Source organism: Pseudophryne corroboree, chromosome 2 (genome assembly GCF_028390025.1).
Source record: "Pseudophryne corroboree isolate aPseCor3 chromosome 2, aPseCor3.hap2, whole genome shotgun sequence".
Lineage (NCBI taxonomy): Eukaryota > Metazoa > Chordata > Amphibia > Anura > Myobatrachidae > Pseudophryne > Pseudophryne corroboree.
This window is the reverse complement of record NC_086445.1, coordinates 434,363,428-434,435,516: the sequence shown is the minus strand read 5'-3', so window position 1 is coordinate 434,435,516 and position 72,089 is coordinate 434,363,428. Positions and strand designations below refer to the sequence as shown.

The 72,089-nt window shown below is 40.7% G+C and overlaps 2 long non-coding RNA genes across 5 annotated transcripts; both read right to left on the bottom strand.

The window, feature by feature from the left end:
- Positions 1 to 48,897: 48,897 nt before the first annotated feature.
- On the bottom strand, positions 48,898 to 49,688 carry LOC135050859 (uncharacterized). The gene is made up of 3 exons (XR_010241878.1): positions 49,634 to 49,688; positions 49,217 to 49,312; positions 48,898 to 49,107 (listed from the first exon to the last, which is right to left on the bottom strand). It is a non-coding gene; the product is annotated as an uncharacterized LOC135050859 (long non-coding RNA).
- Positions 49,689 to 50,285: 597 nt separating this feature from the next.
- On the bottom strand, positions 50,286 to 64,920 carry LOC135026371 (uncharacterized). Of its 4 annotated transcripts, XR_010223011.1 has the most exons (7): positions 64,414 to 64,920; positions 63,531 to 63,634; positions 57,072 to 57,548; positions 56,817 to 56,920; positions 56,349 to 56,408; positions 55,932 to 56,027; positions 55,613 to 55,822 (listed from the first exon to the last, which is right to left on the bottom strand). It is a non-coding gene; the product is annotated as an uncharacterized LOC135026371 (long non-coding RNA). The 4 variants fall into 4 exon arrangements; XR_010223023.1 differs by lacking the exons at positions 55,613 to 55,822; positions 55,932 to 56,027; positions 56,349 to 56,408 and adding an exon at positions 50,286 to 50,833; XR_010223028.1 differs by lacking the exons at positions 57,072 to 57,548; positions 63,531 to 63,634; positions 64,414 to 64,920 and adding an exon at positions 57,700 to 58,201.
- Positions 64,921 to 72,089: the final 7,169 nt, after the last annotated feature.

The window sequence follows — 72,089 nt, the reverse complement described above, 5'->3', positions numbered from 1 at the left end:
ACGCAAATACTGTTTCAATGATTGGTTAACTCGCTCGGTTTGCCCGTTGGACTGTGGGTGGTAACCAGATGTTAATGACAATCTCATCTTTAATGAAGCACAAAAACACTTCAGAATTGTGCAATGAATTGTGGACCCCGATCAGAAACAATATCAGTGGGCAACCCATGAAGTCTGAAAACATGGCGGAGAAACAACACTGCCAATCCTTGGGCAGATGGCAGTCGGGGAAGGGCAATGAAATGAGCCATCTTGCTAAAACGGTCTACTACCAACCAAATGACTCTGCATCCAGCTGAAAGGGGAAGGTCCACCACAAAATCCATGGAAATATGAGACCATGGCCTGAGAGGGACATTCAAGGGCATAAGTTGCCCGATAGGCAAGGAACGGGGAACCTTATGCTGTGCACAAACCTGACATGAAGAAACAAACTCCTTAACGTCTTTAGAAAGACCAGGCCACCATACTGAGCGGGAGACTAACTCCAATGTCTTAGAGATCCCTGGATGCCCGGAAACTTTGTTATCATGGAACTCAGTCAAAACAGTAGCTCTCAAGAACTCAGGGACGTAAAGACGACCAGCAGGAGTATTTCCAGAAGTTTGGTGTTGAAGCTGTTTTAACTGGGTAAATAAATCTTGTGTGAGGCCTGCCCAAATGACTGAAGATGGAAGTATGGGAGTAACAGGACTGTTATCATGAACCGGAAGAAAACTGCGTGACAGAGCATCTGCCTTGGTATTCTTGGAACCTGGCCTGAAAGTTATAATAAATTTGAAACGAGTAAAGAACAAAGCCCAACGAGCCTGCCGGGCATTCAGCCGCTTAGCTGATTCGATGTATTGCAGATTCTTATGGTCAGTCAATACTAAAATGGTATGTGTTGCTCCCTCCAGCCAATGCCTCCACTCCTCGAAAGCCCATTTTATTGCCAGTAATTCCCGGTCACCAACGTCATAGTTGGATTCAGCGGAGGAGAATTTCCTGGACATAAAGGCACAAGGATGTAGTTCCAGAGACTCTGGATCCTTTTGAGATAGTATAGCCCCTACTCCAACCTCCGAGGCATCAACCTCCACAACGAAGGGCAATCCTGGATTGGGATGTCTGAGGACTGGAGCCGAGACAAAAGCTTGTTTCAAGGCCCGAAAGGACAACTCCGCTTCACGCGACCAGTTGGTAGGATCCGCTCCTTTCTTTGTCAGGGCCACAATGGGAGCAACCAGGTCGGAAAAAGAATGAATGAACCTCCTGTAATAATTCGCAAACCCTAAAAAGTGCTGAATTGCTTTTAAATTGGTGGGTTGCGCCCAACTAAGGATGGCCTGGAGCTTCTTTGGTTCCATGAAAAATCCCCGAGGGGAAATAATGTACCCTAAAAAAGATACCTCCGTGACATGAAACTCGCATTTTTCCAGTTTGGCATATAGATGATTCTCACGTAACTTTTGAAGAACCTGACGCACCTGGGTAACATGTTGTTCAATAGAGTCAGAATAAATCAGGATGTCGTCTAAGTAAACGACCACGAATTTCCCTAGGAAGTCACGGAGCACATCGTTAATGAGGTCCTGGAAAACTGCTGGAGCGTTAGACAAGCCGAACGGCATCACTAGGTACTCGTAGTGACCCGACTGAGTACTGAAGGCTGTCTTCCACTCATCTCCGGACCTGATTCGGATGAGGTTATACGCTCCTCTTAGATCAATTTTGGAAAAAATCAAAGCCGAACGCAGCTGATCAAAGAGGACAGAAATCAGCGGCAGAGGATAAGTATTTTTAACTGAGATTTTATTTAGGGCTCTATAGTCAATGCAAGGTCTTCTTTCTCCACAAAGAAGAAGCCTGCACTTAAAGGAGATTTAGATGGCCTAATAAATCCTTTCCCTAGGCTCTCTTTAACATAGTCATTCATGGCCGCAGTTTCTGGCCCGGATAAAGCATATAACCTTCCCTTTGGCAATGCGGCACCAGGAATTAGCTCAATGGCGCAATCATAAGGCCGATGGGGAGGCAGAATGTCTGCATTGCCCTTGGAGAACACATCAGCAAACTCCTGGAACTCCACGGGAATGAGTTCAGGAATGGCAGCAGCTATTCTGACTGGAAACGAAATACATTCCTTATCACAGAGGGCACCCCATTGAGAAATCTCCCCTGACCGCCAATCAATGGTGGTATTGTGAAAGGCCAGCCAAGGGTGACCCAGAACCACTGGAACTGCTGGGCAATGGGTAAGGAAGAACTCGATTTTTTCAGAATGAAGAGCTCCTACCGTAAGTAGTACAGGGGGTGTACAGAGGGAAATAACCCCATTGGACAGTGGACTCCCATCTAAGCCATGCATGGTGACACACCTACCCAAAGATAACTGAGGAATGCCTAAGGCCTTAGCCCAAGTTAAATCCATAAAGTTTCCTGCGGCTCCACTGTCGACAAAAGCCGACACCGAGGAACTGAGGCTGCCAAAGGAAACCTTAGCTGGGACTAAAAGGGAGTTATTCGAGGAGATAAGCTGCAGACCTAGGTGAACCCCCTCACAATTCACCTGGTCAAGGCGTTTCCCGACTTATTCGGACAATTACGAGCAAAATGTCCCTTACCCCCACAGTACAAACAAAGACCAGAGTTTTGTCTTCTGGCTCTCTCTTCAGGAGACAACCGGGAGAGACCCATCTGCATGGGCTCCTCTATGTCCTCAGGGATGGAATATACACATGGAGATGACCTGACCGATGCTCCTTTTTCAGCCTTCCGCTCTCTGAGACGACGATCAATCTTAATAGAAAGCTCCATGAGTTTATCGAGAGTCTCAGGAGCGGAATACTGGAGGAGACTGTCTTTAATAGATTCTGATAAGCCGAGGCAAAACTGACTGCGCAGGGCTGGGTCATTCCAGCCACAGTCGTTCAACCACTGGCGAAACTCCGTACAATAAACCTCTGCAGGATTCCTACCCTGTCTGAGAGCGCGCAATTGACCTTCAGCGGATGCCTCTCTATCAGGGTCATCATATAACAGTCCTAAAGACCCAAAAAAAGCGTCTACTGACAAAAACACCGGATCATCTGCTTTTAAACCAAATGCCCAAGTCTGGGGATCCCCCTGGAGCAAAGAAATAATAATCCCGACCCGCTGAGATTCAGTACCCGAGGAGATCGGTCTTAAACGAAAATAAAGTTTACAGGATTCTTTAAAATTAAAAAACTCTTTTCTATCACCAGAAAAAAGGTCAGGCAAATGCATTTTTGGTTCAGGAACTACCCTCGGGGAAGTTCGTAAAAGATCTTCCTGCGACTTCACCCGAAGGGAAAGATCCTGAACAATCTGAGTAAGTTCTTGAATCTGACTGACTAAGAGCTGACCAGGATTTGGTCCTAACCCTGTTGGATTCATGAGGCCGACAATTTCTTACAAAAACTGAATAAGAAAAAATTAAACTCCGTTTAATTTTAAGTTTTGGTATGGCCGGTAATAATGTTATGATTCCAGCACTCCTGACCGGAGGAGATTTTATGACAAGGACCAGAGCTCTGGAATGAAATGCAGGTAACGGGAGCAGGAAAGACTAGTTGCCCCTGGCGCCCTAACTCTATTGTCTCACCCGTGCTATCGGAAATCCCCTGCGAGACTATGGTTTCTTGAGCCCCTGGCAGCCACGTTTGAAGGGCGGATTATGTCTGCCCAACTCCGGTGCCCCCCGGTCTTAGTGAGAGACAAAGGGAAGTCCGAGGCAGGATGATAACAAGAGGACCTCTGACTGACAACAGGCCAGGGGCAACAAGCTAACTAACAAAACCTGAAGTATGTGCGGAAACCCGCCAGGGAAAAGGACAACCAAAATCCACTTGTCCAATACTCCTACCCAGCACCGCTGGATACCAGAGTGGACCTGTGGAAGCGGAACCCTCCGCGAAATGCTCCAAAACACAAATAATAAATAATAAAGCGGACAAGCCGCAACACACGGCAAAGCCGCGACTCACGAACACCACTGGATGTTATACGGTGATTAGTCAGGACTCCAGGAATAAGATGACAACTTCTGAGTTCAGGACTTCCGAATACTGGAATGACCGGATACAGCAAGACTGGAACAGACTCTCAGCAAACAGAGACAGCATGCAGGAAGCTATTACCGGCGTCTGTGAGAAGCCCTGAGAGTGCATATGAACAGGAGTCCTCCAATCAGGTGCTGACAGGGCTAATTACCTACATGCCGTGCAGCTGCCTTGCTGCACGGCCAGGAAACAGGTGTAGGTTCATTAAACCCTGGACCCAGCAACGGGGAACGCGGTCCGTCAGTGGCGTCCCCGTTGCTAGGGTCCGTGCGGCTCAGTGCGCCCGGCGTCCAGCGTTGCCAGGGAGCCGGCGGCTGTCCGCGTACGGCGTCCCTGGTTGCTAGGCGCCGGGCCGCACCGACGAGCGGACCCCGGCGCCTAACACTGTGCAAGTGCTGGAAGGAGCACCCACAGTCCAGTTCCTGATAGTCAAATTGAAGATGTCACTGTTGAAGTACACCAGGATGAGGATATGGGTGTTGCTGGCGCTGAGGAGGAAATTGACAAGGAGGATTCTGATGGTGAGGTGGTTTGTTTAAGTCAGGCACCCGGGGAGACACCTGTTGTCCGTGGGATGACTATGGCCATTGACATGCCTGGTCAAATGACAAAAAAAAAATCATCTCTTCGGTGTGGAATTATTTTAACAGAAATGCGGACAACAGGTGTCAAGCCATGTGTCGCCTTTTTCAAGCTGTAATAAGTAGGGGTAAGGACGTTAAGCACCTAGGAACATCCTCACTTATACATTACCTGGAGCGCATTCATCAGAAGTCATTGACAAGTTCAAAAACTTTGGTTGACAGCGGAAGCAGTGCACTGACAACTAAATCCCTTCTTCCTCTTGTACCCAAGCTCCTGCAACCCACACCACCAACTCCCTTAGTATCAATTTCCTCCTTAGACAGGAATGCCAATAGTCCTGCAGGCCATGTCACTGGCAAGTCTGACAAGTCCTCTACTAACTGGGATTCCTCCAATGGATCCTTGAGTGTAACGCCTACTGCTGCTGGTGCTGCTGTTGTTGCTGCTGGGAGTCGATCGTCATCCCAGAGGGGAAGTCAGAAGACCACTTGTACTACTTCCAGTAAGCAATTGACTGTCCAACAGTCCTTTGCGAGGAAGATGAAATATCACAGGAGTCATCCTTTTGCAAAGCGGATAACTCAGACCTTGGCAGCTGTGTTGGTGTTAGATGTGTGTCCGGTATCCACCGTTAATTCACAGGGACTTAGAGAATTTCTTGAGGTAGTGTGTCCTCGGTACCAAATCCCATCTAGGTTCTACTTCTCTAGGCAGGTGATACCGAGAATGTACACAGACGTCAGAAAAAGAGTCACCAGTGTCCTAAAAAATGCAGTCGTACCCAATGTCCACTTAACCACGGACATGTGGACAAGTGGAGCAGGGCAGACTCGGGACTATATGACTGTGACAGCCCACTGGGTAGATGTATTGCCTCCCGCAGCAACAACAGCAGCAGCGGCACCAGTAGTAGCATCTAGCAAATGCCAACTCGTTCCTAGGCAGGCTACGCTTTGTATCACCACTTTCCATAAGAGGCACACAGCTGACAACCTCTTAAGGAAACTGAGGAACATCATTGCAGATTGGCTTACCCCAATTGGACTCTCCTGGGGATTTGTGACATCGGACAACGTCAGCATTATTGTGTGTGCGTTACATTTGGGCAAATTCCAGCACGTCCCATGTTTTGCACATACAATTAATTTGGTGGTGCAGAATTTTTTTAAAAAATTACAGGGGCGTGCAAGAGACGCTGTCAGTGGCCCGAAGAATTGCGGGTCACTTTTGGCATTCAGCTACCGCGTGCCGAAGACTGGAGCACCAGCAAACACTACTGAACCTGCCCCTCCATCAGCTGAAGCAAGAGGTCGTAACGAGGTGGAATTCAACCCTCTATATGCTTCAGAGGATGGAGGAGCAGCAAATGGCCATTTAAGCATATACATCTGCCTACGATATAGGCAAAGGAGGGGGAATGCACCTGACTTAAGCGCAGTGGAGAATGATTTCAACATTGTGCAAGGTTATGCAACCCTTTGAACTTGCCACACGTGAAGTCAGTTCAGACACTGCCAGCCTGAGTCAGGTCATTCCCCTTATCAGGCTTTTGCAGAAGCAGCTGGAGAGATTGAAGGAGGAGCTAAAACGGAGCGATTCCGCTAGGCATGTGGGACTTGTGGATGGAGCCCTTAATTTGCTTAACCAGGATTCATGGGTGGTCAATCTGTTGAAATCAGGGCACTACATTTTGGCCACCGTGCTCGATCCTAGGTTTAAAGCCTACGTTGTATCTCTCTTTCCGGCAGACACAAGTCTACAGAGGTTCAATGACCTGCTGGTGAGAAAATTGTCAACTCAAGCGGAACGTGACCCGTCAACAGCTCCTCCTTCACATTCTCCCGCAACTGGGGCTGCGAGGAAAAGGATAAGAATTCCGAGCCCACCCGCTGTCAGTGATGCAGGGCAGTCAGGAGCGAGTGCTGACATCTGGTCCGGCCTGAAGGACCTGCCAACGATTATTGACATGTCGTCTACTGTCACTGCATATGATTCTGTCACCATTGAAAGAATGGTGGAGGATTATATGAGTGACCGCATCCAAGTAGGCACGTCAGAAAGTCCGTACATATACTGGCGGGAAAAAGAGGCAATTTGGAGGCCCCTGCACAAACTGGATTTATTTTACCTAAGTTGCCCCCCCTCCAGTGTGTACTCCGAAAGAGTGTTTAGTGCAGCCGGTCACCTTGTCAGCGATCGGCGTACGAGGTTACTTCCACAAAATGTGGAGAAGATGATGACCATCAAAATGAATTATAATAAATTCCTCCGTGGAGACATTCACCAGCAATTGCCTCCAGAAAGTACACAGGGACCTGTGATGGTGGATTCCAGTGGGGACGAATTAATACTCTGTGAGGAGGGGGATGTACACAGTGAAAGGGGTGAGGAATTGGAGGATGATGATGAGGTCGACATCTTGCCTCTGTAGAGCCAGTTTGAGCAAGGAGAGATTGATTGCTTCTTTTTTTGGTGGGGCCCAAACCAACCAGTCATTTCAGCCACAGTCGTGTGGCAGACCCTGTGGCTGAAATGATGGGTTTGTTAAAGTGTGCATGTCCTGTTTATACAACATAAGGGTGGGTGGCAGGGCCCAAGGACAATTCCATCTTGCACCTCTTTTTTTTATTTATCTTTGCATCATGTGATGTTTGGGGCCAATTTTTTTGAAGTGCCATCCTGTCTGACACTGCAGTGCCACTCTTAGATGGGCCAGGTGTTTGTGCCGCCCACTTGTGTCGCTTAGCTTAGTCATCCAGCTACCTCATTGCACCCTTTTTGTTCTTTGCATTATGTGTTCTTTGGGGCCTAGTTTTTAAAACTGCCATCCTGTCTGACACTGCAGTGCCACTCCTAGATGGGCCAGGTGTTTGTACCGGCCACTTGGGTCACTTTGCTTGGTCATCCAGCGACCTTGGTGCAAATTTTAGGACTAAAAATAATATTATGAGGTTTGAGGTGTTCAGAATAGACTGGAAATGAGTGGAAATTATGGTTATTGAGGTTAATAATACTATAGGATCAAAACTACCCCCAAATTCTATGATTTAAGCTGTTTTTGAGGGGTTTTTGAAAAAAAAACACCCGAAACCAAAACACATCCGAATCCGACAAAAAATTTAAAGGGGGGTTTTGCCAAAATGCGTCCGAATCCAAAACACGGCCATGGAACCGAATCCAAAACCAAAACACAAAACCCGAAAAATTTCCGGTGCACATCTCTAATGTTTATAAACGTATATAAAAACCACAAAAACCATGTGGTAATTGTTAAAATGAATGGTAAAAAACAATCACTGGGTTACCGTAGCTCAGTAATATTAAGCTGATGGCATATAGCAATTAGGAATCCTCTGAGTTAGGAAGCCGCAATGATCGGCTGAAGAGTGTGAACATGTTCCATATGCAGCAAAACTGAGGCAATAGTTGTTGGAAAGCGTAACCAATTTATGAATGAAACTGTAGAGATGTTACAATGTGTCTCAACACAGGGATTTAGTGTCGATTGTACCTGTGAAACAATTCAGCAGCGGAGCTCCAGGTATTAATATGGATAATGACTAATCCACTGAGGCTGTTGTCTGCTGCGGCAATAATGAATTAAGCTGTCAGGTGTTGTATTACCTCTCCTGTGGGATGGTTGACCCGTCGTCCTCAGGTGAAGTTCGATTGTGTGCCCACTCCTGTATGTGCAGATGAGAGTAACCTGTGGCTGGCTCATCGGAAAGCACCGTGGGATAGAGTGGTTATCCACATCTCAGTAGACTGGAGCAGCTGCTTCAATCTATAGAAGATGGATGTTGGAAGCTGCAGGAGCCGTGTGTGGAAGGGGGAGGAGTACTGACGCATTTTGCCACGAACCACGTGACTTTTTCAAAGGCATACCTCCCAGACTAACAGCTATCAGATATATAGCGGCTGACTGCACAGGTTCATCTGGGATTAATTAGTGCTACTGACAGATCAAATTAGCCTTAATCAAATCAGCTCTCCATTCTGATAAAACAAAACTAACCTGATATTGCATACAGATCTTAATATAATATGGAACAGTCTCCATATGAAGACAAAGATACATATTGGAATAATATTTACCCTCCGTATGTAAAACAGTTTTATGTATAAAATAAAAATAAAGAGTAATAGCAAACAAGACCAAGATTATACAGACACAGGACACAGAGAAAAAACATAATTACTAATACTGGAGTTTAGAAGCATTGATAGCTGAGCTTGAAGATTTGTTCAGAGGTATAAGGCAAATTCATATATAAATGAGATGGGTATTTAACTCTAAAATATTTGACAACATATTCTTTACTTAATTTATTAATTAATTATTTATTTATTATATTTTTTATTATTTGTTTTTTATATTTTATTGTTTACTATTATAATTAATTTACATTTATAGTTACAAATATAGATTTCTATATAGTGTGACTATAAAACTTACTCGTGGCCATAAATCATTATATTCTATTGGGGAAATTAACAAGAGGCAGAGCACCATAAATAAAGCCTATATTACAGGCTTTCACACACTAGTGTTTGTTCACAGGCACCGTGGACTCAGTAGGCACAATTGACAACAAAATCAGATTTATACAGGATGAATCAGCATATGGGTTGATTTAGAATCAACAGGTTACGGAGTGTCACCCAGATATGAATCAATATTAGCACATAAAGATAGAGACTAAGGTCACCCATATAGACGGATGATCAGAGGTGTAACCATGGGTATCCGGACTCCAGGTCGACAACAAAAAGGTTGACACACCTTAGGTCGACGCCAATTGGTCGACACACCTTAGGTCGACGTAGACAAAATGTCGACATATGCAAAAGGTCGACGTGGAAAAAGGTCGACGTGGAAAAAGGTCGACATGAGTTTTTCACAATTTTTTTCTTTTTTAGAACCTTTTCATACTTAACGATCCACGATTGGAACGGTAATCTGTGCCGAGCGAAGCGAAGGCACCATGCCCGAAGCATGGCGAGCGAAGCGAGCCATGCTAGGGGATGCAGTGCACTAATTGGGGTTCCCGGTCACTCTACGAAGAAAACAACACCAAAAAAACATAAAAAACTCATGTCGACCTTTTTCCATGTCGACCTTGTTCCTGTCGACCTTTTGTCCATGTCGACCTAAGGTGTGTTGACCAATTGGCATCGACCTAAGGTGTGTCGACCTTATTGTTGTTGACCTGGAGTCCCAGACCCGTAACCATGTGCATACCCATGTATAGCAGGAAATAAAAAGGGAGAAAGAGAACCCTTGAGAGTTCAACCATCCCCCATTAGGGGGGACCCCTTCTGCTGCTCAGTAGAAGGGAGACAAGGGTATGTTTAACAGTAAGAAAAATCAATCACTGAAAAATAACCAATGAAATGGAAAGAAATCTAAACAAACATGAGTAGAGAATTAGTATAATTCTCTGTCCTAAAGATCAAATTCAACCGATTCATTGAGTCCCTCGGTAACGAGGGTCCTCAATTTATGGATCCAGAAGTTTTCTCTTAGGCATAATCTTCTGTATCTGTCCCCTCCCCTTGGGGTGTGTGTGATGGTTTCGATCCCCACTAGATGGATGGCATGTGGATTATTGGCATGAAATTCCGCACAGTGTCTAGAGACACTATGGGAAGCGAGACCTTTATGGATGTTACGCTTGTGCTCCAAGAATCTAAGTTTGCGTGTACAGTAGTCCTACCCACATAAGTAAGATTGCAACTGCATACTAGGATATACAGTAAACTACAAAAATACTGTTACAATTAATAAAAGATTTGATTTCAAACTGTTCATTCTGAGATGAATGAAAAAAAATTGTGTTATTGCTAATATATGAACAAGTTGTGCAATTGTTAGAGCCGCACTTGAAACATCCTTTGGTTCTTGTTGGAAGCCACTGTGAAGGATTAATCGTGATTTAAGATTGCTCTGGAATCCTTTTGTCTATGAAAAAACTGGGGGCAAGTTGTTGTAGATTAGTAGTAGATCATTTGAAAATCACTGAAGGTGTTTCACCCAATTGTGTTTTCAAAATCTGATATGTGAGTAATATTGGGAAATTATTGGAAAGAATTTTTCTAATTTTGGTTGATGAGTTATTGAATTTTGAAAAAAAGTGTGGCACTTCCTTTCGGAAACCACCTTTCTGTATTCTATACTCTAAAAGTTCCTTCCTGTCCAACTGATCTACCCGTGTCCGGGCAGAACTGATAAGATCTATAGGGTAACCCTTATAATTCATCATTCAAGGAAGTTGATAGTTCCTCTACTTGGCTCTCATAATTATGGACTTCACTGCAATTACGTCTGATGCGTCGCATTTGTCTGTAGGAAATGTTGTTAATCCAAGGTTTGTAGTGTAGACTGTCATAATATAAAAAGTTAAAGTTGTCCACTTCCTTCCTAAAAGTTTTTGTGGAAATGGAGCCATCCATAATGGATAGGGAGATATCGAGGAAAGAGACAGAGAACCTATCCAGGGTGCTAGTGAATTGTAAATTAAAATCATTAGTGTTAAGAAGTGAAGTGAAATCTGAAAAAGAGTGAAATCCCCATTGAATATAAAGAATAACTCATCTATGTAGCGGCCATAGAAAATGAGCTAGGCTGCGCAGGTAGGGAGCTGCTTGGCGAGTGTGAAAGCATCGCTGCTGTGCGATGCTTTCTCACCCGTGTGGGGGAAGGGGGTAGAGCCTGACATGCGTGGTGGAATATCCCTGTGCTGGGCGTCCCTCCGCATATCAGAGAAACTGATCATAGATGCAGCCGCATTTCTAGAGAGGAGGGGACCCCTGTTCAGACTCCGTTTGTGGGCCCCCTCCTCTCCTATAGCTGTCACCGCCGCTGCTAGCGCTCTCAACGCTGAGACTCTGGCACAGTGCCAGAGTCTACAGCGCATCAACAGGACTCTGAAATATGGCCGCCATGCCATTTTTTCAGAGTCCTGCGTAGGGGCTGTAGACTCTGGCACTGTGACAGAGTCTCTAGCGCTCAGTGTGCTAGCAGCGGCGGTGACAGCTACAGGAGAGGAGGGGGCCCACACACAGTCGCCGATGGACACCGGAAATGTAAGTATAGAAGAAATGGGTGCAATGTGTGTGGTGTGGGCCCCCTCTGGACCCAGGGGCCCGTGTGCACCGCACACACTGCACCCATCATAGATACACCAGTGCATAGATGTGCTAAATTAAGCACATCTACGATCAGGTCTGAAACACCTCCATAGTTGGCTTGCATCCACTTTACAATTTGACCATATATAATACTTAAGATTCATTAACCCTAGAGAGGCAGAATGAGGATGGGGCAGGCAAGAACAGGGCAAGTATATTAAGGGCAAATACTCACAAAAGATAGTGACCTGATCAAGATTTAAGATTTGTTCTCTCTCTAAACTGTACTGAATCAGTTCCCACATGTATAATAACATTGTGGGTTTACAGGATACTAGCAATAACTGCAATTTTTATCACATTGTAAATGAACGCACTGGGGTGACTGTGAGTCAGACGCTTCTGAGGAAATAGATGTATCTCCTGATTTCAAGCCAACTGTACATGCGCAGGAGTCCAAAAATATTATGAGCACTGCATGATGTGTCCAAAGTGTCAGATCTCATTCATATGGAGACTAATGCCAAGTTGGCGTTTCTGGGCAGCGACTGTTAAGACACATGGGATGGCTGTGACTGATGGGAGGGTCCTTGGCGTGCATAGCATTTTCTGTGCTTGAATTAGGTGTTCAGATGCAGTCAGGATGCCTGTTTCAGCTGGATCTCTTGTTCCCAGCATGTGGCTGTTGCACTGGCGTATCTATAATGAGTGCAGTGTGTGGTGCACATGGGCCACATGCTGCACCCATTTTTTTAATACTCACCCCTCTGGAGTCCTGCGCCATGCAGTAGAGAAATTACTGTGATATTGGCTGCAACGGAATGGCTGCAACAGAAATGGCTGCAACTGAGAAATTGGCCATTTTCCCGGAGATCTGCGCATGCACAGTAGAATCTGAGCCCTCTAGTACTCAGACTCTACAGCGCTCTTGGCAGAGAGGAGGGGGCCGGAACGGAGGAGGATGGACACAGGCCTCCTTCTCTCTTAAATCTCCCCTGGGCTGGTGCAAGTCCAGATGTCGACTGAAGCATGGATGCATTAAAACAGGTGCAACCGGGTTGCCTTAAATCACTCACAGAGAACACAGATAGCTATATTAGCATATATTAGACTGTGGGCTGCTGAAATGGTTACAAATTGGGAGGAGACTGCAGTTGAATTAGAATCAGGCCCACTATACTGTATACTGTGCTATCATTATGAAGCATCAGTGTAATTCACTTTTTTGCCTACTTTTGCTTTTTAAAGGTTTTACTGTTAAGAAATGGGCTATATATCAACTATGACAGGTAACGGAACTGTCTCTACCAAGATCTACTGTACATTATAAAAGAACTATTCTTTGACTGTCAAGAAAGGTTACATATTTTTGCCTGCATCAGGTTATTTGCAATGAGTTTTTCACAAAATACAGTACTTTTCTAATTCAGTCACATGAAACATGCATAATTAACACACATAAACCAATTCTATTCTTTGTGTTCATATTTAAGAAAAGCTCATTTAATCAGATGTTACAGATTTATTCAGGAGAGCCACCACTTAGCCAGTAGAAGCATCAGCACCTGTAGACCAGGTTCCATTTATGTGTTAACCTTTAGCCATTAGAAGCCCCTTCTTGTCTAGGGACATTTAGGAGAATCTAATAGGCATTCACACTACTGACTAAATTGTTGGCAAAGTGATGTGGAGTCTCTACAGAATGACTTATTTAAACTTGAAACCTGGGCGTCTAAATGGAGAATGAGGTTCAATATAAAAAAATGCAAAAGTTATGCATTTTGGGACAAAAAACACACTTGCATCCTACACTCTAAATGGGGAAAATATAGGGGTAACTGTGATGGAAATAGATTTATGGGTGCTCATAGATAATAAACTTAATAACAGTACACAATGTCAAAATGCAGCAAAGAAGGCAAGTAAGGTGCTTGTATGCATTAAACGGGGCACTGAGACAAAGGACGAGGATGTAATACTGCCGCTGTACAAATCATTGGTACGTCCGCACCTGGAATATTGTGTTAAGTTTTTGGCACCATATTATAATAAAGATATTGGGGAACTAGAAAGAGTTCAAAGGTGAGCTACTAAATTGATTAAAGGGTTAGAGACACTGGAATACGAGGAAAGGCTTACTTGGTTAAATATGTATACACTAGAAAAGAGGCGTCTAAGAGGAGACATTATTAATATCTTCAAATATGTAAAGGGTCATTACAAGGCGTTAGCAGGGGATCTGTTTATTAAAAAGAACTCTGTATAGGACAAGTGGGCACTCGCTGAGACTGTAGGAGAGAAAATTCTGTACACAACGTAGGAAAGGGTTCTTCATGGTAAGGGCAATAAAGATTTGGAACTCCCTGCCAGGGAAGGTAATAATGGCAGACTCTGTAAATGCATTTAAAAACGGATTGGACAAATGTCTAACTGGAAAATGCATCCAGGGCTATAGCATTTAACATATTGACATTAAATATCTGGAAGTGTTAAGAATCATAGTTGTCAATTGGTACTAAACCATTACTTCAGCAGGTGCATTATAATATGAACAGCTTAACACAGAATACAGGTTGAACCTGATGGGCTTTTTGCCTCTTTTCAACCTCACTAACTATGTAACAAGGTACAATACAGGTAAGTGAGTACTGTACTAATTCACATTATCCATGTTTTCTGTATCATATGTTTGGCTACAATTAGGACATGTATATATTTAAGTATATAAATGCCCATTGCTACAACACTACTCCATATATTTAATCAAAGAGGACCTTTAGATGAAAGGGTGACTTTTATGTTCCACAGCCACCACTTGGTATAACAAGGACGTTCAGAAACATCCTTAATTTTGTGATAGGCAGATTCAGTGGTTGCTTCCCAGATCTTGGTGCCATAGGCAGCTGCCTACAGCTGCCTAATGGTAGAGCCGGCCTTGCTTGTATGCCCAAGCACTTAAATTGGACCTCGGGGGAGCAGACCTGTCTACAGGTGAGCCATGCAGTGGTTGTTGGAGGAGTTCAATAAACATTTTGTTCACTTTTTTTAATAGGTGATTTAGTCTATGGCTGTAACTCCTCGCTACATATACCTCTGTTGCACTTGCAGACTGCTGCTAACCACAAATATAATGACTTCTGGCATAGTTAATATTTTGATTATTGAAGACCAGGTTCAGATGTCTTGATACATTTGGTGGTAGCCCTACAAAGCATATTGTAGTGTGTTGCCAGTGGTGCAAGTAGAAAAAATGTCTTATAGGTACTGTAGCCAAATGCCAAATGGGGCATGTCCAATGAAAATGGGGGCGTGATACACATATGGGGGGGCCAGATACACATATGACCCCGATAGTGCCAGATATACGTTGCCCCACAGTGCCAGATATACATTGCCCCAGAGTGCCAGATACACATTGCCCCAGAGTGCCAGATACACAAATGCCCCCACAGTGCCAGATACACATTGCCACAGTGTCAGATATACATTGCCCCACACTGCCAGATACACAAATGCCCCACAGTGCCACTAGCACAAATGTCCCCACAGTGCCACATATACATTGCACCACATGCCAGATATACAGATGCCCCCACAGTGCCAGATATACATTGCCCCAGAGTGCCAGATATGCATTGCCCCACAATGCCAAATATACAAATGTCCCCACAGTGCCAGATACTCAAATGCCCCCACAGTGCCAGATACACAAATGCCCCCACAGTGCCAGGCACACATTGCCCCTCAGTGCCAGATACACAAATGCCCCCACAGTGCCAGATATACAAATGCCCCCACAGTGCCAGATATACAAATGCCCCCACAGTGCCAGATACACAAATGCCCCCATAGTGCCAGAAACACAAATGCCCCCACAGTGCCAGATATCCATTGCGCCACATGCCAGATACACAGATGCCCCACAGTGCTAGATATACATTCCCCACAGTGCCAGATATACAAATGCCCCCACAGTGCCAGATATACATTGACCCACAGTGCCAGATATGCATTGCCCCAGAGTGCCCCCCCATGCCAAATATACTTTACCCCACAGTGCCAGATATACAAATGCCCCCACAGTCCCAGATACACAAATGCCCCCACAGTGCCATATATGCATTGCCCCACAGTGCTAGATATGCATTGCCCCAGAGAGCCCCCCCCCCTGCTCACCGCTGCCTATAGTATGTTGCTGAATCCCGCTGGCTACTATGTGAGGGGAGGAGAGTACAGCACAGTGCCTCAGCTGTTCACTCAATGCTCATGAAGTCCGGTCTCCGCAGCTCCGCCGGCGGGTATTTCAAATGAGGCGCCGGTTCGATAGCCGATCAGAGCTTGCGGACCGGCAGCCAATCAGGAGCCAATCAGGAGCCGTGGCTGTTGGTCCAAGAGCTCTGACTGGCTAGCAAACCGGTGCCTTATTGAGATCACCCCCCCACCGCCGCAGAGTGGTGACCGGACATCACAGAGAATTGAGGGGTAGGAGAGGCGCTGCACTCTCCCCCCCCCCCCCCCCTCTCACACAGCAGCAGTGGGATGCAGGTATGGTGGAAGGCACGGCAGTATGGTGTACCGACAGGGAATTTCTTACCAGTACGCCATACCGCCCCACACCGCCATACTTACATCATTGTGTGTTGCTGTCTACTGCGCAGTCTGGTATTCATACAGTCTGCCCCATGGATATTGCAGAACAAGCAGGAATCCCTGGGGCAGATGTATTAACCTGGAGAAGGCATAAGGAAGAGATAAACCAGTGATAAATGCAAGGTGATTAACGCACCAGACAATCAGCTCCAATATGTATATTAACAGTCAGGAGCTGATTGGATGGTGCATTTATCACTGGTTTATCACTTCCTTATGCCTTCTCCAGGTTAATAGATCTGCTCCCTTGTACCATCTGACAAGGTGCATAATACAATATGTCTTAAAAAAAGATTTTTATTAGAACACCCCAATTTTTACCATGCAGGAAAAAAGGGGCTTATTTTGTATTTAGTGCCCAAATGCTGGGCAGCTTTATTTTGACACTGAAATGTAGAAATGAACAAGATAGGAGTCATGCCCTTCCTAACTCTACATTTGTATACTCCTTATATATTTGCCACAAGCACGTATTGATATCAGAATTTGACATTGGATAAATATTGCTGTTTATCAGTCTAATGGGAATATCAGGAGTTTCATTTGACCATTATCATATTGCATGGGACAGAGTAAAGAAAGTCAAAATAAAAAACTATTTTTTTCTACTACATTCAGTCATTTATAAAAGTACCCTTCATTTTTTTCACAATCTAAATATTATGTTAGTGTATAACTGACATTAGACAAATATATGAAATTGGAAACCAACATAACCAATAGAGAAGTTCTTTCTCTAAAGAAGGAGATGCTATGTGTATACTCTGCACAGACGATTGTCACAGAATATGATTGATGTTTTTCCCAGATGAGAACTGCTTAGTTTTCCTTTGTGTAAGATACTATACTCTGGAAGAATATACATTTTGAACTTAAGTGGGAGACGCTATGCTTTGTGATTTGGACACCACTCAGAGTCTACTAAAACTAGAACAAATGGATGTTCTGGATATGTATGATTAAAGAAGACAATCTGTATCATTAGTAAAATTTGTCCTTTGCAAAAGTGAATATTCGCACGATATTGGTTAGATGATTGAAATTTTTCTGATGCCATCCTTTCATTTATCACTTGCTATGTGGTATTAACATACTTGCCTACCCTCCCGAATTGGCCGGGAGGCTTCCGAAAATCAGGTGACCCTCCCGGCCCCCCGGAAAGGTGGGCAAGCCTCCCGCTTTCCCTGCAGCCCCTCTACGACCCTTCTCGGCCACCCGCAGCAGGGAACAAGTGGGCGGTCCGAGGGGGTCCAATGACGTGATTCGCACTGAATTGCATCATTGTAGCTCCCCCCGCTATACAGCGCCTCTTTTCTCGGCACTGCACAGCAGGGGCGGAGTCACGATGATGTGACCCTGATGCCACGCCCCCAGACCGTCCATTTTACTGTCGGCCATGCCCCCAGACCACCCATCCTGCTGCCGGCCACGCCCCCATGCACCTACAACGCTGCCTCCTCCCGGAGGAGGGGGCAGCAAAGTAGGTAAGTATGGTACTAAGCAGTGGCGGATTTTAACTATGGGCTGCAGGACTGAAGCCCTCCCCAGGTAAAATCCACCAACCAGCTCAGTGTCAGGAAAGCCAGATGCAGTCCATAATTGCGCTGGCTTCTCTGTTACTGCCAGCAACTGATGCAGTCCATAGAAGCCAGGGGACTGCCAAAGTGGGCTGCGAGTAGCAGAGAGCTGGCTTCCTATAGGAAGCCACTCTCTGATTTTCAGGCAGCCCTAGCCGGCTACTGCACATGACGTCTGTCAACTACATTTGTGCTGGGAGCAGGCCGGTGGCAAGGACCCAGTAGCATGGCCAGCAGCAGCAGCCCCCCTCCTCCACCCAGGCAGGAGCAGTCTGCTGATTATACCCCTGTCCATCCAATGTGTATCAAACAGATTACACTACAAATTATTATCTAGGGTTTTTAAGGCAGTTTGAAGGTTTTTTAAAGAATGGAACTGTGGTATGCACGGTAATAAATTGAACATGTACTTCTTAGATATGCACATTTTTACTTTACTTGGGCTACATCTGAGCACTGTGCATACAGTAAGTTGCAATGTTCCATGACTTTTCTTCCCATCTTCAGGTTTACAGTTCCCGTGTGCTATATTGACATTGAATAAATGACAGATCTGCTTCTCATTTCTCATTATATATTTTTTCACCTTTGTGTTGCCCTGGGGTCACTCAGCTGCTTCATTTTGGGGGGTCCCGCACCCTAGATTTGTACCCCCCAAAATGTTAGGGACTTGCCCGACTAATGAGGTCACCTGGACACGGTGGGCAAGCCGTTACTTATGGCCATAACTATGCGAAGAACCTCGCTTAAAATGCAAAATTTTATTGCAATGATTATTATTAATAAATTGGTAATGTTTGAATTGTGCACCTGCAACCTTTTTCTTTGTATGCATTTCTCATTATGTCCTTCCCAGCTAATAAGGTGGTAATACATGGAAGGAAAATGTCACACACCACCACTGATTATGCAGTAAACTGTCAACCAGATATAGATACAGATGAGAGGATGGCACTTTGCACAAATTAATAAGCCTTGACAGTTTCCTAAAACATAAATACAGTATAGTGGACTTGATGCAGAACTGGAAGTAAATTAGGTCTACAAAAATGTTTGCAAGTAAAAATGTGTATTTTTGCCCATAGAGTTATATGCACTTCATATTGTGGCAGTCTATAAATCAACGGCTGAGGTCTCAATGTCATACAATTTCCTGCATCATGCCTTTTCTTATGATGCCTACAGCTACAGCCAACCACTTAAAACACTAAATGGTACCCAACCACCTTATGAGATGCATTGGTGCTCCTGTACTGGGTGTGGTATGTTAGATAGACTAGATTTAGGTCGACGGTGACAGTGTCTAGGTCGACCACTATTGGTCGACAGTAAGTAGGTCGACTTGGTTTCTAGGTCGACAGTGACTTTAGGTCGACATGTACTAGGTCGACATGAGTTTGTTTGTTTTTAAATGGTGTAGGTTTCTTCGTAGAGTGACCGAATCCCCAATTAGTGCACCGTGCCTCGATCCAATACCGCTGCGCTCGGCACAGGTTACTATTCCCAATTGTAGTCCACGTGGATCGTAAGGTATGAAAAAGTTAAAAAAAATTGAATTTTTAAAAAAAAAACTCATGTCGACCTTTTGTCATGTCGACCTAGAAACCATGTCGACCTACTTACTGTCGACCAATAGTGGTCAACCTAGACATTGTCGACCTAAGTCTTGTCAACCTGGAGACCAGATCCCTCCTGTACTATGGACCCTATTCAGTAAGGATTGCAAATTCTGCTTTTTAGCAGAAATTGCAATCCTTAGTCTTGCATGCTGGGGCCACCCATTGCAGGACAAGGCAATTAGTGCGCAGTTGCAGAAAGTAGGGAAGCCTCCTGCCAGTGCAGCCTGGCAGCAATGGCAGGAGGGCTGCCGCCATCTTTTTGATCAGAGAGGGCTGCATGTGATGTCACGCAGCCACCCCGATCACACCCACACCCACACCACACCCCATTCGGAAGCCACTGCTCCCATTTCCCTGATGCCGTCCCTGTAACACTCCATCTCCGCCTTGGAAACAGAGCATAAAAGGTGCAAAAAATAAAAAGGGTCTATTTTCCTGAGAATCCTACCCGGATCCTGTCCAGGGTTGAACATGGGAAGGTCCCGGGTAATGTGGCTGTGTAAATGGCCACGACACGGGTTAGGAGACCTGTGTAGCACCGAAAGACACTGATTGGAGCTTCTGGGGCACTGGCAGATGATGTAATCTGTCTGTTCCCCGCAAACAGGGGAGGGAAACAAATGGACATCGGCACAGCGCTGACACTGGGCAGAGACAGCCTGAACCCCTCGCAACTGACATCTCACACCTAGGCAGCCACAGCAACAGGTTGTACAACCCCCTGTCCATCATGTGCAATGCAGCCCAGACAGAGAGGAAGCCACAGCAACAGGTTGAACCCCACCCTATATTGCAGCCTGACCTGCACCCTATACTGCCCATTGAAGGCCTTGTGCAAACAGTTCTCCAAAGTACATGACCATAACCGCAAGGAAAGTGGAGCAGTGCGGCACAAATAGGTGCATTACTTATGCTACTTATGCTACAGTGTCTTTGGAAATACAGCATTGACGAACCCAGTAGCACTGTCATCCTCATTGTCACCATTCTGCACAAGTCACATGGAGAACGGTCAGGAGACACCGGCTACGCAGGCTACCACACCGAGCATCTCCGTCCATGAAAGTCAGGAGGATGCGCGAATGGAGAGATTTCTGGAATCAGAAAGGCAATTACATCAGTCCTTTATGTCACAGCTAATGGCAATGCAGGACCGACAAATGTCTTTCTATGAACGCATGTTTGGCCGTGCTTTAAGGAACCCAACACAACATGTACATCAGGCCCCAGCCTACCCAAACCCACAATATAAGCAATATAGAAGGCCCAATTACTATAACCCTAGCACCAGCAGTGTCACACCAAGAAACACTGGACAAGAAATGCAGGATAATACTTTCTATAGGCAATTGCTGTAAAAAAACATATTACCCTGCAAAGTTGTACCTTTCCATTTTCAAATAATGTGTCCCTAGCAGACTAGCATTATGTGTGTAAGGCAATCTTTATATAGCTCTATAGGGATAGATCTTCTATAGTGTCCTCTCTGTCATAAAGGTTTCAAGTGTTCAGGGTGAAACAAATCATACCGTTACTCACGTAAAAACGTGTGACAATCTTTACATAAAGGTATCTTTACATCATCGGATCCTATGGAGATCTTTCATCAATAGGTGTTGGTCTCACAGATCCTTGGACAAAGAAAAAAGGGGGGAGAAGAAAGTATACAACCCACTGTGTAGTAGGCTTTTTCAAATTGAACACAGTGTCAAACGCAGGATTTGCATGGGGGGGGGGGTCCAGAACTGGGTGGAGCCAAGCACGGGGGTGGGGACTGAGGTGACCCAGTATATGCTGGGTTCGTAAAACTAGTGTGTCTGTGTATATATATATATATATCTACACATATATATATATATATACACGCATACATACACACAAATACACTTAGCATACTAAACATGCATATATATATATATATATATATATATATGTATACATACATACAGTACACGTATATACGCATGTATATATATCATATGTGTGTGTGTGTTTATATGTATAATTTTGGTATAAAAGGGGTATTAGTAAAATTGTAGTATATTGAAATTGCGACATTGGTGACTCAGAGATTCCATATCAAGGAATCTTCAACATCACAGTTTCTCCTTGTTTGGACTGTGGTATAAGGTCCCCAACCAGGTTATTGATAAACAGTGTGACAGGATGAACATACTTTACCACACTGGGGGGAAGAGGGATCTTTCTGTCAGTAACCTGCCATCACAAATCATTTCTACTCATGCTGCCTGGCCGGGTAGATGCTGAGCTAAACAATGGGCAGCTGCAGAGTGGATTAGAGCTATAACATCTAACTGTAGTTCTCATGAATACAGCAGTTATAGCCCCCCCCTCCCCCTGCAGCAGGGGAGCGGCACAGCAGTCCCCGTCTACCCCGCATCAGAGCAGCAACGTGGCACAGCAGCCCCCCTCCGCTGACCCGCAGCAGAGGAGCGGCACAGCAGTCCCTGTCCACCCCACATCAGGGAAGCAGCGCAACACAGAACTCTTTGCCCCGCTGCTTCACAACACAGGAGTGGCACAGCAGTCCCCGCACCCCCCCCCCCTCGCATCAAAGCAGCATCGGACGAACAAGCGGTGTGGGAGAAGAGGCAGTGAGTATATAAGCCCTGTAAATGGTGGTGATGGCAGCTAATTTCATTGTGATGGGGGGGGGGGGGGGGAGATGGGGCGGCCAATATCATTGTGCCTAGGGGTGGCCTCAGGGGCTGGCTGGGCAGGGGGGCAGGGTGCTATCTGCCTCCCCGGGCGACCTGTGCAATTTAAGTGTTCCAGGGCCACCTGACTGCAGATTCCCTGTGAAAAGCTGGGCCGCTTGCTTGAGTTTGCTGCCCAGGCTGAAAGTTGCCAGCCAGCCCCTGGGCGGCCTGTCCTCTAAATCCAGCTCTGCGTGCTATGAGGCTTGATACTGTAGATAAGGTACAGAAAAACCAAAGACAGTTCTGCCACTATTCAGACATATGAAACTTTTAACCACTTAACTGGTGATTTGTTTTAAAAAATGCTCAGTTATTGTCGGTTTTGTTTTGTTTTATTTAATTAAGTTTAGAACACAATTTCATAATACTGTATATTGAAATAGACTATTGAAAAAATCTATCTCTAGTGAGACTCTTGCATCCAACCCCTACTCATAAGCACTCATTGTAAAATTAGTGCCCACCCACAATATATACCCCAGCAGCACAACCCCTCCCCCCCCTCCATTATGCAGAGTGCAAAGGAGTGTGAGGTTAGGGTGGACTTATCCTCAGTCCCCCTGCTATAGTTGATCGCTGTACAGAGATCAATATGTTTGTGTTTGGGGGAGGGGGGGAGTGGAACTAAATTCCCTTCTTTTTCTTTTCAGTACAGGCATGTGTGTCCCGGAGTGCAGATTGCACTTCATTCTGGGGCACAATTTCGGCAATGATGTTGGTTGTCATGGACTGCTACTTCACTGCGGGGGATAGAGCAGCATGAGGAAATCCAGAACAGATTTCCTCACTGACAGCAGGGGGACTGACATGGTATGTGTCCGTGTCAGTGAAATCCCAGCTGGCTGTTGCAGCATCTCATGCGACCATGCTATGCAGTGACATTATCATACTGTACAGGGGCCGTGCTTGGGTGTTTGGTGCCCCCCTGCAAACAATACATTTGTGCACTCCTTCCCATACTTAATAAAGTCACAGCACAATAGTATCCCTTATACTCATAACTCCCACATTAGTAGTGCCCCTTACACATAATGCCCCACACATAACACCCACAGTAGTAATGCCACACATAATGCCCACAGTAATAGTGCCACATATAATGTCCACAGTAGTCATGGCACAAATAATGCCACACATAACACCCACAGTAGTAGTGCCACACAATAATGCCCACAGTAGTAGTGCCACACATAATGCCCCTTACACTAGAAGTGCCCCATAGACTTATGTCCACAGGAGGAGGGGGGGGGATAAAGCGGGGAGTGCGGTACTGGCATTTTGCGGAAACCAGGAAAACAAGAGCAGAAAGTATGGACAAATTTCTCTATCAATGGGAAACATCTAGTAAGTGACAACACTGGTCAGGAAAGACAAGGATGGGAAAGGAGGGCACATAAAAGAAGTACAGTATAAAGATCAAAGATGGCAGATAAGATACAATGACAGACAAGGGAAGACAAACTTGACTGATATCATGTGAAGGTAAGAGATAAGGAGAGACAGATGAAACAAAGCAAACTGGAAACTAGTTAATTACAAATTTAAGCCTAAAGATGTATTAATATCTAATCATCTTTGTAAATTATACAAAATTTTAGACCCATTAGTATTTACTAGCTTTATTAATATTACCAAAACTATTAATGTTTTTTTTTTAACTTCTGCTTTTCTGCTTTGTACTAAATTTTATGTGGCAACATGATGTTAACATGCATGAGTACTGCAGTTTTGCAGATATGTATCATTTTTGGTTAACAATATTAAGTAGGCACTTTTTATGCTTAGCTCAGCATAAAACCATCGAAAAGTGATGACTTTGCAAGTCTGATGTTTTAATAAGCAAAATGGAAACTGTGTCGGCACATACTGAGGGGTAAATTTACTAAGCTCCCGATTTTGACCGAGATGCCGTTTTTTCATCAAAGTGTCATCTCGGTAATTTACTAAGCAATAATCACGGCAGTGATGAGGGCATTCGTAATTTTTTGCAAGTCCAAGAAAAAAATTACGAATGAATACACCATCGGTCAAAACGCGGCTGTTTAAGTATGAATCTCGGTAATTTACTAAGAAGTGCAAAGCACAAAAAAAAAAAACACTGCCGTGAAAAATTACAACTCGTAAAAAAGTGCTTAAAAAAAACAGACCTGCTTTTTTTTTCCGTGATTGGATAGGCATGCAGGGATCCATGAGATCCGTGCATGTATATCAGTGGGAAGGGGTGGGAAAGTTGTTATTTTATTTAAAAAAATTGCGTGGGGTCCCCCCTCCTAAGCATAACCAGCCTCGGGCTCTTTGAGCCGATCCTGGTTGCAGAAATATGGGGAAAAAATTGACAGGGGTTCCCCCATATTTAAGCAACCAGCATCGGGCTCTGCGCCTGGTCCTGGTTCCAAAAATATGGGGGACAAAAAGAGTAGGGGTCCCCCGTATTTTTAAAACCAGCACCGGGCTCCACTAGCTGGACAGATAATGCCACAGCCGGGGGTCACTTTGATATAGTGCCCTGCGGCCGTGGCATCAAAAATCCAACTAGTCACCCCTGGCCGGGGTACCCTGGGGGAGTGGGGACCCCTTCAATCAAGGGGTCCCCCCCAGCCACCCAAGGGCCAGGGGTGAAGCCCGAGGCTGTCCCCCCCATCCAATGGGCTGCGGATGGGGAGGCTGATAGCCTTTTGTGATAATGAAAAGATATTGTTTATAGTAGCAGTACTACAAGGCCCAGCAAGCCTCCCCCGCATGCTGGTACTTGGAGAACCACAAGTACCAGCATGCGACGGAAAAACGGGCCCGCTGGTACCTGTAGTACTACTACTAAAAAAATACCCAAAAAAAGACAACACACACACACACACCGTGAAAGTAAAGATTTATTACATACATGCACACAAACATACATACATACTTACCTTATGTTCACACGCAGGTCGGTCCTCTTCTCCAGTAGAATCCAAGGGGTACCTGTTGAATAAATTCTACTCACCAGATCGCGGGTCCCAGGCTCCTCGGGGCATCCATTTGTAATCCACGTACTTGCATAAAATAAGAAAACGTAAAGCCGAGCCACGAACTGAAAGGGGCCCCATGTTTTCACATGGGACTCCTTTCCCCGAATGCCAGAAACCCACTCTGACTGATGTCTAAGTGGGTTTCTTCAGCCAATCAGGGAGTGCCACGTTGTAGCACTCTCCTGATCGGCTGTGTGCTCCTGTACTGTCTGACAGGCGGAACACGGCAGTGTTACAATGTAGCGCCTATGCGCTCCATTGTAACCAATGGTGGGAACTTTCTGCCCTGCGGTTGACCTAAAGTGACGTCACCGCTGAGCAGAAAGTTCACACCATTGGTTACAATGGAGCGCATAGGCGCTACATTGTAACACTGCCGTGTGCCGCCTGTCACTCAGTACAGGAGCACACAGCCGATCAGGAGGGTGCTACAACGTGGCACTCCCTGATTGGCTGAAGAAACCCACTTAGACATCAGTCAGAGTGGGTTTCTGGCATTCGGGGAAAGGAGTCCCATGTGAAAACATGGGGCCCCTTTCAGTTCGTGGCTCGGCTTTACGTTTTCTTATTTTATGCAAGTACGTGGATTACAAATGGATGCCCCGAGGACCCTGGGACCCGCGATCTGGTGAGTAGAATTTATTCAACAGGTACCCCTTGGATTCTACTGGAGAAGAGGACCGACCTGCGTGTGAACATAAGGTAAGTATGTATGTATGTTTGTGTGCATGTATGTAATAAATCTTTACTTTCACGGTGTGTGTGTGTGTGTTGTCTTTTTTTGGGTATTTTTTTAGTAGTAGTACTACAGGTACCAGCGGGCCCGTTTTTCCGTCGCATGCTGGTACTTGTGGTTCTCCAAGTACCAGCATGCGGGGGAGGCTTGCTGGGCCTTGTAGTACTGCTACTAAAAACAATATCTTTTCATTATCACAAAAGGCTATCAGCCTCCCCATCCGCAGCCCATTGGATGGGGGGGGCAGCCTCGGGCTTCACCCCTGGCCCTTGGGTGGCTGGGGGGGGGGACCCCTTGATTAAAGGGGTCCCCACTCCCCCAGGGTACCCCGGCCAGGGGTGACTAGTTGGATTTTTGATGCCACGGCCGCAGGGCACTATATCAAAGTGACCCCCGGCTGTGGCATTATCTGTCCAGCTAGTGGAGCCCGATGCTGGTTTTAAAAATACGGGGGACCCCTACTCTTTTTGTCCCCCATATTTTTGGAACTAGGACCAGGCGCAGAGCCCGATGCTGGTTGCTTAAATATGGGGGAACCCCTGTCATTTTTTTCCCATATTTCTGCAACCAGGATCGGCTCAAAGAGCCCGAGGCTGGTTATGCTTAGGAGGGGGGACCCCACGCAATTTTTTTTATGGATTTTACAGTGTTTAATCTAAAAAAAAAAAAAAAAAATGAACCCCAGCACGGATCACACAGATCCGGCCGAGATTCATTGTAAAAAAGTCGGCAATGTTTTGCTAATCACTGCCGTAAAAATTAAAAAAAAAACACGAATGACATCGACATCGGAACAAAAGAAAAACCCGAATACGGCAGCTTAGTAAATCCGTCGTAACAAATTCAAAAAGTTGCAGTTTTGCACTTTCGATGTCATTCGTGATTGAACTTTGACCTGAAACGGGAAAATACGAATGTTAGTAAATTTACCCCTGAGATTGTGTTCTACTTAGGTGTACAAAAAGGGCTTGGCACGCATTTTTACATAAATAAAAGTAATGTAATGATGGGTTTATCAACAAACATTCATTATCCCTTTCAATAAATAAATATCAAGGGAGAAAATGAGCATTTAAAATGCAGTTATTTGGTCGAGACACCTTACTGGTGGTGTTGAACACAGGTAGGCAGTGCTAAGATATGACTTTACACTTCTCATCCATATCTGCAATTACACCCAAAATTAAATAAAGTGAAAGAAAATGTAGGTACTCCATTGTTGTGTACATAATAAGGAGCAGGGCAGACATATACATACTCTTGCACTGTGCATGCATGTAACATACAACCCCCAGTGTAATCAATGAGGCATCTGTAACCAACAGCTGGGTACCTGTCCATATGATTCCTTTTGATTGAGTGATATTCAAAATATTGTGATAAAAAGGTTAAGCAATTTTTAAACTGACAGTAAATAGATAAACAAAGAGGTTGTGGGGATTTGATCATTTTCAAATGGTTTCCGTTTAGGATGGTTTAAAAAGTTGAACTGATTTATTTATTTTATGTGCATCCTGTATGTGTGTTTGTTATCAGCTAGACCTGCTATGATCCTTGTTATGACTATCACAGTGATTGTAGATAAAAGGGTATAATGAGATGTAGAATCTGAGTATATCACAGTGACGCCACCTTTGTGGGTATGCTAATCCTAATCCCTGAAGAAAATTGGCTATTACAGTCTGCATTGTTAACAAATATGTAACCCTTTCATGCTTTTTCTGTCCAGGGATCCAGATGGTAAAGCTCATTAATATGATAAGTATGTCTCATCCCCAGTGATTGATGTCATAGGGAAAGGTTTAGATATTTCCGTTTCAATAGGTACAATGTGATCTTGACAAAAGGTTAAATAATGTTCCATATTCATAGCCATGGCTTGGCTTTAACTGACCATTTGCTACATTCACTGACTAAAAAATCTAATTGAAGCATTGTGCCTCTTACAAATGAATCAGTTCATTTGATTGTTGTTTTATTAAGACATCAAATGTTCCTCCGAACATAACAAGGTGTAAACTGGCCTTGTAATATTATAACATAATAACTAACACTGCATAATGGGATTGAGTTCAATGGAAATGTCTAAATCTATTGTGAGTAGGTTTTATTATACGAATAAGAGGTGGGGCTGATGCTGAGTTGAATGCAAGTACGCTGTACTGTAATTGCTCCTGCACTGTACTTACTTATTATAAGAGCACACTTGCACCAAAATATATATGGTGCAAATGATACATACCTTACATGATACATACCTTACAGCTATTGCTGAATAGCCTGCAATTCCAGCAACATGCACTATCTGTGAATATACCCCATGCAGCTCAGTTTTGCCCTTTCAGTTGCAAGTGTAAAGGGGGGTACACACGGAGCGATGTTCAGCTAATTTCTAAGCAATCTGACTAAATTGCTTAGAAATTAGCTGAACATTGCTCCGTGTATACGGGTGCCGGCGACAGCGATGCATGGTCCTGCGCGTCACTATCGCCAGTGCTAAATCAAGCAGGTTGCTCATTTCACCCAGCGGCCCCCCGTGTCCGTCCCCCACCTCGCTCAGCACATCGCGCTGTGCTGAGCGGGGGGTAGAGATGTGTGCTGAGTGGTCTGTGCTAGACCGCTCAGCACACATCTCTATGGAAATCTCCCCATCAGTACGGCCCTTTAGTGCAATTAAAATGCACAGTTATCTACGTTAAAAGCAATGATAGGTAAGTAAATATAACAACTTTTGCATGTTATTTCTTGCTGTCCAGTATATTTATTGCAAGTGGAACTATAGAACCCTGAGATCAAGGGTTCAATTCCGTATAGTGTATCCTTATAGTAGGGAATATAGATTGTAAACTCCACTGTGGCAGGAAGTTATGTGAATACTTAAATATTCTCTTTAAAATGCTGCATAGTATGTGGTTATATTAACTTATTTTCTTTTCTTTTTTTAACACAAAACTAGGCAGAGTTTATGACTTTTTGTATCATAACCATTTAAGTATTTATACTTCACTAATCATAAGTAAATATAATATAAAATCCAATCAATACACAATCATTACTTGTAAAGAAAGTAAATAAACATACAATACATAGGCTCAAAAGAGGTTCTGAAAAAAGTAGCTTACTTAGGTTTGTACTGTAAGTAGGGACAGGCTGAACCAGAATCAAAGGGAGGAACTGTCTATCCCCACTGTATAAGGTTGCTGCCCATTGTCACCTCTTAAATAACAGAAAGTCAGCTGAAAATGAGTAAGGATAGAAGACTGCTCCACAGGTCAGCTCTCTTGGGAGAGGAGGCACCATGACAGGTCAGTCCGCATAATTGTGCAGCTGATCATATCAATGTGACAGACTCGCCTTGAGAAGCATCCTCTGCAGGACTACCCTGAACGTGTTTTTCTATGTTTCTTTGTCATTGTATTCTAGTTTTCTTCTCTCTCTTTTTATTTTCTTTTTAACTTTATATTTCTGGAAAATTATCTAAGGAGGAGGGAGTTATTGTAGAACTCTGCCTTCAACCCAGTTACAGTATCATACGGGTGGAAAACAGAAAAGTAAAAGGGTGGCATCACATGAATAGTTCTGTCTGATTCTGCTCTGTTGGCTTGACAATGGAAGGCAGTCGACAAAGTAATATTAATTTTAACTACATTACAGAATTGTGTCCAATATATAAGGTAAATTGTAGTCCATGATCAGACTCCACATCATCAGGTTTACAGGGTGGTCAAAACATTTGTCTGATTAATAGATCCACAGTCTCTTTAGCAGGAAGGAGTCTATAACAAAGCACAAACTGGGACATCTAATTACTGCTAAGAATAAAGTCATGCACTTGGAAGATGACAGATATGCAAGAAAATCCAAGGAGATTGATCATGGACAACAGGCAGCATTTAAGGGGTTTAGTAGCCTCCACAAAGACGTGCAGAGAATCTCAAATCAAGTGCAAATACTGCAAGATGACACAAAGGGTATAATATAGAGCTGGACATAAGACTTACTCTCAGGTGTAACATGCTGCTTATTTTACTACACAGCAAAACAATGTGGAATTTAGAGCTTTCAGTAAACAGTACTTGTGCCCCCTACATCTACTGAGTTGTATCAAGGGCCTGCACAGTAGATTACAAGAGATGAGCGGGCCCGGTTCTCCTAGAACTGGACCCACCCGGACTTTGCATTCCGAGTCCGGCTCGGGACTTCCTGCCTTACTTGGATACCAAAATCAGGCAAAACATCATCATCCCACTGTTGGATGTCGAACTATACTGTTCCAAGTGCTTTCCACTGCAACATACTATCTAGGCCTATTAGACCCTTTGTGGTGGAGTATTAGCTGCATCTACTGATCTTAACTAGAGTAGCAAATTTTCTTCATAAGAAGTGTATGCTTGTAAGGCTTTGGCGTTGTTTGAACTTTATAAATGTTATTTCCAAAAACTGTATTCCCCTGCAATTGTCAATTTGCTGGTTATATTGTGGGCAGCACTTACCTTTCTCTAGCAGGTTTATATGACTTTTTTTTCACTGCATCAATCTAGCAGCAAGTCCAACATGTATTTTTTTTACATTTTTAGCAAAACTAATGAAGAACACTTTCTGTTTCACATTATGTGCCTAATTCTGAGATCGGAGTAAAACAAAAGCATGTAATTTGCACCTTGGCAAAACCATGTTTCACTGCAGGTGGTGCAGATTTAAAATGAGCCGAAAAATTTGATTTGAGAGGGTCATGTCCTACTGTAACTCAGATCTAAATTGCTGTGTAAAAATAAAGCTGTCCAGTACTTTGTGGGCTACATACAAGTAGCCAGTATTTACCCTGCATGAAAAATAAATAAATGTATATGCAGCCCTTGCATTGCAACATGATATGACCAAGTGTACTGTTGTTTGCTCCATTTTGCTTTACTCTCAGCTCAGTCAGGCCCTAATGTAAGTCACATTTAGGGGGATATTTATCAAATCTTGGAGAGAGACAAAGTACAATCAATCAGCTTCTGATACTTTCCTGGCACAACCTGTAAAATTACAAAAGCTGATTGGTTGGTAATATTTCTCGCCACTTTATTCCACTCCAAGATTTTATAAATCTCCCTCTTAGAGTTAGGTTTACACCAGTGTTTGTAAGTTAAACTTATGACTTTCAAATTTGCTCATATTTATCAAAACGCATCTACGTTAGATTTGTTTGTACAGCCCTTTATACCTGGAGATGCTGAAAGTACAGTTAAGCTGGGTACACCCTACATGGGCAAGTGCATACACCCCAATGCAGTGGGGTGATGGAGCGATGCAGAATGCAATGCTGCATTCTGCAGCATGGCATCACTAGCGATGTCTTCTGTCTGCCCTACAGCTAGGCTGACCAGAAGACTTTCACAATGATGGTGGCCGCGCAAATTGGGCATATACATAGCAACTGGATCCTGGATCTACTGTTATTCCACTGAGGTAGCAGTGTGTCTTATTATGCAAAATTACATATTATCCTGTTTTAGACGGCACAGCCATAAAAGTGTCCTAAACTGCTATACAACAGAAATGGGTCAAGTCAAAGGAACAATTCTCAACTGATGTGTTAAGGTGCCCATATACTAGACAGCCTGTAAATGATGCATTCTTGTTAACAATTTACCTTGAACTATCCCCGACAGCTTCCCGGCATTCCTGGGCAAACGATATAGTGGGACCCTCGCATCGTGATCGTTATCGCTCACAGACATTGAACGAGCTGCACTATTATGAACAATTTGTAGTTCCGAACCTTCTGAAGTGGCCAAATTGCTCGTAATATTCTCTAGTGTATGGGCATCTTTATTCTGGAAGTGCATATTTATAGGCCCAATTAAAAAAAACAGTACCTTGAAAGAATCTTATGATGCGATATTTTATTTCAACTTGATAATGATAATGACTGGCCTTTTAATGTATATTTCAAAGAAAGAAAATAAATGTAAAAAATTGTTCCCTTCTCAAGTGGGATATACTGTAAGTACCAGTGATCATAGGTTTGGCTGGTTAGCACTAATGTGAGGATACACACAGCATATGTTCTCCTCGTAAAAACTGCTACCAGGACCAAACTACTTTAGGTTGGGCTGTTCGTACTAATATAGGTAAACATGGATTTTCTAGCTGATACTCTTCAATCATCTTCATTTAAAGGTATGCAAGACACTCTTCAGAGTGTCACCATATCTGTTCTCCCCTGGCATTTTGAAGGGTGAGGATGTGGAAACTGTTGTGATTTCAATCGAGTGCATTTAGCCACATTAAAAGAAGAACCCACCAATGGTATAGAGCTGTGAATGGAGAAAAGGGGGGGAACTACTGGAAAACTGAAGATTTGCAGAGGAGGGGTGGCCCACAAGGACACCAGCTAAAGTGAGAGAGAGCCATCCATAGGAGTGGGTCCCATATAGCAGGTGGGATGTAAGAAGAATCCTTGTGAAACCCATGTGATGTGTTGAGAAGGAGCTGAAAATATACTGCTTAAAATTTTGAGAGCGGATTGTGAGAAACATGACTAACATGAAGTGTCTGAATTTCAGCCGCCAGATTCCTGACCACAGCCCTAGGTAAACCCAAATTGAATAAAACAAACATAAAAACTATTAAATGAACTGGCCCTGGATTATGCTGTATAGACAGTTCTCCTGGCTTGTCATTGACAATGTGGGAGATGCACAACATCAAACCTTGGAGAAAGAGAAAGTGGATAAGTTGTTTAAAGCAGCCAATCGGCTTCTAGCTGTCATTTCAAAGCTTGAGCTAGATAAATGACAGAAGATGATTGGTTATTTTTGGCAACTTATCCACTTTATCTCTCTTCAAGGCCTGATACATCTCCCCATTGTGACTCATCTGTGTCACATCTTGGTTCTAGTTGTGGTTACTGCAGGAGAAACATACCTGAGTACTGATCACAATAGGACCAATATTTGGTAAACTGCAGTTACTTCCGACACTGAGCTCCATACAAATGGGACCCAGTGCAGGTGTGAATAATCCATTGGTCCTCCCATGGGCTGCATTCTAGAAAGTATCAGCAGCTGGGAGGTTAAAGGCATTAATAATATACCCGGTAACTTACACCGCAGCCGAAGTAACGGCCTATTGGAACACAGGATTTACATGCATGGTTACTACAGCTAAAAAGTAACAGCAAGTTGGAACAACCTACTAACATACTAATTACTTTTCTAACAGTTTGAACTATATCATTATTCATACCTGTGTGACAATCAATTTTCTACATATTTAGAGAATGAACATCTTGATTAGTAACTTTTGCATGCATGGACTGTTGGTTTAAGTTTGAAATTTCACTGTATGGATATGTATATGTTCATAAACATATTAACAAAGTTTACATTTATTTGAAGATCAACTTTTCAGATTACTAAACATGTATTTGCATGTACTAGCAACTTAATTAGAAGGTAAAAAACAAAAATAATTTCAACAACAAATATACCAAGTTATGTATGTTTGTAGAATATAATATGATCCTTTTAAGTTTCTATGGGACATTTTTAAATTGTATATAACATAGGCCCACTAAGACTGCTCTAACAGTTATAGATTTTAACTGCTTTGGTTATATAAATATGCCATATACAGTGAAGATGGAGCACTAGGTGTAATTACAACTCTGTGGGCTTCATAGCAAAACTTTTAAAGTACTGTCAATGCTTCTAGCAATAAACTCTCTGTTCTTCCACAGATGTTTATAATGATGCCTACTGGATAAACTAACTCCTATAATTACATTAAGTAATCCATGAACATTCAGACCCCCTGCTTGTTTTGCTGAATATACCCACACTCTTTTCCACATGCTCCTTATATGCCACCACACCCCTCTTCAAGCCCCTTTGTGCCACCACAGTACTCCATGTTCTCCTTTTGTCTTATCAGACTCATCCACATGTCCATAATAGGTTTCCAGACCTATCACTTGTCCTATACATGCCATCAGCACCTTCCACATGTCCCTTATAGGCCATCAGACCCTCCATGTGCCCTTTGTATATTAAACTGGTCCACACATCCATTAAATGGAATCAGCATCCCTTACATGCCCCATAATGCCATCAGATTCCTCCAAACACCCCTTATATACAATCAGTCCACATGTGGGGTGTGAGTTACACTGAAAGGTCTCCTGGTGAATAGCCATCATTGCCAGCCTCCAGATACCCTCTTCTTTAGCACTCAAGCTTTATGGGTCTGGGACACTTAAGACACGTGGATCCCAATGAACTTCAATTAAAAGCACAGTGTCATCATTAATGAGAAATAGAGAGTTACTAATAAGTGGAAATTATTAGAGTCACTTTTTTTTAAAGATAAAACAATAGATTATTAATATATATTAAACAAATTTTAAAAGCTTCAACCAAAAGTTTGATGGGTCACTGGGACTAAGTGCTTGCTTGAGATTGCCTTTTCTTGCTGCTCTCTGCTGTCTCGCTATTTAAGAGTATGGTCAGCAACCTCCAAAAGGGACGAATGAAATTCAAGAGTTAAAAAAGCTTAATTTGCTCCTCCAGCCTTCTCTGGGATCACTGACAGCACCATGATGTAAATATTTGGTACAATGAGCCAGCACCATCAGATAAATCGGGCTCCTAACCCCACCACCACCACAGCATATTTTTCCTGCAGTGGGGCCCCTGTCAAGTGCTGGAGATGGGTAACAAAAAAACAAGGGAAGGCAGGCCCCGTTGGCAGTCAGGCCCCATTGAAACAGCACCCCCCCACACACACACAAAAACACACACACCAATGGTAGTTACACTCCTCACAAGAAATATAAAGGATTAAAAGAATTTATCTTCTAATTATGTGTCAATTACATAATGTTACCAACTTTTAGACTATATATTTCAGATAAACTACAGTATATATTACATTATTGAAACAGATATTATATTATCTAAAAAGAAGCATCTTCTTTACAATAAACACTGCATAGTATCACGGATTATATCCTTCTGATAAATTAAATGCATTTGGCTATGAAACATTTTATGCCTGGCAATCATACTATATGTTTAGGTTACACCGGCTGATAAATGGAAATATGTTTTATGTACTGTATAGCCAGGCATTCAGGACCAGAACATTAATTCCTACTTCAGAGAATCACCAAGTTGCCCTTTCAGGATTTACCTTTCTAGGTCTGAATGGCGATGTTTGTTTTGAAAAACCAGTTGCATTCATGTATGATAATAAAATAATGTCACTCTATATATAAATTCATCATTTTAAATAATTAACTTATTACAGGCTTTGTATAGTATAGACATGCATATATCTGCAGAACTGTTACATAAATGATTACTTGACTAGCAACACAGACTAAAATACATATTCATAAAATACAGTTTTTTGATCACAGCTTTTGAAAAGCATTGTATCTGGAATAAAAGCACCATTTGCATTTTTTCCTGGTAACTCAATGTAAATCAGCTTCTTTCTCATCAAACGCCCACGTGTTCCAGTCACAGATGACAGAGCTAATTGTATTTCTATGATTTCACGTGGCTGGAACACTTACCACATTTACATCTACCTTTTATTTTTAATTTAACTCAATTCATAAATATGTTAATCACCTTTACAAACTACCCTTGGGCTACCTTTTCCCAAAGTAATTAAAAAGAGCAGAGCCAGGAGAGATCTGTAATTCCCTGTGCATGTGTCTCCTGGATAACTGTTTATCAACTAGGAGAATGCTGTTCTTTACTAGTGGTCTATGCTGTAAGAATTCTTCCAGCCTGTACAAATAAAACTGCATTATTCAGACATTCTTCACTGTGTTTCTTTGATGAATATACTTCCTCATAACCAAAGGTTAGTGACTCAAAAATTAGACACAACTGTGTCATCTTCAGCTGAAGCAGATTTTAGCGGCCAAACTTTTTCCTTTTAATAAAACCATTTATAGAACCATTCTGTGAAGCATATATTATTAAAATGCCTACTGTTCTGCATTTACTTTTATCAAGCTTATCCTGACTTATAGTTCTGACAAATGTTAGCTTGCTAGTTTTAACATATGCACAGATGTTTTTCATCCGTTTTCAGTTAATTGACACATTTTGGATCACTTTCCACTAGTCTAGCTAATTCGTACACATTAGTGAAAGGCCGTCAACTTGAGGCAAGAAATCCCAACTCTCTGTGGGCTGAAATGTCTTGATAAGGCAGAATGCTTATGAACAATGATAGACGTGACTTATGCCTGTCTGTAGTGCGGGATTGTAGAGCAGGAAAGAGACAAGTATCAGTCATGCTGAGAAATTATATGCATTAGATATATCCACAGTGGGATTTTTCCTATGTCATGTAGGAATCATACGTTGTTACAATTGAGAGATATTTATCACAGTATGGTAGATGTCTCTGAATAGCTCCCATAGCAGACCTTTGCATGCAGTTCTAAGTATATTTGAAAATCTTATTTGCTTAGTTATTTGTCCATGGGCAATTCCTAGGATACGTAGTATAGTACCTGTGTTTATACCAAAAATTTAAATACTGTAATTTTACTGTTTTTCTTTCTGCAACTCTCTTTTACAGGGGTTTTAAGCAGACACTGATAGAGAAAGCATGAATTTGAAATAATGCTACTTGTATAGTATAAATGTAACACACTTTTTTTATATATATATAAATACATATAATTTTACTCACTATAGGTGTGCATATATATATATATATATATATATATATATACACACACATGTATATATCCAAACACACACAATATGTATATATATATATGCCAGACACTTTAGACAGAGAAAGCATCAACTCTCGAGTCTCAGATATAAGATCAAAGATCATATTCCCCCAATGTCCAGTAAAGGAAATCGTATAAAAAAGCTATTAAAAGCTGATACATGGTGGATCAGTATATAGGATAGAATACAGCCCAAAGGATTAAATGAAAAATTCTCTTGGCATGCATTTTTGTGAACTGGCATATGGACACTATATAGTATATATTATTTTCCATTATAATTTTCTTCCATTAATTTTTTCCTTCATTTAAAATCCATTCTCCTTGTGCACAGAACATAGTTAAGTTGCATCCTGGCAGATGCCAGTCTTATTTTAACACACTGACATGAACTTGTTTATTATAATACAGGTTGAGTATCCCATATCCAAATATTCAGAAATACGTAATATTCCAAAATACAGAATTTTTTGAGTGAGAGTGAGATAATGAAACCATTGTTTTCTGATGACTCAATGTACACAAAGTTATTAAATATATTGTATTACATGACCTTTAGGCTGTGTGTATAATGTGTACTGTATTTGAAACATAAATTAATTGTGTAAATGTACACACACTTTGTTTAATGTACAAAGTTATTAAAAATATTGGCTAAAATGACCTTCAGGCTGTGTGTATAAGGTGCATATGAAACATAAATGCATTCTGTGCTTAGACTTAGGTCCCATCACCATGATATCTCATTATGGTATGCAATTATTCCAAAATACGGAAAAATCCGATATCCAAAATACTTCTGGTCCCAAGCATTTTGGATATGGGATACTCAACCTGTATTACTATTGTCAAAAAGTTTTATTGTCAATTTTTTTAATTGTCACTGCTTTGTTCAGAAAATAAGTTCTGAACATTACACTATTTATATATTTCTACAGCTTGATATCACAACACTGTATTATCCCCCCCTCCGTTCTCCCACCGAGTGTCCGGACTTGCTGTTACGAAGGGAAGCGGCAGCAGTCACTATAGTAACCGCGGCTACCTGTGTTCAGCGCTGCTCTTACCAGCCCTAAGTGTTACTAAATGACATCATGTCTCCGTGATTGCCAGATGGCGAAAAGAGGTGGGTAGTGATAGGGAGCACTCCCTATTTAAGATATGTTTGTTTGTTTTCACATTGTTTTGTCACACCCTGATGAAAAGGCCACCGGGCCTTGAAATGTCGGCATACTATATATGGAATACATTTCACTATTATCAAGTCCGGAGGAGTGCCGTCTTGTCTATTTACTTGGACACTTGTTGTCAGAGCCTGTCCTAACCAATATGATGCCCTAGGCAAAATTTTGGCTTGTGCCCCCTAGCACCACCCCTCACCCATAGCAGTTCTTACTTTGAGTTTCCTAACCCTTATATTTTAAATAGGAACAGTGTGCAAATTCAGCGCACAGCCCCAAAAGGGGCGTGTTTTTCCTGGCAATGGGCATGGCCAGACAATAGTACCCCCAATTCAAATTATGCCACACAGTACTACAACTTTATTCACATTTTATCATGCGATAATGTCCCTAATTCATGTTACATCACACAGTAGTACCACTATACCTTATAAACATTACTCTTTACAGTAGTGCTCCTTATTCACATTACATCACACTGAATTGCTCCTTATTCACATTACACCACACCATATTGCTCTTTAGTCACATTATACCACACAGTAGTGCCCTTTTTATACATTACGCAACACAGTAGTGCACCTTAAATACATAATGACACACATTAGTAAAGCATTTATACACATAATACCACACAGTAATGCTCCTTACACATATGACACTCTGCCACAACGCCGCATCTCGATTGTGACATCACAGCCACCAGTTGACATTTTGGACAGTCCGCCAGCACAGGACCCACACTCCCCTCAGCTGCCTGGTGAGTAGAAACATAATAACATTACAAAACATACTTACACAGTGACTTTTACACCATATTTGTGAAGAACAATAACACACAATAATCCTCATAAGGATCTACACCAGCAACCACATGGCTTGCAAATGTTAAGGGTTAACACCTCCTCTAAAATAAAAATAAAAAATATGTGTGTACACTTGAGCCATACAGTAGTTTGGTGCTTGCAAAAGTAATCCAACAAAGCATAATTGAAAGTTTATCCAGATTACAATCCTTTAGCAATGGTGACTGGATACATATTTACATGTAATGTGTTGAGCTGGTATTACATTCATATGTGTTTCCCAACCAAGCCAAATATTGTTTTTTGCTTATATAAATTTTAATCTGTGTTTGCTCAATAAGATGTGTCTTTGTATTCGTGTTTGTTTTGTGTTTGTCAACTTATTACAAAACATTTTAAAAAAACACATTGGCCTTGCGTTAATGCACAATTAGTATTGTTGCAAACGGCAAACAAAAAAAGAAACCAAAAAAAATCATGCATGTTCTAGACAAAACTATAAAGAAACATAACAACAAAAATATGTGTAACGTTACTAAAATGATGTACCATTTAACAACATACAGATGCTGACAGCATGCCCCCGGATACCCAGCAGGACACAGATATGGAGGATACGTTTATCCTACAACTCCAGCCAATAGACACAACCCAACCTACCATGCCACCTGTGAGTGCACCTCCACCACAAAGTTCACCTGCACCACAAATAAGCCCAACTACACCACAGGCTCTAACACAGGATCAGGCATTTTGGGACAGGTGGGAAAACCAGCAGGAAAATTATCTGGAGTGTCTCCGCAGACAAAGCCAATTTCTTGCAAGCATAGCACATCACCTTCCAAGATTAAGTAGAAATAGCAGCTGACTAAATGTTCAAGTCAGCCGCATGGCTAATACTATGGAACAAATGCGTGCTGACAACATCCTAATGATTAATGGTTTCCAAAGAATCATGGATGAGCAACACCGCCAACAACAAAACTTCATACACATTATTCAAAATAATCAAATGATTACGGAAAGCCTAAGCCGCATCATCGACAATAACATAGCAGCTACCACCCAATTTAACGAAACTCTGACTAACCTCAGCCAGAACATTAGTTTGCTCCAAACACAACAACAAAGCACCAGCTCAGGAACCACTACACCAATCATGACCCCAGTTAACTCCCCAGTAAGGAGATCAAGCCGCGCATGCATAAAACATGCCTGGCCAAGCCTCTGAAGGCTCCAAAGTCGTCATCCCCCCAAAAAAAATAAACCCCTCTGCAGATGCAAACTGTTTATGTTTTGAAAACACTGTCTTTTGCAGTGTATGATGTAAACTGAAATTGTGTTTTGCACAAAAGTTAAATCACGCTTTATGTAAAATGTTTAAAGTCTTAATCACTGTCACTGTTACAGGATCATTCAGTCAGTTATTGCTCAAATTTAATAAAGCGCTTTTTTCTTAATGAGTCAACTGATTTGGACAAAACACAAACAGAAAATACATGTTGAATTATTGGGTATGTTTCTATTTATACATTGTGGAACAGACATATGTCTGACATTAGTATATTGGCATTATGTGTTGGTCTGTATCACTCAAATATGGATGCAAAATTATAATGTACAGAAAAAAAAACAAATAAAAAAAAAGTATATGTGAGGGAGGCTTAGTTGAGAGATATATATATAGCTAAATATATAAATGCATATATATATATTATACATAGATACATATAGATATATAAATGCCACACATTAAATTTAGAGATACACATATATAGTGCATGAACTCTAATTATATAACTATATATAGATAGCGAGAGAGACATTTATATAGAAAAGGCATTTGTGAGGCAGAACAAAAAAAATTACTTCAAGAAAAACAGAAACACATATACTTACTGCTAAAATTGTGCAGGATCAGTTCTTATATTAACTGCCTCTTTACATCTGTACTCAAAGTGTCGCCAGATGTTTCTAACTCCCCTACATGCTGACTGTTTTCTTCATCCTCCTCCTCATCTTCAACATGTGGCAGATGTTGCAAACACATGTTATGAAGAAAACAGCAGCGGAACACAATCCTAGTCACCTTTAAGGGACTATACAACAAAAAGTCAGCAGACTTATCAAGACACCGAAACCTAGATTTCAGTACACCAAAACATCTTTCTATCACATTCCGTGTGGACTTATGTGCATGATTGTAATTGTGCTCAGCAGGGGAATCAGGACGGGACAATAGAGTCAGAAGCCAAGAGAAACAGCCATATCCTCCATCACCTGAAAAACATATTAAGGCTATATTGTAAAGTTTGTATTCAATCACACATTGATGGCATAATGCTCATTTTGTAAAACTCTAAAAAAAACACATATCTAGGTACATACCCAGCAGCCATCCATCCGGCATTTGTCCAGCCTCAAATTTATCAAAGAGGGATGACTGGCTGAGGATGAAGGAGTCATGGCAGTCACCAGGGTAACCTGCAACAATACTCATTATTTTAAGGTTTGCGTCACAAACCACCTGAAGATTAGTGGAGTGATCAAGATGTCTATTAGTATAAATATAATGTCCGCCCCTAGGTGGTCTCAGCTCAATGTGTGTGCAATCTATGGCACCCAGCACATTGGGCATACCAGCAAGCACATAGAAAGCTACCCTGACTGCATGCCACTGAGACTCCTGGGTAGGGAAGCAGATAGAGGCATCTATGTGGGGTTGCAATGCATCAAACACCTGTGTGTACATTAGAAAAAATAAAGTGAGTGACATGAGCCATAATAACAACAACACTATATAATGTAACATTACACATAAAATACTCTGACATAGAGGAGTATGTATGGCATGCCTCACCTGATTTAAGTATTTTGAAAAGGTGGGCTGTGAGATTCCAATGACATCGCCAGACACAGCCTGAAAGCTGCCAGTGGCCAGAAAGTGCAACACAGCCAGGAGTTTGTGCAGGCCTGAGAGAGAGCGAGAGCATGCAGTCTCAGGGTCTAGTTCCAGTTTGACAAGGTCATACAGATGGAAAATGTTGTTTCTATGGAGCCGGAACATCTGTATGACCTGATCATCGGTCAATGTGTTTAAGTTTAAACGCCCCCTAAAAAACGAGGCCTGCGCAGCCTCCGCTGAACCTGCTCAACCTGCTGACCATGTTCAGTTTCATGGCCCTGGTTTCTTTCAGACTGATGGAGCAGTCTCAGGAATCCCGCAGCACACAAAACATCACTGCTACACAGGCCAGCAGCCATTTCAGAGTGAGAGATTGGAATAATGTTCTTAGGCCCCTTTTAAAGGCACACAAATGCAGGAGTGATTAATGGTCAAGTAGAAACACATGTAAACACGCTTTTCAAAAGCAGGTATATTTTTTCCGCTTTTTTTGCGATTCGCATTTATTCACGGTTGCAGTTGCCCTTTCACGATGGAGATTATAAATACGAATGAATCGTAAATTACCGTGTTGTATACCTAAACAGCCGTGTTTGACCGATGGTGTATTCAATCGTATTTCTGAACTATGCCGTCAAACAAAATATGAATGGCATCATCTCTGCCGAGATTTGTGTTTGGTAAATTTCCGAGATGACACTTTGAAGAAAAAAAAACTTGGCCAAAATCGGGACCTTAGTAAATATACCCCCATGTCGTAAATGGCATATTGGCAAGTTTACGTTTCTCCTCAGACCATTTACATTTATTATTGGGGGTCTTTTTACTGAACTTTGGCTTTTTGGATTTTATATGCCCGCTTCTATGACATTGGGCATCGGCCTTGGCAGACGACGTTGATGGCATTTCATCGTCTATGTCATGACTAGTGGCAGCAGCTTCAGCACAAGGAGGAAGTGGTTCTTGATCTTTCCCTATTTTATCCTCCAAATATTTGTTCTCCATTATTTTTCTGGAGTTATATAACACAATATGCGGCACAGGAGAGCATACCCCTACACCACACAGGGCAAACCCTGTAAAAATGATTTGGATTAAATATTAATAACCCCTTTATTTGGAGTAAATAATATACAGTACAGGATAGTACCACTGGACTTATACAGCAAAATCACTGGAATTATATGGCAGTACCACTGGACTGGATTTATACGGCAGTACCACTGGACTTATATGGCAGTATCACTGCAATTATATGGCAGTACCACTGGACTTATACGGCAGTACCACTGAACATATACGGCAGTATCACTGGACTGGATTTATATGCCAGTACCACTGGATTTATACGGCAGTACCACTGGGCATATACAGCAGTATCACTGGAATTATATGGCAGTACCACTGGACATATACGGCATTATCACTGGACTGGATTTAAACGGCAGTACCACTGGACATATACGGCAGTATTACTGGATTTATACAGCAGTATCACTGGACTGGATTTATACGCCAGTACCACTGGATTTTTTACGGCAGTATCACTGTACATATACGGCAGTATCACTGAAATTATATGGCAATACCACAGGACATATACGGCATTATCACTGGACTGGATTTTACATCAGTATCACTGGAATTATACAGCAATATCACTGGAATTAAACGGCAGTACCACTGGACATATACGGCAGTATCACTGGACTGGATTTATATGGCAGTACCAGTGATTTTATACGGCAGTATCACTGGACTTATATGTCAGTATCACTGGACATATACAGCAGTATCACTGGTCTTATATTGCAGTACCACTGGTCTTATACAGCAGCACAGGGACACCACTCCTGGACTGATGCAGGACAACATAGATCCACTGCAATAGACTGGATTTATACAGCAGCACTGGACATATGGCAGCAGAGGACACCACCACTGTGACTGGACTGATGTAGCACAAGACACTAACACTGTACTGATGCAGGACAACACAGCACCACTGCACTGGACTTATACAGCTACACTGGACATATGGCAGCAGAGGACACCACCACTGTGACTGGACTGATGCAGCATAAGACACTACACTGGACCGAGCAGCACAAGACAGCACTGGAATTGCCAACCCACTTTCCCTCCAGCACAGACATTGAGGACGGAGACCCGTCCTTTCACTACACTCTCCAATTCCGGAGTGAAAATGGTGGCGACGCGCAGCTCCTTATATGGAATACAAAATCAGCGAGAATCCAACAGCATGATGATGACGTTTTGCATCGTTCTGGTTTCCGAGTCAGGCGGGAAAACCTGAGCCGGGCTCGAATCCGGGCTCGGGTAGTAAAGTCTGGTAGGGTTTGGTTCTCAGGGAACTAAGCCAGCTCAGCTCTAATATATATATATATATATATATATAAAATTCCAAAGAAAGAGGACAGCACTCACAGGGTTTTGAGAGCACCATACTAAGCTAAGTGAAAACATTAAGAAGGCCGCTGAGCCAGCGCTGCGGGTAACATAAAAATGAAATGTAAGACAAACATAGTTATGACCCGGCCCTGGCATGCTGAGTCAATCTCAGGAGACACCTAACTGGTAGGAAATGGCGTCTAGTTACCCGGTTCGTGACAGATATATAATGACACCCAAAGAATCCATAATAAGAATACATAGTACTATCTACAGTATATCGATAATACATTAAAAACATTCAGCATTAAGATAGAAACATCTATAATATCATCATTACATATTATTATTATAGATGTTTCTATATGTTTATTATGGATTCTTCGGGTGTCATTATGTATCATTTTGCAATATTGTATTTTTGTTTATTTTGCTGAATTATTGTATGTTTTATATATCTATTATTTGTTATATTGCAGCCACGGCTACTGGCTGGTGATGGTGACGGCATTAGTGGGCGTCATCGCAACTGGCTCTGGTGCTGGTGGTGGGACACGTGGTGATGGTGGTCAGTATAAGGTCAGTGTTTGTTTTCAATTTTTAGATCCTAATGATGAATCATTAATGCTTAGAAACGTTGATGAGATTAGTTGTGTTCTAGTTTTCTTTATTTATTTTAGTGCTGCCGTTGTGCTGTTTGTATTGGACTCCCCGCCAGGGATACCAAGGACGGTACTGGGATCAGAGATCATTTCAAATTGTTAGTGCTGCCCTATGGAACACTGATATATATATATATATATATATATATATCCGGGTAGGGGCCAAAGCACTTTGTTGCACCTGGGCCCACCACCATATTTAGCGTACATTTAATGATAAAAGGCAAAAACGAATACAAAGATTTCACGTCCATAAATATGAGAAACAGAAATAAAACTAAATATATAAATGTGATCATTTTACACCTCTTCTTACTTGGTAAATAAATTATTATATTTGCCTCCCATACAATGTACTTTGACTTGGACAAGACACTACATGCTGTCCAGCAAATTAAATTATTCCATAGTTCAAGCATTGATTACATGTTTTTCAATAATTAAAACTTTCTAACAATGAGGTCACAAAGAGAAGTCTGGTAACCATGGTGCCCCATAGATTAAGATATTTTAAGTCTATGTGGACCTGAGGTGTTTGTCTCCTGGCATGTGAAGAGCCTTATACTCTTTATCTTATTTGTCAGTCAGGCATAAACATGGTCTAATGTTACCAAGATTCTACTGTATGTCACATAATCTCATTTTTCATAAATGTCATCTTTATAGAGATATTTCCTCCAACTAGCATTGGCAAACTACAGTATTCCAACTTATGAACCAGTTTGCTCACATTAAGCGACAGGTATCCCCAGGGTTCTTATTACATTTGTTATAAAGCTATCAGAATACACACGTGTAAGAAGCAAAGCACTGGTTAAGTTGGATGTCTGAACCTGTGAGGAAACAATAAGCCCCTCTCCACAAGGTCTTACCTGACCCTCACCACGTCTAAAAATGTCCGGGAGATTAATCTTACAGCAAATTCTATAGACATTACACAAAATCTTTGCTCTTTAAAAATGTAATCTCCTTGACACTGTGTAAAGGCTAACATCCTGATGCCTATATGAGCGATCAGCTATTTTAGCATGTGTCTTTGTTTTATTACTAGCAGTAGCCAACACTTCACAGGTATAAAGCTATTAGTTGTTTATCCTCCTTGTATTGGCCAGCCCTCCTTGTGGGACATTAACCCCTTGTCTGTGGAAAATAAAGCTAGACTGCAGAGGACAAGACCCATTTATCTTCCGCAGCAAGGTGCTCATTACAAAATAAAATAAAAAAGTTTTTACTTCTGCCCACTGGTCCTAAGGACTGTCTGGGCAGCCCCACTACAATAATCTGCTCCCAGTGTGTTCTGCTAGAACTTCCACTTACTGCCTTAAGAACTGATGCCCCACCTCACCTCAATTCTCCATCCTGCACCTTCACTCCCTTTGTTGTGTTTTATGTTTAGGTCAGTGTCAACTCATCTTGCCCTTTCTTATTTTCAATTCGTCCTATGTTCTCTTATATTGTTTATTGTCAAATAATGTATACAAAATTAGGGGTATATTTACTTAAGTGTGGGTTTATAGGAGTGGAGATGTTGCCCATAGCAACCAATCAGATTCTACTTATCATTCATCTAGCACCCATTAGCAGACAATTGTTATCGGCAATATCTCCACTTCTATAAACCCACACATTAGTAAATATACCCCTTATATTAGGCTCCAGCTAGTGGCATATTCATTGTGAAGATAAATCTGATATGACACATCTGATGTTAACTTACCCACAAATAAAGTGATACAGGCTGAGTATCCCATATCTAAATATTCCAAAATACATAATTTTTTGAGTGAGACTGAGATAGTGAAACCTTTGTTTTCGGATGACTCAATGTACACAAACTTTGTTTAATACACAAAATAATTAAAAAATATTGTATTAAATGACCTTCAGGCTGTGTATAAGGTGTATTTGAAACATAAATAAATTGTGTGAATGTACACACACTTTGTTTAATGCGCAATATACCTAGTTTAGATCATCAATATAAATATTGTTTGTTATTATTCACACAGAGTTTGGCACAAATTACCACACAGAGTTTGGCACAAATTACACTCTCATCTTGCCTTACTTGAATAGTCCTCTGGGACTATTTGCTACATGTATTTTGTTACATTTTATTTTTTTGCCATTTCATAACACAAACACATTGTAACATTCCATGTCAGATACAAGGTTAGAACACAGGAACACTCATTTTAACTATATTTTTCATCTTATTATATATATAAGGCACTTATCCTGATGATGGGGTGAGACCCCCCGAAACGTTGACATAAAGTTTTCTTCACCTTTACAAGTCTGGGAGTGCCGCCTTTTTGTTCTACTATATATATATATATATATATATATATATATATATATATATACACACTGCTCAAAAAAATAAAGGGAACACCAAAATAACACATCCTAGATCTGAATGAATTAAGTATTCTTATTAAATACTTTGTTCTTTACATAGTTGAATGTGCTGACAACAAAATCACACAAAAATGATCAATGGAAATCAAATTTATTAACCCATGGAGGTCTGGATTTGGAGTCAAACTCAAAATTAAAGTGGAAAAACACACTACAGGCTGATCCAACTTTGATGTAATGTCTTTAAAACAAGTCAAAATGAGGCTCAGTAGTGTGTGTGGCCTCCATGTGCCTGTAAGACCTCCCTACAATGCCTGGGCATGCTCCTGATGAGGTGGCGGTTGGTCTCCTGAGGGATCTCCTCCCAGACCTGGACTAAAGCATCCACCAACTCCTGGACAGTCTGTGGTGCAACGTGGCATTGGTAGATTGAGCGAGACATGATGTCCCAGATGTGCTCAATTGGATTCAAGTCTGGGGAATGGGCGGGCCAGTCCATAGCATCAATGCCTTTGTCTTGCAGGAACTGCTGACACACTCCAGCCACATGAGGTCTAGCATTGTCTTGCATTAGGAGGAACCCAGGGCCAACCGCACCAGCATATGGTCTCACAAGGGGTCTGAGGCTCTCATCTCGGTATCTAATGGCAGTCAGGCTACCTCTGGCGAGCACATGGAGGGCTGTGCGGCCCCCCAGAGAAATGCCACCCCACACCATTACTGACCCACTGCCAAACCGGTCATGCTGGAGGATGTTGCAGGCAGCAGAACGTTCTCCTTGGTGTCTCCAGACTCTGTCACGTCTGTCACATGTGCTCAGTGAGAACCTGCTTTCATCTGTGAAGAGCACAGGGTGCCAGTGGCGAATTTGCCAATCTTGGTGTTCTCTGGCAAATGCCAAATGTCCTGCATGGTGTTGGGCTGTAAGCACAACCCCCACCTGTGGACGTTGGGACCTCATACCACCCTCATGGAGTCTGATTCTGATCATTTGAGTAGACATGCACATTTGTGGCTTGCTGGAGGTCATTTTGCAGGGCTCTGGCAGTGCTCCTCCTGTTCCTCCTTGCACAAAGGCGGAGGTAGCGGTCCTGCTGCTGGGTTGTTGCCCTCCTACAGCCTCCTCCACATCTCCTGATGTACTGGCCTGTCTCCTGGTAGCGCCTCCATGCTCTGGACACTACGCTGACAGACAAAGCAAACCTTCTTGCCACAGCTTGCATTGATGTGCCATCCTGGATGAGCTGCACTACCTGAGCCATTTGTGTGGGTTGTAGACTCCGTCTCATGCTACCACTAGAGTAAAAGCACCACCAGCTTTCAAAAGTGACCAAAACATCAGCCAGAAAGCATAGAAGCTGAGAAGTGGTCTGTGGTCACCACCTGCAGAACAACTCCTTTATTGGGGGTGTCTTGCTAATTGCCTATAATTTCCACCTGTTGTGTATTCCATTTGCACAACAGCATATGAAATTGATTGTCAATCAGTGTTGCTTCCTAAGTGGACAGTTTGATTTCACAGAAGTGTGATTGACTTGGAGTTACATTGTGTTGTTTAAGTGTTCCCTTTATTTTCTTGAGCAGTGTGTGTGTATATGTATATATATATATATATTACAAATAGAAATGGATTCTCGTGGGAGCCAATATGCCTTTTGTATGACAATAATTAAAAGTTTTTATTGTACAGAAACAAACGATATTTATCCTAAGCGTTCGTTATTGACACAACCTTCTAAAAATTCATATAAAACAATATTACAATCTTATACATAAATTACAGTTGGATGTGAGGATTTTACAGCCAGGTGATCACAGTCAGAACTCGAAATGGATGTATCTCCAACCAGATGTTTGTGATAAGGACTTTGTTAACCAGACGTTGCAAAACCCAACGCGTTTCGTCCGTTAGGACTTCATCAGGGGTTTGGAATCTGGATAGTTACAAATGGAAATCTATAAATCATATAGTCTTCATTAATAAGACATATTATTATCCAGGTAAGTATTCCATTGAAATCTATTGTGGATTAACATACATACCAGTTCTTATAGTAGGAGTGATTACCATTGATTAGAAAGGTTTAGAATATCCAATGATTACATCCAATCACATATTCAATTCGATAAATATAATATCTGAAACATTATCGTTATAATAATCAATAAACATTATCCTTATACAAATGATAAAAGGAAGAGGGAGGGAGAGTCAAAAGAAGAGAAAAGGGAGGGAAAGTCGAAAGAATATTATGAATGTCAATATAAATCAAATAGCTCCGTATTTATCCACATAATCAACATCAATTCAGCTGATGGAAATGATACAAAGGGCAGGGTCTACAAGTATCAGAAACCACCAATAGTTATAGAACACTCCAATTAAAGTCCACATAAAACTTCAAATTCACAATATACACACAATTATATCCACATTACAACTCATTGTACAATACATACCTAGATAGACTTCAAAAAAATATATATAAATTTGGTTGAAATTAGATGATGTTATGTTCCCTAAAAGGGATAAAGATAAAATAGTTTTTTGTCACTCAAATGATTGTTAATAGGAAATGTTCCTGTAACATCCTGTTTACCATTAAAATAACATAGATGCTACCAACAAATCAGAGAAGATATAACAACTTCCTCAATTGATTATAAGAAACCATGCTGATGTCAGTATTTAATGTAAGGTATTTAAGGTGATTCAAATAGAAGAACTTTTTTATCCAAAACTAATTAATAAATGATGTCTTTAATCTAACATGCAATGGGGAGTGGTATATTCAATCAATCATTAGAGAGCCAATTAAGTTCACAGCTGTAATTTATAACCAGCAAGAAGAACTTTTTAACATCTGAAATACTAATCTTAACATCATATGGTATTTAATATTTGCACTAAATTAGTCTGGTTCTTACCTATTTTCAATCAAGAATGGTGGAACCTTATAGTCTACCTCTGTTTATACATGTCACCAAACAGAGAACTTAGGAAAATTTCAAATCCTGAACGAAACTATTCCCTGTGGACAAGTAAATCTAAATCAGTATATTACAATCATACTAAAATTAAGTAGTTACTCTTAAATTAAGGAATCCATTCATCTAATAAATTTTCAAAAAGACCATCCAATAACTAAGTTCCAAATATACAATTATAATACTCAAACTTACTTTTTACAGGAACAAGTGCAACCTCACTGAATCCCAACTACAGAATGAGAGGCAATATAAGGACATCCCTTTATAGCTCCCTTGATATTACATCACTTCCTGCTGGCTGATTAATTGATTTATTATTAGTTAGTGATGTGTTAGGACCTCATAGTACTATGTGGAATGCCATTCTTACTGGTTACCTAACAGATCCCCTAAATGATGTCTTTAATCTAACATGCAATGGGGAGTGGTATATTCAATCAATCATTAGAGAGCCAATTAAGTTCACAGCTGTAATTAATAACCAGCAAGAAGAACTTTTTAACATCTGAAATACTTAACCTCATATGGTATTCAATGATTGCACTAAATTAGTCTGGTTTTTACCTATTTTCAATCAAGAATGGTGGAACCTTATAGTCTACCTCTGTTTATACATGTCACCAAAAAGAGGACTTAGGAAAAATTTCAAATCCTGAATGATACTATTCCCTGTGGACAAGTAAAACTAAATTAGTATATTACAATCATATTAAAATTAAGTAGTTACTCTTCAATTAAGGAATCCATTCATCTAATACATTTTCAAAAAGACCATCCAATAACTAAGTTCCAAAAATACCAATATAGTACTCAAACTTACTTTTTACAGGAACAAGTGCAACCTCATTGAATACCAACTACAGAATGAGAGGCAATATAGGGGCATCCCTTTATAGCTCCCTTGATATTACATCACTTCCTGCTGGCTGATTAATTAATTTATTATTAGTTAGTAATGTGTTAAGACCTCATGGTACTATGTGGAATGCCATTCTTACTGGTTAACTAACATCAATTCTGCTTCCTGACATTATAAAAAATAAGGGGGGACAAAATCTGAACGCTACATGCGTTCCACTCTCACGTGCGTGTCAACGCACCGCACTTACGGTTCCGGCGGAAGTACGCACCGCGTGCGTGTCACAGTCACGCACTTCCGGCGGATGTACATCACATGCGAGTCACGATCGCTGTTTGCGTACCATGGTCCCGTAGTTCGATGGAGATGTGTCAGCGGATGTTAAATTTTGTGGTTAGCTTTAGGGATTCTTTCTGTGATGAATAAAGATTAAACAAAAATTCTTTATAAGGTCTACTATTAAAGAGTTCTTTGGTCATTAAAGTCAAACTCTTTTTTCACAGTTAGAATTGTAACATTAATATTGAATTCTAAATAGTAATAAAGTGCTGTTATCTCATCAATTAAATAAAGGTATTAATAGTGCTATTTATTAAATAAGTGTTAATCAATATAAGTGACCAATTTGTGATAAATAATATTAATTATAAACTATTTGATAAAAAATATACTTAAAGTGACTTATTGCAATAATAACTAATAGTATTGATACGACATGTTTCAAATTTAAAGTTTAGTGTTTAATTGTCTGGTTCAAATTACACCGACAATATTAATATAACCAACATCAACATGATTTCCCATTTACAGAAAGATTCACCACATATTACATTTCATAAGAGTTATATATTGATAGACCATGAACATACTATATATACTTAAATCATCCCTAAGTTGTATATTCCTTTTATCAAACTTAAACTAAAAAAAACTATAAACATAGGGGGAGGGGGGGGGGGGACTGTAAGATGGCCGGACTAATAATAGGAATGGTTAAATACTATTCACTTCTCTTTTATTATGAAGACTATTATAGGAAAGACACAATATCAATATCTTCGTTTAAGCCACCAGGAGTGAGAGTGTTCAAAGAGTAGATCCAAAATGTCTCCTGTTTGGATAAAGTTAGATCTCTACTTTTTCCTCTAGGATCTGATGGAATGTATTCAAGAATGGTAAAGGAGAAATTCTCCTTAGTCACAACTGAATTGTGTTTATCCATAAAGTGTCTGGGGAGACTATGGGACGTCAGTTTGTTTTTCACGTTCCTCATATGTTCTTGTACTCTGATTTTAATCATTCTCTTAGTTTTGCCTATATACGATAGGCCACAGCTGCAAGTGATCCGATAGATAACATATTCAGTGTTACAGTTCACAAGGTGTCCTAATTTGTACCATTTCCCTGTTTCCATTTTAATATTAATGGATTTACGTTCCATAAATTTACAACAGATACACTTTGAACATGGATAACAACCCTTTGTAGGTATAATGGAGTCTGGACAGCTTCTGTGTTGTACTAAGTCAGATAGTCTACTTGGTGCTATTATACTTTTCAGATTGGTGGATTTCTGGAAGACCAGATTAGGTTTATTTGGAAGCGTAGGGCCCAAAATTGGGTCCTTCAAAAGTAAACCCCAATGGCGTTCCAGAATTTTTCTAATTGAATGATTTTCACGGTTAAATTGTGTAATAAAAGGTCTTAACTGTTGTCTTGCTGGTTCAATCTTATCCTTAGGAAGTAACATCTTATCTCTTTTTTGTAGAAATGCTTTTATTTTGGCCTTAGAGACCATATCAACAGTATAGCCCCTTTCTTCAAATCTCTTTTGTATGACTGCTGCCTGATCCCAGTAGTCTTCAATGCTGGTACAATTACGTCTTAAACGGAGAAATTGAGCGTATGGCACATTGTTTTTCCATGCTGGAAAATGACAACTAGTTTGCGGGATGTAACTATTGGTGTCCACTTCCTTAAAAAACGTTTTTGTACTAATCTTTTCACCTACTGTTCCCATTAAGGTGAGATCAAGATAGTCTATCTTCTGCGAATCAGTTTGATAGGTGAATTTTAAATTCAGATCGTTGATCTGAATGGAAGCCATAAAGTCATCAATACTAGCTCTATCTCCTTTCCATATGAAAAGAAGATCGTCTATGTATCTGCGATAGAAAACAATGTTTTCACAATATTCAGAACCATAAACAAATGTATCTTCCCATTCCTTCATAAAAAGGTTAGCGTACGATGGGGCAAACTTAGTCCCCATCGCTGTACCTTGTTTTTGTAAATAGAATTTGTTGTTAAATTCAAAAAAGTTGTGGTTTAGAATAAATGTTATGCCTTCCAGCAGAAATGACACATCCTTTTTGGATAATTCGGGATCATTAGATAGAACTGCTCTAATTGACTCTATACCCTTAGAATGCGGGATAGAAGAATATAGCGCTTGGACGTCCAGAGTGAGCCAATAATAATCCTTTATCCAAATAAAGGAATTTAGTTCCTGGAGGACACTTGTAGAATCTTTAAGGTATGAGTCCATTTTAGTTACATAAGGTTGAAGTCGAATATCAATATAGTGCGACAAATTAGAAGTTAGAGAATTCACTCCTGCCACTATAGGTCTTCCTGGTGGATTTGTATTACTTTTATGTATCTTTGGTATGTGATAAAAGTTCGGCACTATTGGATGTTTCACGTCCAAATAATCGAACTCATCCTTGCAGATCAAATTGTCCCTCAACGCTCTCATTAACAGACAGGTCAATTCCTCTTGGTAAGTTTTAGTAGGATTGCCAGGTAATTCAATATATGTATGCCCATCTAGTAGTATACTAGAAGCCTCATTCAAATAGGCTTCTCTTGTCTGAAGGACCAAAGCTCCTCCTTTATCGGCCCCTTTAATCACTATGCTCTTATCTTTTTTAAGGGACTTCAAGGCTCCTTTCTCTTGAGGGTTCAGATTATTTCCATATTTAGAACTTTTTGATTTCATTTTTCTAAAGTCCTCCTTTACAGACTCATAAAATATGTCCAAATTACTACTTTTAGATTCTACAGGGTAAAACTTAGAAGGTAATTTTACCAATGGAGGTTTCTCTTTATTGGAACTTTCAATTGGGGGATTTTTAAGAAAATGTCTATGGATGGTCAATTTCCGAATATACTTATTAAGGTCTATAAATAAATTAAATTTATTTACATGTGAATCCGGCGCAAATTTTAAACCCTTCTCTAATAAGGAGCTTTCCGCTGTTGATAACTGTCTCTTTGCGATATTGACAACCCCAGATGGGACTTCTCTTGATGGAACAGTGCTCTTCGTTTTTTTGGGCTTCTCTCTGCCCCCTCTACGTCCTCGTTTCCTCCATTGTGTCCTCTCTTCACACCCTGTGGAGAATCTAATCTTGTGTGAAGTTCCTCTTTTTGTTGTTGTATGCGAGGAAATCTGTGTCCTCGTCGTTCTTCTAAAAAATGGCCTCTCTGTTGCCTAACTGGAGTAGGGGATCTGTCAGTATTATATCTACCCCTATACGAATAGTTCCCTTGATCAGATCTATCACGAAAAGAAACCAATCGATTCCTTTGTCCACCCTGTTGTGAGGGGTATCTATTCCTATAGCCCCTCCATTCTTCTCTCCGATTGTGATGGGGGGATTGATAGTTCCTTCTGGATCTATTATAAGATTGTTGGCCTCCATAGTTCCCACGATACTGTCTATAGTCACCCTGGTATCTCTTATCATACCGTGAGTGATTCATCAATGGTGCCTGAGTTCTCTCTTCCATCCTCCCTTCATTAATGGGTAAATGATGTATCTGGCCAGATATGTAATCATTTCTATCTCGCAAAAATTTCTTCTGTTTACGTGATATAATTTCTTCTTCAGTACTATCTAGTTTGTGGTGCAGATCCACCACATCCCGTTTGAACTCCTCACTATCATCAAATTTATTGGCTTCTAATTCAATTTTCTTGATTTCTTCCTCAATACGACCTAATTCCCTCTTCCTTTCAGAAATAATCAAACCAATGAGTTTATTGGAACAATCATCTAAGATCGAATTCCAATTGGTGATAAAGCTTTCATTTCCTCCTCCTATCGTAGGGGTCTTATGTAGCCTTAGGCCTCTTGGGATCCTTCCTACTTCAAGATATTTCTCCAATGTAACTATATCATACCAATTATTAAGTTCTTTTACTGCTAACTTTTCTACCAGATTAAGGTAGCCATAATAATCATCCTCATCTGCTTGAAACACCTGTTCTTCCTCATCAAAAATATTTTTAGCTTTTAACTGTCTTTTTGATCTATCGCTAAAAATCGGCATTTTTGGTAAAAGCTGCAATCTTAGGGTTAACTGACAGAGACAATACTACAAAACAAAAAATCAACCCTAATATCTTGCGCTATACCTCTAGTCTCAAACCAACAAGAAATACCCTCTGTCAGATAAGGTATTAAAAGTAGATTACAAATAGAAATGGATTCTCGTGGGAGCCAATATGCCTTTTGTATGACAATAATTAAAAGTTTTTATTGTACAGAAACAAACGATATTTATCCTAAGCGTTCGTTATTGACACAACCTTCTAAAAATTCATATAAAACAATATTACAATCTTATACATAAATTACAGTTGGATGTGAGGATTTTACAGCCAGGTGATCACAGTCAGAACTCGAAATGGATGTATCTCCAACCAGATGTTTGTGATAAGGACTTTGTTAACCAGACGTTGCAAAACCCAACGCGTTTCGTCCGTTAGGACTTCATCAGGGGTTTGGAATCTGGATAGTTACAAATGGAAATCTATAAATCATATAGTCTTCATTAATAAGACATATTATTATCCAGGTAAGTATTCCATTGAAATCTATTGTGGATTAACATACATACCAGTTCTTATAGTAGGAGTGATTACCATTGATTAGAAAGGTTTAGAATATCCAATGATTACATCCAATCACATATTCAATTCGATAAATATAATATCTGAAACATTATCGTTATAATAATCAATAAACATTATCCTTATACAAATGATAAAAGGAAGAGGGAGGGAGAGTCAAAAGAAGAGAAAAGGGAGGGAAAGTCGAAAGAATATTATGAATGTCAATATAAATCAAATAGCTCCGTATTTATCCACATAATCAACATCAATTCAGCTGATGGAAATGATACAAAGGGCAGGGTCTACAAGTATCAGAAACCACCAATAGTTATAGAACACTCCAATTAAAGTCCACATAAAACTTCAAATTCACAATATACACACAATTATATCCACATTACAACTCATTGTACAATACATACCTAGATAGACTTCAAAAAAATATATATACATTTGGTTGAAATTAGATGATGTTACGTTCCCTAAAAGGGATAAAGATAAAATAGTTTTTTGTCACTCAAATGATTGTTAATAGGAAATGTTCCTGTAACATCCTGTTTACCATTAAAATAACATAGATGCTACCAACAAATCAGAGAAGATATAACAACTTCCTCAATTGATTATAAGAAACCATGCTGATGTCAGTATTTAATGTAAGGTATTTAAGGTGATTCAAATAGAAGAACTTTTTTATCCAAAACTAATTAATAAATGATGTCTTTAATCTAACATGCAATGGGGAGTGGTATATTCAATCAATCATTAGAGAGCCAATTAAGTTCACAGCTGTAATCTATAACCAGCAAGAAGAACTTTTTAACATCTGAAATACTAATCTTAACATCATATGGTATTTAATATTTGCACTAAATTAGTCTGGTTCTTACCTATTTTCAATCAAGAATGGTGGAACCTTATAGTCTACCTCTGTTTATACATGTCACCAAACAGAGAACTTAGGAAAATTTCAAATCCTGAACGAAACTATTCCCTGTGGACAAGTAAATCTAAATCAGTATATTACAATCATACTAAAATTAAGTAGTTACTCTTAAATTAAGGAATCCATTCATCTAATAAATTTTCAAAAAGACCATCCAATAACTAAGTTCCAAATATACAATTATAATACTCAAACTTACTTTTTACAGGAACAAGTGCAACCTCACTGAATCCCAACTACAGAATGAGAGGCAATATAAGGACATCCCTTTATAGCTCCCTTGATATTACATCACTTCCTGCTGGCTGATTAATTGATTTATTATTAGTTAGTGATGTGTTAGGACCTCATAGTACTATGTGGAATGCCATTCTTACTGGTTACCTAACAGATCCCCTAAATGATGTCTTTAATCTAACATGCAATGGGGAGTGGTATATTCAATCAATCATTAGAGAGCCAATTAAGTTCACAGCTGTAATTAATAACCAGCAAGAAGAACTTTTTAACATCTGAAATACTTAACCTCATATGGTATTCAATGATTGCACTAAATTAGTCTGGTTTTTACCTATTTTCAATCAAGAATGGTGGAACCTTATAGTCTACCTCTGTTTATACATGTCACCAAAAAGAGGACTTAGGAAAAATTTCAAATCCTGAATGATACTATTCCCTGTGGACAAGTAAAACTAAATTAGTATATTACAATCATATTAAAATTAAGTAGTTACTCTTCAATTAAGGAATCCATTCATCTAATACATTTTCAAAAAGACCATCCAATAACTAAGTTCCAAAAATACCAATATAGTACTCAAACTTACTTTTTACAGGAACAAGTGCAACCTCATTGAATACCAACTACAGAATGAGAGGCAATATAGGGGCATCCCTTTATAGCTCCCTTGATATTACATCACTTCCTGCTGGCTGATTAATTAATTTATTATTAGTTAGTAATGTGTTAAGACCTCATGGTACTATGTGGAATGCCATTCTTACTGGTTAACTAACATCAATTCTGCTTCCTGACATTATAAAAAATAAGGGGGGACAAAATCTGAACGCTACATGCGTTCCACTCTCACGTGCGTGTCAACGCACCGCACTTACGGTTCCGGCGGAAGTACGCACCGCGTGCGTGTCACAGTCACGCACTTCTGGCGGATGTACATCACATGCGAGTCACGATCGCTGTTTGCGTACCATGGTCCCGTAGTTCGATGGAGATGTGTCAGCGGATGTTAAATTTTGTGGTTAGCTTTAGGGATTCTTTCTGTGATGAATAAAGATTAAACAAAAATTCTTTATAAGGTCTACTATTAAAGAGTTCTTTGGTCATTAAAGTCAAACTCTTTTTTCACAGTTAGAATTGTAACATTAATATTGAATTCTAAATAGTAATAAAGTGCTGTTATCTCATCAATTAAATAAAGGTATTAATAGTGCTATTTATTAAATAAGTGTTAATCAATATAAGTGACCAATTTGTGATAAATAATATTAATTATAAACTATTTGATAAAAAATATACTTAAAGTGACTTATTGCAATAATAACTAATAGTATTGATACGACATGTTTCAAATTTAAAGTTTAGTGTTTAATTGTCTGGTTCAAATTACACCGACAATATTAATATAACCAACATCAACATGATTTCCCATTTACAGAAAGATTCACCACATATTACATTTCATAAGAGTTATATATTGATAGACCATGAACATACTATATATACTTAAATCATCCCTAAGTTGTATATTCCTTTTATCAAACTTAAACTAAAAAAAACTATAAACATAGGGGGAGGGGGGGGGGGACTGTAAGATGGCCGGACTAATAATAGGAATGGTTAAATACTATTCACTTCTCTTTTATTATGAAGACTATTATAGGAAAGACACAATATCAATATCTTCGTTTAAGCCACCAGGAGTGAGAGTGTTCAAAGAGTAGATCCAAAATGTCTCCTGTTTGGATAAAGTTAGATCTCTACTTTTTCCTCTAGGATCTGATGGAATGTATTCAAGAATGGTAAAGGAGAAATTCTCCTTAGTCACAACTGAATTGTGTTTATCCATAAAGTGTCTGGGGAGACTATGGGACGTCAGTTTGTTTTTCACGTTCCTCATATGTTCTTGTACTCTGATTTTAATCATTCTCTTAGTTTTGCCTATATACGATAGGCCACAGCTGCAAGTGATCCGATAGATAACATATTCAGTGTTACAGTTCACAAGGTGTCCTAATTTGTACCATTTCCCTGTTTCCATTTTAATATTAATGGATTTACGTTCCATAAATTTACAACAGATACACTTTGAACATGGATAACAACCCTTTGTAGGTATAATGGAGTCTGGACAGCTTCTGTGTTGTACTAAGTCAGATAGTCTACTTGGTGCTATTATACTTTTCAGATTGGTGGATTTCTGGAAGACCAGATTAGGTTTATTTGGAAGCGTAGGGCCCAAAATTGGGTCCTTCAAAAGTAAACCCCAATGGCGTTCCAGAATTTTTCTAATTGAATGATTTTCACGGTTAAATTGTGTAATAAAAGGTCTTAACTGTTGTCTTGCTGGTTCAATCTTATCCTTAGGAAGTAACATCTTATCTCTTTCTTGTAGAAATGCTTTTATTTTGGCCTTAGAGACCATATCAACAGTATAGCCCCTTTCTTCAAATCTCTTTTGTATGACTGCTGCCTGATCCCAGTAGTCTTCAATGCTGGTACAATTACGTCTTAAACGGAGAAATTGAGCGTATGGCACATTGTTTTTCCATGCTGGAAAATGACAACTAGTTTGCGGGATGTAACTATTGGTGTCCACTTCCTTAAAAAACGTTTTTGTACTAATCTTTTCACCTACTGTTCCCATTAAGGTGAGATCAAGATAGTCTATCTTCTGCGAATCAGTTTGATAGGTGAATTTTAAATTCAGATCGTTGATCTGAATGGAAGCCATAAAGTCATCAATACTAGCTCTATCTCCTTTCCATATGAAAAGAAGATCGTCTATGTATCTGCGATAGAAAACAATGTTTTCACAATATTCAGAACCATAAACAAATGTATCTTCCCATTCCTTCATAAAAAGGTTAGCGTACGATGGGGCAAACTTAGTCCCCATCGCTGTACCTTGTTTTTGTAAATAGAATTTGTTGTTAAATTCAAAAAAGTTGTGGTTTAGAATAAATGTTATGCCTTCCAGCAGAAATGACACATCCTTTTTGGATAATTCGGGATCATTAGATAGAACTGCTCTAATTGACTCTATACCCTTAGAATGCGGGATAGAAGAATATAGCGCTTGGACGTCCAGAGTGAGCCAATAATAATCCTTTATCCAAATAAAGGAATTTAGTTCCTGGAGGACACTTGTAGAATCTTTAAGGTATGAGTCCATTTTAGTTACATAAGGTTGAAGTCGAATATCAATATAGTGCGACAAATTAGAAGTTAGAGAATTCACTCCTGCCACTATAGGTCTTCCTGGTGGATTTGTATTACTTTTATGTATCTTTGGTATGTGATAAAAGTTCGGCACTATTGGATGTTTCACGTCCAAATAATCGAACTCATCCTTGCAGATCAAATTGTCCCTCAACGCTCTCATTAACAGACAGGTCAATTCCTCTTGGTAAGTTTTAGTAGGATTGCCAGGTAATTCAATATATGTATGCCCATCTAGTAGTATACTAGAAGCCTCATTCAAATAGGCTTCTCTTGTCTGAAGGACCAAAGCTCCTCCTTTATCGGCCCCTTTAATCACTATGCTCTTATCTTTTTTAAGGGACTTCAAGGCTCCTTTCTCTTGAGGGTTCAGATTATTTCCATATTTAGAACTTTTTGATTTCATTTTTCTAAAGTCCTCCTTTACAGACTCATAAAATATGTCCAAATTACTACTTTTAGATTCTACAGGGTAAAACTTAGAAGGTAATTTTACCAATGGAGGTTTCTCTTTATTGGAACTTTCAATTGGGGGATTTTTAAGAAAATGTCTATGGATGGTCAATTTCCGAATATACTTATTAAGGTCTATAAATAAATTAAATTTATTTACATGTGAATCCGGCGCAAATTTTAAACCCTTCTCTAATAAGGAGCTTTCCGCTGTTGATAACTGTCTCTTTGCGATATTGACAACCCCAGATGGGACTTCTCTTGATGGAACAGTGCTCTTCGTTTTTTTGGGCTTCTCTCTGCCCCCTCTACGTCCTCGTTTCCTCCATTGTGTCCTCTCTTCACACCCTGTGGAGAATCTAATCTTGTGTGAAGTTCCTCTTTTTGTTGTTGTATGCGAGGAAATCTGTGTCCTCGTCGTTCTTCTAAAAAATGGCCTCTCTGTTGCCTAACTGGAGTAGGGGATCTGTCAGTATTATATCTACCCCTATACGAATAGTTCCCTTGATCAGATCTATCACGAAAAGAAACCAATCGATTCCTTTGTCCACCCTGTTGTGAGGGGTATCTATTCCTATAGCCCCTCCATTCTTCTCTCCGATTGTGATGGGGGGATTGATAGTTCCTTCTGGATCTATTATAAGATTGTTGGCCTCCATAGTTCCCACGATACTGTCTATAGTCACCCTGGTATCTCTTATCATACCGTGAGTGATTCATCAATGGTGCCTGAGTTCTCTCTTCCATCCTCCCTTCATTAATGGGTAAATGATGTATCTGGCCAGATATGTAATCATTTCTATCTCGCAAAAATTTCTTCTGTTTACGTGATATAATTTCTTCTTCAGTACTATCTAGTTTGTGGTGCAGATCCACCACATCCCGTTTGAACTCCTCACTATCATCAAATTTATTGGCTTCTAATTCAATTTTCTTGATTTCTTCCTCAATACGACCTAATTCCCTCTTCCTTTCAGAAATAATCAAACCAATGAGTTTATTGGAACAATCATCTAAGATCGAATTCCAATTGGTGATAAAGCTTTCATTTCCTCCTCCTATCGTAGGGGTCTTATGTAGCCTTAGGCCTCTTGGGATCCTTCCTACTTCAAGATATTTCTCCAATGTAACTATATCATACCAATTATTAAGTTCTTTTACTGCTAACTTTTCTACCAGATTAAGGTAGCCATAATAATCATCCTCATCTGCTTGAAACACCTGTTCTTCCTCATCAAAAATATTTTTAGCTTTTAACTGTCTTTTTGATCTATCGCTAAAAATCGGCATTTTTGGTAAAAGCTGCAATCTTAGGGTTAACTGACAGAGACAATACTACAAAACAAAAAATCAACCCTAATATCTTGCGCTATACCTCTAGTCTCAAACCAACAAGAAATACCCTCTGTCAGATAAGGTATTAAAAGTAGATTACAAATAGAAATGGATTCTCGTGGGAGCCAATATGCCTTTTGTATGACAATAATTAAAAGTTTTTATTGTACAGAAACAAACGATATTTATCCTAAGCGTTCGTTATTGACACAACCTTCTAAAAATTCATATAAAACAATATTACAATCTTATACATAAATTACAGTTGGATGTGAGGATTTTACAGCCAGGTGATCACAGTCAGAACTCGAAATGGATGTATCTCCAACCAGATGTTTGTGATAAGGACTTTGTTAACCAGACGTTGCAAAACCCAACGCGTTTCGTCCGTTAGGACTTCATCAGGGGTTTGGAATCTGGATAGTTACAAATGGAAATCTATAAATCATATAGTCTTCATTAATAAGACATATTATTATCCAGGTAAGTATTCCATTGAAATCTATTGTGGATTAACATACATACCAGTTCTTATAGTAGGAGTGATTACCATTGATTAGAAAGGTTTAGAATATCCAATGATTACATCCAATCACATATTCAATTCGATAAATATAATATCTGAAACATTATCGTTATAATAATCAATAAACATTATCCTTATACAAATGATAAAAGGAAGAGGGAGGGAGAGTCAAAAGAAGAGAAAAGGGAGGGAAAGTCGAAAGAATATTATGAATGTCAATATAAATCAAATAGCTCCGTATTTATCCACATAATCAACATCAATTCAGCTGATGGAAATGATACAAAGGGCAGGGTCTACAAGTATCAGAAACCACCAATAGTTATAGAACACTCCAATTAAAGTCCACATAAAACTTCAAATTCACAATATACACACAATTATATCCACATTACAACTCATTGTACAATACATACCTAGATAGACTTCAAAAAAATATATATACATTTGGTTGAAATTAGATGATGTTACGTTCCCTAAAAGGGATAAAGATAAAATAGTTTTTTGTCACTCAAATGATTGTTAATAGGAAATGTTCCTGTAACATCCTGTTTACCATTAAAATAACATAGATGCTACCAACAAATCAGAGAAGATATAACAACTTCCTCAATTGATTATAAGAAACCATGCTGATGTCAGTATTTAATGTAAGGTATTTAAGGTGATTCAAATAGAAGAACTTTTTTATCCAAAACTAATTAATAAATGATGTCTTTAATCTAACATGCAATGGGGAGTGGTATATTCAATCAATCATTAGAGAGCCAATTAAGTTCACAGCTGTAATTTATAACCAGCAAGAAGAACTTTTTAACATCTGAAATACTAATCTTAACATCATATGGTATTTAATATTTGCACTAAATTAGTCTGGTTCTTACCTATTTTCAATCAAGAATGGTGGAACCTTATAGTCTACCTCTGTTTATACATGTCACCAAACAGAGAACTTAGGAAAATTTCAAATCCTGAACGAAACTATTCCCTGTGGACAAGTAAATCTAAATCAGTATATTACAATCATACTAAAATTAAGTAGTTACTCTTAAATTAAGGAATCCATTCATCTAATAAATTTTCAAAAAGACCATCCAATAACTAAGTTCCAAATATACAATTATAATACTCAAACTTACTTTTTACAGGAACAAGTGCAACCTCACTGAATCCCAACTACAGAATGAGAGGCAATATAAGGACATCCCTTTATAGCTCCCTTGATATTACATCACTTCCTGCTGGCTGATTAATTGATTTATTATTAGTTAGTGATGTGTTAGGACCTCATAGTACTATGTGGAATGCCATTCTTACTGGTTACCTAACAGATCCCCTAAATGATGTCTTTAATCTAACATGCAATGGGGAGTGGTATATTCAATCAATCATTAGAGAGCCAATTAAGTTCACAGCTGTAATTAATAACCAGCAAGAAGAACTTTTTAACATCTGAAATACTTAACCTCATATGGTATTCAATGATTGCACTAAATTAGTCTGGTTTTTACCTATTTTCAATCAAGAATGGTGGAACCTTATAGTCTACCTCTGTTTATACATGTCACCAAAAAGAGGACTTAGGAAAAATTTCAAATCCTGAATGATACTATTCCCTGTGGACAAGTAAAACTAAATTAGTATATTACAATCATATTAAAATTAAGTAGTTACTCTTCAATTAAGGAATCCATTCATCTAATACATTTTCAAAAAGACCATCCAATAACTAAGTTCCAAAAATACCAATATAGTACTCAAACTTACTTTTTACAGGAACAAGTGCAACCTCATTGAATACCAACTACAGAATGAGAGGCAATATAGGGGCATCCCTTTATAGCTCCCTTGATATTACATCACTTCCTGCTGGCTGATTAATTAATTTATTATTAGTTAGTAATGTGTTAAGACCTCATGGTACTATGTGGAATGCCATTCTTACTGGTTAACTAACATCAATTCTGCTTCCTGACATTATAAAAAATAAGGGGGGACAAAATCTGAACGCTACATGCGTTCCACTCTCACGTGCGTGTCAACGCACCGCACTTACGGTTCCGGCGGAAGTACGCACCGCGTGCGTGTCACAGTCACGCACTTCCGGCGGATGTACATCACATGCGAGTCACGATCGCTGTTTGCGTACCATGGTCCCGTAGTTCGATGGAGATGTGTCAGCGGATGTTAAATTTTGTGGTTAGCTTTAGGGATTCTTTCTGTGATGAATAAAGATTAAACAAAAATTCTTTATAAGGTCTACTATTAAAGAGTTCTTTGGTCATTAAAGTCAAACTCTTTTTTCACAGTTAGAATTGTAACATTAATATTGAATTCTAAATAGTAATAAAGTGCTGTTATCTCATCAATTAAATAAAGGTATTAATAGTGCTATTTATTAAATAAGTGTTAATCAATATAAGTGACCAATTTGTGATAAATAATATTAATTATAAACTATTTGATAAAAAATATACTTAAAGTGACTTATTGCAATAATAACTAATAGTATTGATTACACATACTGTATGACAAAAATTTACACATGATATGACACAAGATATTATATGTGCTTGTGTACATCTCTGCATTGCCATGGATCCATTGTATACTACTGTATCTTCTATTGTTGCTTATATATAAATATTTTTCATTGTAAAAAATAATTTGTCCTACAGCAGCACTTTTTCTTTATTTGTTCTTCATTCACTTTTGTGGGGTCAGCAGCAGTTGTAAGCATTTATTTACGTTTCTTGTGTAAGTTGGACACAGGTACAAATCAGCACCTGTTTTTTTTTCTTTTTTCTTTCTTTTTAAATAGACCCCTCTCTTTATTTGAATCTTGTGTTTACTGTACATTAATATTATAGGTGTTGACTTTATTTAGTATTGTTTTTTTAACAAGGCAAGCTTATTTGATGTGAGATTTACTTTTACACTAAACTTACTTTTATTCTGGCAGTTATAAGTAAAAGAAGACAAATATAATTTTGGTAATTGGGATTAACAGAAAATTATCTGTTACAGTAAATATAATTCTACTTTAAAGGGGTTCATTATGAAAAGTGTTTTAAGTTAGAATCGTATGAATAATTTCACACTTGAAATAGTAACAAAAACTTAATTTACTATCATAAGTTTCAGTATACTGAATTCTCATTCCATTCTCTGAAGTTGTGTATTTTTAATCCTGGTGATTTCGGTGTGCGCTGTTCCTTCACTGTGTATAAGAATGGGTGGTGTCACCCTCTTCAAAGGTAAGAATAAGAAGGATTGTCATAATTTTGGAATCTTAATGGTTCGGGTCAGGAACCTTAGGGCTGGTCTCCTTTTCAGGAGAGTCAATGAGGCTGGGTGGTGTCTGGGATTGGTATTTTAAAAACTCTGAACCTGTGACAGAGGTACTGGTGCTTGGAGCTGTACTGTGATGAAAGCTTGATGGTTTGATATAGTTCTTGCTCATGAGGTCAGAGAGTGATTTAAGGCTAGGGAAAAGTCAGATGATTCACTAGAACTAGCACCAGGTTGTTGACTGAACCCAGAACAGGAGCGTGGAGTCTTATTCCACCGGTGGTCTTCTCCAGGGATCCCCACAAGGAGATTTGGCTTTTGCTGCACCCGGCAGGCCGGTTGTAGCACCCTGACTGGGTCACCTGGGCTGGAACTGGAATAATATCACTGGAGATGTAGATCTAGAACTGGCGTGGAGTGCTGACCTGGCTGGAACTTGCATAATAACACTTCTTGAATAGAACTGGTACCAGACTGGACTAGAACCAGGCTGAAGGAGTGCTGACTGGGCTGAAACCGAAATGATGACACTTCTAGACTAGAACGGACTGGAGTGAAACTGGACTGGAGTGGAACCAGACTGGAACAGTACTGGAACTGGCCTGGAATGGAGCTGGACTGGAGTGGAACCAGACTGGAATTGAGCCGGACTAGAACTGGACTGGAATACTGAGATACAAAAGATAGGTTCTAACGCAATACCAAAGAACCCAGATAAGTAAAGCTACAAGGCTCACACACTGAGCTGTATGGCTTATGGAATTGGAAACCTGTGCTCTGGAAAGCAGAAAGCTTTATACCCCTGGGTTGTTCTGAATTGGCTGGAAGTGTCAGCTGAGTATCAGACTGGACAGGATTGGACAGAAGAAAGTCAGCTGACTGGAACCAAGATGGCGACGTCAATGACTGGTTTTGGAGGAAACTTTGGTTTAGGTCTAAACACCAGAAAGCTTAGCACTGTGGTGGATCACACTTTGGATTATACACAGAATGCTGAGAGTGCTATGCAAAGGCAGCATATATAGACTTCACTGACAACTAAGTACAATGGTGGTCATTCCGAATTGATCGCTCACTAGCAGTTTTTAGCAGCCGTGCAAACGCTATGCCGCTGCCCACTGGGAGTGTATGTTAGCTTAGCAGAAGTGCGAACAAAAGGATCGCAGAGCAGCTACAAAGTTTTTTTGTGCAGTTTCTGAGTAGCTCTAAACCTACTCAGCGCTTACAATCACTTCAGACTATTCAGTTCCTGTTTTGACGTCACAAACACGCCCTGCGTTCGCCCAGCCATTCCTGCCTTTTTCTGAACACTCCCAGAAAACGGTCAGTTGCCACACAGAAATGCCTCTTTCATGTCAATCAATCTACGGCCAGTAGTGCGACGGAAAAGCTTCGCAAGACCCTGTGTGAAACTACATCGTTCGTTGTAATAGTACGTCGCGTGTGCGCATTGTGCCACATACGCATGCGCAGAAGTGCCTTTTTTTGCCTCATCGCTGCACAGCGAACGAATGCAGCTAGCGATCAACTCGGAATGACCCCCAATGAGCACAGAGAACAGCTGCTGAACACCGAATCCTGCAAATTACTCTCACAGAGGAATTCTCACGCATGTGACTAATTAAGAGTTATCAGCAGCAGGATACACAGACTGCAGCTTGTGTGCTGAATTGCAGGAGTGATGGCAGAGGTAAGATATACAGTAAAACATGAGAAATTTAGTCTGGTTTGTGACAGTTGGTTTAAGGAGACTCCTACTCATGCAGACCTGCTACTAGTGGATTGAGGAGAATGTAATGCAGAGCAGGGCTAAAGAGCCAACTAGGGAAACTGTAGGCAGATATGCTAACAGACAGTAGCTGACAGTAGTCCTAGAAGGCTGAGACAGATAACTGTGGACAGGTGATTCTTTTGCAAACTGAAGCTGACAGCTGGTGACAGGAGAAGCCTTTACAGAATGAAGCAGATAGCTCATCTAAGATGTTGCCTTTGTGGACTGAACTGGTCAGACTCAAGACAGATACTGGAGCAGTAGCACCTAAGGGGTCTGGGACTCCAGGTCGACAACAAAAAGGTCGACACACCTTAGGTTGATGCCAATTGGTCGACACACCTTAGGTCGACATGGACAAAAGGTCGACATGGACAAAAGGTCGACAGGAACAAGGTCGACATGGGAAAAGGTCGACATGAATTTTTAAGGTTTTTTTGGTGTCGTTTTCTTTGTAGAGTGACCGGGAACCCCAATTAGTGCACCGCGTCCCCTCGCATGGCTCGCTTCGCTCGCCATGCTTCGGGCATGGTGCCTTCGCTCCGCTCCGCTTCGCTCGGCACAGATTACCGTTCCAATCGTAGTCCACGTGGATCGTTAAGTATGAAAAGGTTCCAAAAAAGAAAAAAATTGTGAAAAACCTTTTTCCATGTCGACCTTGTTCCTGTCAACCTTTTGTCCATGTCGACCTAAGGTGTGTCGACCAATTGGCGTCGATATAAGGTGTGTCGACCTTTTTGTTGTCGACCTGGAGTCCGGATACCGCAACTGAGCTAGGAACCAGTGAGACAGTTTCTGAGTAGAGATGTTTTTCTGGCACTGGTTCGAGAGCAAGTTTTCCAATTGTAAAGCACAACGGAATTTGCTGGGCTATATAAGAAACTGTTAATAAATAAATAAATAAATAATAATAATAATAAAAGTTAACTAAGGTTAAATAAGGTGTGCGATGTGCCAATAGGCTGAGCAGCCACATGATCTGAGCAGCTGGGATCTGGTTAGTCAGAGACGGTCAAGTGACTCGCACCGAGATGGCGGCACTCATGCATCACTGATGCGGGAACCACAAGGAGAGAGTATCTGACCTACGAACAGCAGGACAACCACCCCTCGCCATAGCAGGTCTGGATGGCCCTCAGGAGACAGCGCAAGTCCAGGTAACAGGGACAAAGTCCCTGATGAGTGCCAAGGACAAGAAATCAAGAAGAGTGCTAAGGAGATGATTTCAACTTTTAAGCAGAATCTTTCAGGTGTACACTTTGGTGCAGTTCCCATTGCCCAGAATCCCCCTATGCTGGAATCATGAGATTCACTGATCTATACCAATTATTTCATCCCTGTTTCCAGTATAGAAGCCATTTTGATATAATTGTATAATGTTTAATTACATTAAGCTTGTAATAAATGTCTACTGCTGCATGTAAACTGGACACAATTTATCAGTGTAGGCAATTTCAATACGTGGCAAGTTACAGAGTAGTAAAGAGACAGGAACACAGTTGCTGCTAGTTGCGTCTGCTCACTTCTTGCACATGGCAAGTTGCATTCAAGGAAGTAGAAGGCAGTAATGTAACTAAGTAAACACATATTTGTGCTTAATCACAGCTGTGTAAGAGACCCATTGTCCATATGCTTTTATTTTCAGGGCTCTATTTAAAAGGCTGTAAAAAGCCATTCATCAGTGATAAAGGGCTTTCTCACAGCTTTAGGCTATGCATGTAGTGCATAGTTGCCTACCCTCCCTCATTCTGCAGGAGACTCCCTGAAATAGAAGCAATCTCCCTCACTCCCTGAAAAGTCCATGAATCTCCCTGATTACACCTCACCCCCATTATGTAGCTATTACATTCTTGGGGAAAAAAGAAACAGAGCTACATACATTCCAATGGGATCATTAGCGCCATTTCCCTGCATTAGTTATAATAAGGCACAATGATCCCTATGGCCACTTACAGTATATGGAACCTCTTGTAAAACACAATACACAAACAAATCCTGCAAAATATCAGGGTCTTTTTTTCAACAAGTAGATCTTACTAACTTTAGGGCTCATTTACATTTGGATGTAAATCATTTTTATGACACGCCTCTCAGATGTAGCAGTACACGCCCGCGCTGATAGGCGTTACTTTCACAGTCTCCCTGAAATGCTTTTTCAAAAGTAGGCAAGTATGATGTAGTGCAGGGGTGTCAAAGACAAGGCCCGCGGGCCAAATCCGGCCCGCCAGACCTCGTCTGATGGCCCGCGGTGCCGCCGCCATGAAACCCCCTTCTCCCGAGTGCCCAGCTCGGGGGGGCGGGGTTTCGCGGAATGACGCGATTGCGTCGTGACGTCACGGCGCAAACGCGTCATTCAACGAAACCCCGTCGGAGGAGGGAGAAGGGAGCCGCGCAGACGAGGAGGGAGAGGCGGCTGAAGAGCGGCGAGAACCGCTTCAAATGTAAGTCAGCCCCTCTCCCTTCCTCTCTTTCTCTCTCTCTCCCTCCTTCCACCACCTGCCACAATGTGTAAAATGGGGACCTGTACCTGCCGCTATGTGTAAAATGGGGACCTGTGCCTGCCACAATGTGTAAAATGGGGACCTGTGCCTGCCACAATGTGTAAAATGGGGACCTGTACCTGCCGCTATGTGTAAAATGGGGACCTGTGCCTGCCACAATGTGTAAAATGGGGACCTGTGCCTGCCACAATGTGTAAAATGGGGACCTGTACCTGCCGCTATGTGTAAAATGGGGACCTGTGCCTGCCACAATGTGTAAAATGGGGACCTGTGCCTGCCACAATGTGTAAAATGGGGACCTGTGCCTGCCACAATGTGTAAAATGGGGACCTGTGCCTGCCACAATGTGTAAAATGGGGACCTGTACCTGCCGCTATGTGTAAAATGGGGACCTGTGCCTGCCACAATGTGTAAAATGGGGACCTGTGCCTGCCACAATGTGTAAAATGGGGACCTGTACCTGCCGCTATGTGTAAAATGGGGACCTGTGCCTGCCACAATGTGTAAAATGGGGACCTGTACCTGCCGCTATGTGTAAAATGGGGACCTGTGCCTGCCGCAATGTGTAAAATGGGGACCTGTGCCTGCCGCAATGTGTAAAATGGGGACCTGTGCACTATAAAAGGGGGCACATGGCTGGGCACTATAAAAGGGGGCACATGGCTGGGCACTTTAAAAGGGGGCAGATGGCTGGGCACATATAAGGCAGGTGGAGCGGTAAATTTTGGATAGACCTACAGATACAACCGGCCCTTTGATGGGGACCAAACTGCTGATGCGGCCCCCGATGAATTTGAGTTTGACACCCCTGATGTAGTGGGATACCGCAGGAAATCTGCTGATAGCTTAATGCCATCTCAGGATGGTGTTATGCTGTATTTACCAGTTCACAATGCATGATCCTGAGCAAAACTAGTACTGTTGCGCACATGCACAGTATGGATGAAATTACATTTTACTAGGCATGAGGCACCTTATCAGTCCACACATATCCAGTGCGGAAACAAGTGTCCCAATTAAGGGCGAATATGCAGGCTCACCTGCCCTTGTATACGCTTTACTGTGACCAGCGAAAAGCCATACTGAGGGCTTTACAGAAGTTTGATGGGGCGAGAATAGCACAGCGCATCAGAACATTACAGTAGGTTAGTATTTCTATTTTAATTACTAGACAAAAGAAAACATTTTGCCACAAAGGCATATGCAGTGTACCACTACCTACAGATATATCTTTATAAATAGAGCCCATGGTGAGTTATGCAACCTGTGTTATTTTGTGTTTTGATGATTTCTTAGTTTCTTTTCTATATTTAGCTGTATAACCACAAAATGAATAAGCCATAAAACTGTCAGATGCATAACAGAGTCAGACTGCATTCCTCCATTTACTACAGTATGAAGCAGTAAATCTAACATACTCTGCATGCAATGATAGCCTACTGTGGGATTACTAGACTACAAGTCCCAGAATCCCCTTTGATCCAGAAATCAATATGCTGAAAACTGCGCTACAATTTACCCTGCATTTATAAACCGTTCTGCATATGAATGTCATTATCAGTTACTGGATCTGAAAAAACCTAAGATGGAACATTGGTACTGAAATTACCTACAATGGAGGTGCACAATTTTCATCTGATTTTCCTTACTTTCATAGGTATTGATGTGGCCCAATTTATTAATAGTGCAGTGGAGATATATCAGCTTCAAAAATCATGTTATAATACTTTTTTGAGCATCTTCCCATAGTAGTTCCCTGAATAGGAGTGGTGCTTGTATCTGCACTATTATAATTATTTGCCCATACAGGCTGATCTCCCATATGGGTGATTCTCCAGAAAGTGAACATAAAGTCTTGTGCATCACATGCTTTTAAAAAA